This window comes from Solanum dulcamara, chromosome 3 (assembly GCF_947179165.1).
Source record: "Solanum dulcamara chromosome 3, daSolDulc1.2, whole genome shotgun sequence".
NCBI lineage: Eukaryota > Viridiplantae > Streptophyta > Magnoliopsida > Solanales > Solanaceae > Solanum > Solanum dulcamara.
In genome coordinates this window covers 11,855,771-11,927,859 of record NC_077239.1, presented here as the reverse complement: position 1 = coordinate 11,927,859, position 72,089 = coordinate 11,855,771, and the positions used below count along the sequence as shown (strand labels likewise).

General features: G+C 35.3%; 2 pseudogenes; one reads left to right on the top strand and one right to left on the bottom strand.

The window, feature by feature from the left end:
* Window positions 1-39,300: 39,300 nt before the first annotated feature.
* LOC129883454 (uncharacterized) lies at window positions 39,301-42,267 on the bottom strand (annotated as a pseudogene).
* A 61-nt stretch (window positions 42,268-42,328) lies between these two features.
* On the top strand, window positions 42,329-43,679 carry LOC129883453 (uncharacterized; annotated as a pseudogene).
* Window positions 43,680-72,089: the final 28,410 nt, after the last annotated feature.

Below are 72,089 nucleotides of genomic sequence, written 5' to 3'. Positions count from 1 at the left end.
TGATTGAATTGGATTAATGATTTAATTGCACTGTATTGTACATGATTGGATTAGGTTGTATGGTATATGATTGGTCTTTGTCTAAAAATGTATTCTTACTTTAAACTTATGACGCCTTATTTGAGTCTTTTTTATCTTTCTGATGTGAGATATTTGGATCGATGATATTCTTCCTTGAGGTATATTTCATTCTTCCATATTGCATACTCGTACATTCCATGTACTGACGTCTATTTGGACCTGCATCATTTAATGATGCAGAGACAAGTTTAAGAGATTATCAATAGGAGCATCATTGGGGATCTATTCGCATTCAGCGTATTAGTGAGTCCTCCCCTATATTCGGAGGACACCGCTTATGTTATTCTTGCGTCGAGTTAGCCCTTTTCATTTGATTTGAGGTAGCCATGAATATGTCATTGACACCAATTAGATAGTAGTGATAGAGGATTCATAGACTATATAGTGAAGGGTCGATTGAGTATTTCTTTCCTTAAATTATTCTTGTCAAACTATTTTTTTAATGACAAATAGTAGAGTTGATTTGTTGGCCCATGGACTTTATTCTATGGGTTAGATTGATGTTTTGAGTTGCCCATCAAATATTCTCTTTATTTTTTTTGTCTTTCGCTGATTGAATGAATGAACGGATGTGTGATCAGGCTATGTGGTTCGCTTGGGAGCTAGAAATGATTTCTGAGTGCCGGTTACGTCTAGGGTACCCTTCCGGGGCGTGACACAGTGCTTGCTTCCTTTTACTCTTACCTGCAAAATATGTTCAAGGGTTAGTTCTAGGAACCTAGATTAGCTTGGGTCCTTTCTTATGATTGAAGGGATGAATAAGATTTCTTTTTCCCATTTTTGTAACATGTTACGCTTCCTGTTTGTCTTAACAGTTTTGAAGTTGTTTTTGTTAGCAAATTCAGTATTCTTATCTAGGGATCTCGTAGCAACTGGACACTCAGTAGTTGGATGTCCAAGTTTGCCACAGATATAGCATAAGCCAGCATTACTAGCATTCTCTTTCTGAAAACCTATGCCAACCTTTTCATTGTGATTTCTTTCACTAAAGTGATTTACAATCCTGGATGAATGAGTCCATCTGTTGGCCTTTTCAAGATCACTTTTTAGTTTAGCCGTCTCTTGACTCAGTTTCCTTACATTTTCTTTTTCTCAAAATAAATTATTTTTGCATTCCTTTAGATCATGCTCAAGATTTAAATCAATTTTACTCATGATATTTTTCCCTTTTTCACTTATAGTCTACTTGATAATTTCAGATTTCAAGTTTAAGTTTGATGTTTCAAGCATATCAGCCTATTTGTTTCGAACCTTAATCTTTTCTTCATCAGTAGTTGTTTTGCAGTTTGTGAGTTCCATGCACTCAAACTTTTGTTCTGCAAAAGCTTCGAACAACTGATCTCTTTCACTAGTTAATTCTTGAAAGTCATCAATTACACCATTCATTAAGCAGATTAATTTTCTTTTTGAAAAGAGATGCAGTTTTTCTTTTAATTCAAGAATACTTACCTTAGATTTTCCTTCCTCATCTTCCAGACCAGACTCACCAATAGACATAAGTGCTGTTTCATCCACTTTATCATTGGATTCTTTAGTTCTTGATCCCAAGCAGCTACCATGGCACACTCTTCTTTTTCCTTTTGTCTTGCAGCCTTTTCTTTCAGTTCTTTTTCAGCTCTTTCTTTCCTCCATTATACTTCCCATTGAGGAAATTGTCGAACATAATGATCATCCCTTCCACACTTGTAACAGTTGGACTGAGATTTGTCTTGCCAAGAATGATATTTGTTCTTCATCTAACTCAGGCTCTTCATTATCAGACACTTTTAGAGCTAGTGATCTTTCATTAAATGCTTCCTCTTTCTTCAGATCATCCATATTCATCTCATAGGTTCTCAGATTTTCTACTAATTCATCAAGTGTCATGATGGAAATGTCTTTAGCGTCTCTTATAGCAGTCACTTTTACATCTAATTTAGCCTTTGGAAGAATCCTTAGAACTTTGTCAACCTGTTCCTCAGTAGTGAGAACATTTCCCAGATATGATAACTCATTAATTAAAGTAGTGAGTCTACTAATCATTTCCAGCGGAGATTTATTTTCCTTTATCTTGAAGGTCTCATATTCTATGAATAACATAGCAACTCTGAATTTCCTAACATGACTGGTTCCCTCATGAGCATTAACCAGTGAGTCCCAAATTTGTTTAGCTGTTGTACAATTTTAAATCCTATTATACTCATCGGGTCCTAAACCACATACTAGGATATTTTTGGCCTTAACATTTTTCCTGAGCGTTGTTAGATCTTCAATAGTGAAATCAGACCTTACTTTTGGAACTTGAGCTCCTTCCACATCCGTCATAGGAATAGTTGGTCCCATAGTTATCCTATCCCAGAGTCCATAGTCTTCCACCTGAATGAAATCCTCCATGTGAGCCTTCCACCATCCAAAGTGTAATCCATTGAACATTGGGGGTCAGATAGTTGATTGTCCTTCACTGTTTCCAATAGGTGGTGCAAAATTCATCATGATCTTATCTTAGGTGTTAGCCTTCTATAAGATAACCTGCTCTAATACTAATTGATATTTTACATGACCTATGAATATCATTGCTTTACGTATACCTTACTAAATCAAGTTGCCTAACGTTCTTCATTGATAAGGTAAAAACAGTAAAGTAAGAACACAAGAGTTAACGTGGAAACACCCGGATCAAAAGGTGTAAAAACCATGACCTGTTCCCCAAGATGAATTTTCTCCCAACTTCACTAAATGACTAGAGCCTTACCAAAAAACGATTATAAACGATGTAACCTAACAAATTAAACCTTATGCTAGCACACCTACGGGAGATTCCTGGTCTGGGAACAAGAGTCATCATAGCAGATAAAACAAAAGAGTGAATTGACTAAGCTTAAGCTAAGACTTCGTTCGCAGTCTACCTCCCAAGGCATGTGTTTCCAAGTCTTTGAGTTTCCCACAACTTGAAGACTATATCCCTAATTCAATTTATAACTCACTAAACTATCAATACATCAAAAGCATAGACTCAAAGAAAATTTTTCTAAAACATAAACTCTGTAAAAGAACAGTTTCTTCAATGAGTCACTTCAATTTCCAACAGCACCTTCTCAAAGTCAATTTGTGTCATGACCCAAGCCTACGTCCTAAACGTGACATGACGAATGAGGAACCCGAAAGTACTTCAAACAAGCCTTTTAGCATTCTTTTAGCCTTTCATAGGTAATGACAATAAATAAACAAGCGGAAATTATAATAAAAAATCTTCAACTTACATACGTCTAACAATACCTCTAACTTTTAGATTTAACGGGGCTAATACAAGTCCCTAGCTCACCCTCAATCTTAATAGAAAGAAATACCATAGTAAGTGTCTAGCTTATGATATGCTCCTAATGCACAGATTTCTAGAAGACATCGCTTCCCCAAATTATAACAAGAGAAAATATGAACAAAATGTACCTGACGGATCCCAAAAAGAAACTCAAATGCGATCAAGCCATGCCAAATTTTGATATCTTCACCAATCATACATGTAATTCTAAAAAAACAGAAATAATCACTAATCATCCTCCATGATTGACCCAAAAAAGAACTCCAAAAGCAATTAAGCAGTGCTGAATTTCATACCTTCGCCAATTATTTCTATAATTATCTAGTAGAACATAAATAATCACAGGACTAAATCTCTAACAAAAAATAACACTTATAACTTTTCAACGCCTGAACTTATGCTTGACTACCCAAAAGAGTCCACTAAACCAACTGATCAATTGCAAATAGATAACCTATATCCCAATATGTAGAGGAAAATTACATCACAATCACAATCCCCCCGAAGAAAAACACAAATGTTAGGCTCAGAACAACAATTAGGAACAACCAAAGACAATAGAAATTGTTCCTGCAAGTACTCCCCATTACCATCTTTAAATTGACATTCCTTTGTCAGAACAACAGATGAGACCTTCCAAAATTATCAGACCAACAAATAAGACTTCTAAATTGTTCTTTTTTAGAAATCAGCAAGTGTAATTTTTCTAAGAGCTTGTAACTAGAGGTGCATTACCCATATTCAATAACATCAATCAACTTTCCTTGTGTTCAATTCCTGAATCGTAAATTAAATCAATCTGAAAGTGATGGATAAAGGAACACAAACAAAAGTAACAATACCACAACTTCACGGATTAAAGTAGCTCTTAGACATTAGCAATCCCCCATAGTCCTTGACAACTTCATGCTTGGAATCAAAGAACATAAGCATCTCGACAAAATAACCAAAGCTCATACTTTTGTGTAACCCAAAAAAAAGAAGGAAACCATCTTAACATAAGATCTCGCAACTGCAAGCATAGAAATCAAGGCTTAGTAACGAGTGAAAAGTTTGGAGGAACCCCATCTCACCATAGTAAAGGATCAGATTCAGACGTGAAGAGCAAGACACAGAGAGAGAGAGAGATAACTATCATATTCTAGAGGATAACAACCTGCAGGAAAGGAGAACCCAAATGACCTGGAAATAAAATTCAGTATCTAATTGTATTACCACCATGAGCACTACCTATTCATTCCTTTAAGAAAGCCAATCATTGATAAACAAAAGAAAAACAATGTAGGAATGTTTTATCATGTACATCTGGCGATATTCTACATGACCTAGAATTTCAGTAGCTTATCTTTACGTTTACCTTAATGAACCAATTGCCTAATGTGTTTCAACTGAGGTAAAGACAGTAAAGTAAGAACAAAATAGTTAACATGGAAACACCCGGCTCAAAAAGTTTAAAAACCACGACCTGCTCCATAACAGGAATTTACTCCCAACTTCAAATGAAAATGAGCCTTACCACAAACCTTTCAAGGTATGTGTTCCCAAGTCTCCAAGTTGTCCACAACTTGAAGACTATATTTCTATTTCAGTTTATAACTCACTGAACTAACAATACATCAAATCAAAAACACAAGGAAAAACTTCCTAGAACATAAACTTTGTAATAGGACCTGGTTCTTCAATGTGTTACTTCAAGGTTTAGCAGAACCTTCGAAAAGTCAATATGCCAATTGTCTTTTTGTCATGTGAGTGCTTAAGTTTTGTCACGCCTCGAGAGGGTATTCTAGGCGTGGCCGACACTCGAAGACCATCGCTGGATCTAAGCAAATCACTTGGTATGATTACTTATTCAATTACTCAGTGGAAGACTTGATTCAGTAGATAATTAACTCAAGAACTCAATCAAACGGGATTATAACTCAAACTCAATCTCAATCTTAACTAAAGGAACATGTAGGGCAAGAGGACGAACTCAGTCCAATGTTGTGATTAGCCTTACATACCTTAAAAGCTCCAATTAGAACTCTCACATTGAAGAGGAATCCTAAAAGTTCCTTCTTAAACTTTGAAATGAGTTCTTGTCTTCACTAGATATGTGATGAGGATTTGATGTTAGAATATAGTTAAGAATTCACGATTAGACATTGAGAATGTTTAGAAATACTAGAGATACATGGGAGGGACATACCTTGGTTTGGGAGATGGAGGAGAGGAGAGACTTTGAGAGAAAATAAGCTCTAGGTCGTCCAAGATGAAGTTTATAGTGATCCACCGACTTAAATTAATAAATAAGGCAATTTAAAAATCTAGAACCTCAAAATTGGCTTGGCATGGTGCGCCAATGCTATAGGCTGCATGGAGCACACAACCACTTAAAAATATAACAAGGCTGCTAGAAAAATAGCCTGGCGCGGTGCGTCCATGCTACTTGGCGCGTGGAGCACACGGCCAATATGGAAGTCCTTTAGTAAAACATACATAACGTTTTACTCCGAACTTTAAATGAGGCAAACTTAGTGGAGTTAGAAATAAAACTCATAGACCTTTAATTAGATCAGTCATAGGCCACCTAATTTATTATATGCTGAGAGATATGATTATTTGAATTTGACTCTTACATTTTCTTATGCAAAAACTTAACCAGTAGAATGGTTTTGAACTCAACTCATTAATAAAGGTCCCTTATGACCCTAATTCACATCAAATACACTTCAAATACTTAGGATTTGATCCTAACACAGATATACAATTAAAATTATAGGGTTCAGGCCTATACGCATATAAAGAATAGTTCGGGTCTTAGCTTAAATTTTTTTAGGGTGTTACAATATCTCCCCCCTTGTGATCATTCGTCCTCGAATGATGACCAAGCTAGGAAATACACAAGAAACGAATGCAATGCAAGAACTCAAAGACTCAAGCTCAAGAATATCTCACTCTATTACTTATACTCAAGAAGATACTAACTCAAAGATAGGAATAGGAACATTACCTTCAATATCGATACTTGGAGGAACGAATAGACACTGAATCTGAAATAAGAGTAGGCTATAATCTCAAATGCTTTCATCAAGATTCTCCATAACCTTCTGGAAATGTTTTTGGGCATGGTTTGCTGGAGACTTTTGACTATGAAGTACCGATAAGGTCTGAATATCTGAGTCAACTGACATGGGTTCATGAAGTATGAACAATTACGATTTGGACAAGAGTTATACGCTGTCTGGAGCTATTTGACATGAAGCATGGGTACCTCGGGCATTGAATAAGAATAGAGCTACTATGTATTAAGTGATACGACTGATAACTTTCAAGCTTGGCAAATCTTTTTACCTATACTCTTTTTTCTGAATACTACACTTCAATAGCTGAAACTCATAGCTCCCACCAAAGCGCAAGTCTAACTCCATGTTTTGCAAGGTGCTACACATAAAATGATTATGCTAATCTAAACTATGGGATTCATGTTCTATACCTCTATAAGGATTTTTCATTAAAGAATACCACTCCTTCTTACTACTCCAATACACTTACTTGAAACATTAACAAAAAGTCATCAATAGCCTACTATAATCATTCATATAAGGATAACCACACATTCAAGCATATTATTCTAATCACTTTATTGCTTCTTCGAGGTCAACATCACTTAAGAATTTTTGTGTCTACCTTAGTATCTCTACACCCACAATTACATTAATTCCTACCGAGAGGCACACCTATATACTCTTACCTATCTATTGGATATAACAAAATCTCATTTCGCTCTTCCTCCATGCCTATAACCTTAAATAGAATAAACACACCACAAATATCACAATAAGGAACAATGCCCAATCTCTCCCATCTTCCATAACTCAACTACTATTATCAATATCGCTATCGAGACCGAAAGGAAATGATCACTAGAAGGGCTTAGAGCAACAGATCCTAAGTACAATTCATCTAAGATTTCTGATTTGAGAACATTCATGATGTAGCATGATCTCATAGCCTTTTATGTCCTATAATGAGTTTATGGAACTGAGCTTATTGTAAAACACGAGTGCATATATCATGTCTCATATTATATAAGGCTGGAAATTCTTAGATTCATAGAATAAGACCGGGATCGCTGAAGGGGTTACCACTTCTCACTGTAGTAACTAAGCATGAACATGAATCAACATGAAGTGCATGGGTTTGGGCCATGGGTATGTATCACGCCCCGGAAGGGTACCCTAGGCGTGGCCGGCACTCGAAGGCCATTTCTGGCTTCTAAATGAACCACCTAGTTCAGTCACACTTTCATTCATTCACATTCTATCGGCGGAAGACTCAATCATAGGGATACTATCCATAATATAGGGCCAAAGGCCAAACAACTATCAAATCAATAATCAGCTAGAATAAAACTAGTAAAACGAATGAATCATTATTCCCACACTCTAGTCTATGAAGCCTCTATCAATAATCTATGAGGTGCCAATGACAAGCCCATGGCTACCAATAATCAAAATAAAATAGACAAAATAATACTATAAAGAAAATCTCGAAATCCTCCGAAGACTAGGAGGACTCACCAACCAGCGGGAAGTGGGGAGATCTTCAACGGTGCGTCGATTGATGATCTCTAGTACCTGTCTCTGCATCATGAAATGATCCAGTCCAATGGCGTCAGTACATGGAATGTACGAGTATGTAAAATGGCCGAATAAAACAAATATCAAGAAAGCATCAAATCAACTCGGAATCTCAACTCAAGAGAAATAACAACTCAATCAAGTGTCCTAAGTCTAAACAAGAATATGGTTTAGACGGGACCAATCATATACCATTCAACTCAATCCGACTCAGAGTACTATCAAGACCTATATGGGAGTTTCTCTTATCTGACAACCATCACTTATGAGCCAGTGACAGTATAACAAACCGACGTTGTTGCCGCATCCGTTCATACTTTGCCAGGATATGAATGAATCAACCAATCATGGATCCAATCCAACCAAGTCCTATAATGTCAGGATAATAATTTTGGAGAAGCATCCAACTTTAACGGTTCAATCCCCTCCTAGTTTGGCGACGTAGTTATTGGATTCAAGTTATTACTTACTCTTACCCAATTCGGTGCTCGATACTCCTCCCAAGACTCAATGCTCATAAAAATCCATCCATTCAACTCAATCAAATCATATCGACAAGTCTCATTTACAACCTTGTCAACTCATCAACTCTATCACAATCAAACCTCTCCCAATCATACTATCCGATCAATATCAATCATATCTTTCAAGAGTAGATTAAATATGCATTTATAACAACATGTAAACCTATCCAATTGTTCCTCTATTCATTTAACAAATCTTTTGGGACTCAATACAACTCCAAGGTTTTAAATCAACAATTTAAGATAAACAACATATTTAAGAAAATTAATATTTTACATAATCAACATAGTTAAGAAATTAACAATATATGATCGACATCTCATCTCAATCAACTCATAACAACATAAAGCACATCACTTTCTCGACTCCACAACGTCCACATAATAGAAATTAGGGTAATAGATGAAAATGACCTATTTGGACCTACCTCTATCAATAAGCTTCATTCTTATGGACAATAAATCAAAAGAAGATGTAGGGCACATGGGTGGACTCAACCCATGCTCTGAGTAGCCTTACATACCTTAGTGAAGCCTTGAAGAAAACCTTGATGTTGGGTCTTCAATGGAAAGCTTGAATCTTTGAAGTTCTTGAAGCAATCCTTATTGGAAAAAGATTTGAAGGAGAAGAGAGGGAATTTTCTAGGGATTTTAGAGAGAGAGTGGGACTGAAAAATGGTCCAAAAATGTTCAAGGCTTGTGTATATATAATTTGGGAAATACCCAAATTGCCCTTTCTTTGAAAATCTAAAAAATGGCTAAAACACTTTTGGCGCGATAGTGGCGCATCTCGCCACTGCAGCGCCAAGTTGAATTTAGGCTTAAAACCTGCACATCTAATAGTGGCGTGCCGCGCCAGGGACCAAACTACCGAGGCTTGTTCCTGGCACGATAGTGGCGTGTCGCGCCCTTACAACGCCAAGCCCATATTTTCTGGGTTCTAGAAAATAGGCTTAAAAACCCTACACATCTTCTAGTGGCGCGCTGCGCCAGGGACCAAACTACTGAGGCTTGTTCCTAGCGCGATAGTGGTGCGTCGCGCCACTGTGGCGCCAAGCCCAGGTTTCTAGCAGTTGTCACCCAGACCTGAAATTTCTGCAGTACTAGTCCGTCTTAGGATAATTATAACTTTTGATTCCGAACTCCAAAAATTACAATCTTGGCGGTGTTGGAAAGAAGACTCAAAGACCTTTGATTTAATAGTTCATGAACCACCTAGATCGTTGTATTTCAAAAGATATGGTCGCTAGAAATCGACCCCTTATACGAACCCATCCTAAAACATGGCCAAGATGAATTCTTTGGACTTAGCTTGGTTCTAGGGATCCATTATGACCCCACATCACCTCTAACACTCTTCAATTCCTTGGGAACTCATCCTAACTCATGCATAGACTTCACAACAGTCGGGTTCGATCCTACATGTCTATGAAGAAGGGTTCGAATCCTAGTGAAGAATTTTAGAGGGTGTTACAGTATGTCTCTCATACACAAGATAGGTGTAGGGTATCACCTCGACTGAAGTATAAGGAATGTAACACTGATTCTAATCCTGTCAACTCATCACTTCTTAAGACTCAAGATCTACTTTGGTTTATCACCTCATCATCTCCTCCTTAGCACGAAAGTCACGATCCTGAGCTTGCAGAGTAATTCTCTTCACTAAGGTTTAAGTGCACTGATCCACACGACCAAGGTATCACTAAACACAAGAACACTTAAACTCTTTAGTTATATTATACTCGAAGATACTTTAACTTTTTGGTTATACTATACTCGAAGATACAAAACTACTACTAGGGCTTCATTCTCAGATACTTCTCTTAACTTTGTTCTACCTTTATAGGCATCTTTCTATAATTGTTGCTCATTTTGGCGTACACAACTGCTTTCTCTAACTCTTATGAACTAACCTCTTCTCTTTAGCCTACTAACACTCATCTTCTAAGTTCACATATTCCTAACTTAGTTGAAGGAAACATGAACTATAACAAGAGACTCATGATCATCTATATATAACCCTTTCAACCCAATTCTTATGGATACCATAAAAAAACTTACATCCAACCTTCTCCACATTGGAAGCTAAAGGATTCTAACTAGAAACCCAAACTAAATTATAAAATTAGAGCCTCATACAACTTTATACTTTCTTAGATACATATCTTGAGCCTCATCTTACCAATGACTTAGCTTCAATTCACTATTTTCATCTAAGGGTCACATACACCATACTCATAGTATCACACTTCTTGCAAGTCAAAAACTTGATTTGTCACATATGCTATGTCAGGCCTACTAGAGCAAACCTCAATACTAACACTTATCACTCTCATAATGTTATTCCCTTTTTTTCAAAATACTTATCAAAATTTAAGATTAGGGACTAGTACTAAACACATATATCACACGCTTCCTACATACTATACTAACTTACAACTGCTAGATAAAATTAAGAAACACTTGTCTGCCAAGAACCCAGGATAAGTAGTCGATCTTCATCTCACAATTTATCTAAATATAATTTATCATAACATATCCTTTCACAAATAAATACTATTTACCCATTCAGTATACCTCTTTGACTAGTTAGGCTCATAACTCCATGGATATCCCAGGGCTCTCCCTTCAAAATCAAAAGCCTAGCTTAGCTCTATCAACTCATAACTACTCCTCCCTTCCATTCAACACCTATACTTGTCTTTACTAACACAATGATACCTCAACATAAAACTCTTCTCTTGGTTCGAGCATACTCTAACTCATCCTAACTAAGAACTTTTCCTCTACCTTCTATCATAAAGGCTAGACATTACTCACTACTCTTTACTCAAAACCAAAGGGACTTAACTTAATCGTATTACCTACCCTAAAGATACATAACTCTAGTTACATGTATCAATCAACCACCATTCTCGCTAGTTGGTTTCTACTCCTTGAACTCTATCTTTATAGCTCTAGGATCATTCTACTAATTATAGCTTATAATGTCTCAAATCACTTTCTCTCGAGTGGTAACACTAAGCATTCAGTTTACGCACACTAATGGGCTCCTCTCAAGCCCTTGTGCAGTCTCTTTACTCTCTAAATACCTTATTTGAAAGAAACTCATCAATAAGGATCTGAGATTTACAATTCCAACCACCTTGACTATAAGGCATATTCAAACGGATTTAAGAACCACTCTATTACATGATTTAGAATTTGAAAGAAGGAAAACTTTTCTTAAATGTTCGCAATCCTTCATTTATAGAAGTGGAGCTCTCATAACCATAAATAAGATCCTACAGGCACGACTTCACAAACACCCTAGGACATTTTAACTCTATGCTCTAATACTATGTTTGTCATGCCCCAAGAGGGTACCCTAGGCGTGGTCAGCACTCAAAGGCCATCACTAGGGCAAAGCAAACCACTTGGTCTAATCATTGATTCAATCACTCAGCAGAAGACTCGACTCAACAAACAATTAACTCAAGAATTAAATCAAATGGGATTAGAACTCAAACTCAATCTCAATCTTGACTAAATGAACATGTAGGGCACGAGGATGAACAAAGTCTAGCATTGTGATTAGACTTACATACCTTAGACACTCCAATTGAAATATAACTTTGAAGAGGAATCCCAAAAGTTCCTTCTTAAACCTTTAGATGAGTTCTTATCTTCACTAGATATGAGATGAGGATTTAATGTTAGAATCAGTTAAGAATTCACGATTAGAGATTAAGAATGTTTAGAAATACTAGAGATACATGGGAGGGACATACCTTGTTTTTGGATATGTAGGAGAGGAGGAAAATTGATAGAATATAAGCCCTAGGTCAGCCAAGATGAAGTTTATAGTGACCCACCGACTTAATTAATAAATAAGGCAATTTAAAAATCTAGAACCTCAAAATTGGCTTGGTATAATGCGCCAATGCTATGGGCTATATGGAGTGCACATCCACTTAAAAATATAACAAGGCTGCTGGAAAAATAGTCTGGCGCTGTACATCCATGCTACTAGGTGCATGGAGCACACGGCCAATCTGGAAGTCCTTTAGTAAAATATACATAACTTTTTACTTCGAACTCCAAATGAGGAAAAATTGGTGGTGTTAGAAAGAAGACTCATAGACCTTTAATTGGATAGGTCAAAAGCCAACTAATTTATCAAATATTGAGAAATATGATTATGTTAATTTGACTCTTACATTTTCTTATGCAAAAACTTAACAGGTAGAATGGTTTTGAACTCATCTCAGTATAGACTTCCCTTATGACCCTAATTCACATCAAATACACTTCAAATAATTAGAAATTGATCCTAACACACATACAATTAGAATTATCGAGTTTGAGCCTATACACATATGAAGAATGGTTCGGATCTTAGCTTAGAAATTTTCAGGGTGTTACAAATCTTCAGAGATACTTCCCTTCTATTTAAACACTACCGCTCCCAGAGTTCCATTTCACCCAAAATCCTTTTTGAAAACGAACTCTTCTATCTAAACAACCTTTCTTTCTCTTGAGTTCTACTTTAAGTTGGATTCCCGCTTTCATCAAACTTCTCTGTATTGTAGTTGGACTCAAACTCCTCAACTTTGACTTATTTAGTTTTGCCTTGAACCAAAGATTTTCCCCTCCTTAATTTTTGTGCTTCCTTCTTTATTGATTTCATACGCCATACCTAAACATATACTCATTCATATCATTGTTTTTCTGGAACATGTTGACTGACATGTTTCATCTACTATAGTCATTTATCAAAACTCCATGAATCCTAAAATATTCCTCCTTTTTGATGATGATAGAAAATTAGTTATTGTGCAATCATGGAAAATATTCCTGTAGACATAGAAACATTACAACACTAGGATGAAACAGGTTAGTCAATGGTTTATAAAGTTTGCACAACTTATTCTTCCCCCTTATGGCATCATCGAAAAGATGAACTGATAGATTTAAGTGCCAAAGAAATTATCATAGCAAATACAAGGCCTATAAGGCAATCACGAAGACAATCAAAAGCATCACTTATAATCTACACAAAAGAACATTTAAATGAACAAGAATAGGATAATTTGACAAAGAGAGGATCATTTCATATAACAAGAAGGTACAGTTCCACAAAACAATCAACCATGATACTAACTACAACAGACACCATCTGAGCAAAACCAAGAGACAAAAAACCAAGGCAACCAAAAATTAAAATAAATGAACAAGAAGGGATATTAAGAAAGAAAAGAAATAGATGGAATCAGCAGGGTTATCTGATGAATAGTTTCAATATGCTCTGTTCTTTCTTTTGCACTAGTGGTTTCCAATTCACAAATTCATGCTTCAAGGACCTTCTTTTCATTCTTAAAAGCCACCTTAGCAGAGGTCAATTCAGCATCTTTTGCCGCAAGAGCAATTTGCATTCGTTGGAGTGGAGTATTTTCCTTAAGTGTTAAAGTAGATAAGGTGACCTGGTCCACCCTTCCCAACATATCCTTCGTGGTTTACAAGGTCCATAATATCACCATAACAGAGTAATCCTCAGAAAAGAGAATCCAGCCAGAAACCATAAAGTAGAGCATGACCATTCTTACCCTTAGTAAGCACCCACTGCATATGTTGAATGATCAAGCTACGCAAATTTATCTTGATTTCAGTATCTAGAAGTTCCATAATGTCAAGTCAGGATAATCAGCTTCAGTATGACTTTACTTTCTAGGAATCAATACGTTGTGCATAACATCAACATATAATGGATGTAAAGTAGATATTTCTCTCTTTTGGACCCATCGATGTTGAGACAAAGTAGGACGACTAGAGAACTTACTAGAAATTGAGAGTGCAAAGGCTATGTTTTCTAGGGGAGGCCATTCATTTTAACATAGTGATCCCATCCCTCATTAGGAATTTCCTAAATATGAGCAATATCTTCAGCCACCAGATGGATGGATACTCCACGAACCTTAGTAGAAAAAAGGGGTCCCTGAGCAATACCCATGCCATAGACCTCAGTCATCTCAGGTTTCACAAATTAACATTGAACATTACCTTGCAGAAACAACTTCGACTTGCCTTGAAATTCCAATTTGGCCAATAGAACAGCCATCTTAGGATGCCCAAACCTAGGGATCACCCTTCCGCAAATGAGAGATCGCCTTTGGAAATGAATAAGATTCATAATATTAGGGTCAGTAGTATCAAGAACTTCATTCTGATCATCTGCAGCTTCAGAGTTAGATTCCTTTGATGAAACAGGTTTGGAAACCCATTTCGAAAGACCAGGAAAGTGTTTGGATGGAGGTATGGAAGAAGAAAAAGATGTTTTCTGCTGAGTTATTTTAGGAACTGGAGAGGGTTTAGGAGGTTTAGAAATAATGGTCTTCCAAACTATTGAATTACATACACGAAAAAACAAAAGATCGTGTTGAGAAAGAGAAGGTATTGGAGAAGAGAAATCATGCGAGGGTTTCTTTTTCTTGCTCTGATGGAGAGCTTGTTGCAAATTTTCTTCTTTTTGTCGTTTCCTATTTCGTGTATGAGGAATTCTTAAGACACAGAAGAAAGAATAGGTTTGGAGGCATTTTCATCATCAAGAATCTCAATCGGTTCCCTAGAATACTTGTGCAATTTAGACCACACTTTCTTAAAAATGAGATGCACAAGAGGTACATCAACACTCAAAACTGTTTGAAGAGGAATGCTGTCTAAACCTGCAGAGTTAGGGTTCTGAGGAAAAAGAGGATACGAGGGAATATTAGAGAACCTATTTTTAAAGGCATTACAAGTTGCAAAATCAGAGAGTTTGAATTGAATGGAACAGGGAATATTAGATGTCTCAGATGCAATGTCATGCAGGACGAGGGCTAGTGAGAAGTTGATGGGTGAGGGATAATATGCAACTCTTTCACGAAAGGACTCTTGAATTTTTGGTAGTTAAAATAGTGAGGGATAAGAACGGAAATGCTAAGATGGTCCATACAAGTCAGTAATCAATGAGAATGTAGTGTAATACACCTTTTTGTAGCAATTTCATGATAACTCTTTCGTTATGAATCATGTTCTCTGGACAAAGTTAATACATAATTATGTTAATCAAGTCAATATTTTGGAATTGGAATTCACAAATACTTGTGTAGAAGTAGATTGAATCAATGTTTAATCATATAAAAAACATTTTCTAATCAATCATCGAAGGAAGTTTATGCAATCTTAATCATCCCCAACTCTAACCTATTTTTCTCAAACTGTTCTCTACTTTGTGCCTTGGTAAATATATCATCAATTTGTTCCTCAGTAGAATAAAACATTATTATGATATGACCTTTTTCGATATTATCTCAAAGAAAATGATGTCTAATATCAACATGCTTAGTTCTATTATGTTGCACATGATTTTTAGCAATGTTTATGGCACTAGTATTATCACATAAATAGGAGCACAACCAACATCAATACCAAAATCCAACAGTTGTTGTTTGATCCAAAGCAATTATGCACAATATGAACCAATTGCCACATAAGCCTCTACAGTAGATAAGGCCACCATTCCTATGGTGCTCTTTTTGTCAACTAGATATCCAACATAATCAGCATCTTCATATCGTATAAGATTGAAATTGCTTCCCTTGGAGTACCAAAGTCCTAAATCAGTGGGAATCTGCTTAATCTGCAACCCTAGAAATAAATTTAGCTCATCCATCATGCTCATCTCAAATTCACCATTCATGAGTCAGGCAAACACTTGAGTCATCAATTCATTTGTAAAACCAAAAATAATGTCATCTACTTATACCTGCACAATTAACGAATTCTTTCTATTTGTTTTCAGAAAGAGTGTTTTGTTAAATTTACCTCTTGTATGTCCATGTTTTAACAAGAACTTTGATAGCCTTTCATACCAAGCTCATGGAGCTTGTTTCAAACCATTCAAAGCATTGTCTAATTTATAGACATAATCAGGGAGCTTAAAGCTTTCAAATATAGGTGTTTGCTTCACATATACTTCCTTATTAAGTGTCCATTCAAGAATGCACTATTTACATCAATTTAATGGAGAATGAATTCCTTAAAGGCAACAAATGCTATAAGAAATCGAATGACTTCAAGCCTTGCTATAGGAGCGAAAATCTCATCATAGTCAATTCCTTTTTCGTGATTGTATCCTTGGACCACCAGTCTTGCCTTATTTCTTGTAACTATTCCATGTTCATCTAATTTGTTCCTATACCCCAATTTTGTTCTAATCAAGGTTCTTCCTTCTAGAGGAGGAACAAGATGCCATACCTTACTTCTTTCAAATTGGTTGAGTTCCTCTTGCATAGCCAGTATCCAGTCTTCATCAAGGAGTGCCTCCTTCACCCTTTTAGGTTCAGTCAAGGATAAAAGGGATTTGAATGCATACAAATTCTTCAGACCTGATCTGGTAGTAATTCCAGATGTTAGATCGTAAGGACATTATCAATTGTATGTGATCTTTGATACTTGTATCTCTTCAAAGACTACTCTTGAGAGGTACCAGTGCTATCAGCAGCAACTTGTTATGTAGTAATAGAAATTTCTTGATTTGTTGTCCCCCCTCTCAGTCAGTGTGCTTGTTGTTTCCTCAACAACTGGACTAGGCAACACAACCTATTCCTGAGTGTACTCCACAATTTTATTGTCATCCTACATGTTAGTCTCGAAAATAGTACTATTCTCATAAAAAAAGCATGTACACTTTCCTCAACACCATTTGTTCTTTTGTATACCCTATATGCATAGTACCCTAAGAAGATTCCCTCATCACTCCTTGCATCAAATTTTCCAAAATTATCTTTTCCAATATTATGAATAAAACATCTATAGCCAAAAGTTCTAAAATGAGAAATATTGGGGTTTCTTGCTTTGAGTAATTCATAGAGAGTCTTCTCTATGAGGGAACGAGGCATGCATCTATTCACAATGTAGCAAGCAATGTTTATGGCCTCAGCCCAAAGATATTTTACAAGATTTCCTACAATTATCATTGTTCTAGCCATATCTTCTAAAGTCCTATTTTTTCTTTCAATTACTATATTTTGTTGAGGTGTTTTGGGAGCAGAGAAATTATGATCTATACCAATTATTGAATAGAAATCAAAGAATTCTGCATTTTCAAATTTTGTTCCATGGTCAAACCTTATGAAAATCAAGGAGGTTCCTATTTTCTTTTCCACTTCTTGAAAAAAAACACAGAAAAGCTATCAAAGGAATCTTCCTTAGAAGCCAAAATTAGTGTCCAAGTGAATATGGAAAAATCATCAACAATGACAAAACCATACCTTTTTCCTACTGTGCTCTTTACCCTCATTGGTCCACATAGATCCATATGAATCAATTCAATACATTTGGTTGTACTTATTGGATTCTTTTTCTTGAAGGATGACCTCCCTTGCTTCCCTCATATGAAAGAACCACAAACTTTGTTATATTTGAACTTAATTTTAGGCAATCCTATAATCATGTCCTTTGATGCTAGCTTGATTAATTGATTTAGACTGGCATGTTCAAGTCTTTTGTGACAAAGTAAGGGGTTATTAGTGATTACACTGAGGCATTTCAATTTTGATCATGAAATTCCTATGATATCGTCCTTGTACACATTCTTGTATCTTTTTGCAGTCAGAATGATCTCCTTTGTGTCCAGCTTTTTGACCTTGCAACCTGCAAAAGTTATACTTACCTTGTTTCCTTTGTCACACATCTGAGAGATGCTTAGCAAATTATTCTTTAGAGCATCTACATGATAAACTTCTTCTAAGGCTTTTGCTTCAAATTTCCCAATCTTGCCAACTCCTACCACTGTTCCTTTTTTTCCATCTCCAAAGGACACATTCTCTCCTTTGTATGCAGTGAGTGAGAGGAATTTTTGTTCATCTCCAGTCATATGTCGTGAGCAAGCACAATCCGTGTACCAATTCTGCTTCCTTTCACTCTTATTTGCAAAACATATTAAGGGATAGTTTTAGGAACCCAGACTAGCTTGGGTCCTTTCCTATGATTGAAAGGATGAATAAGATTTCCTTTTGCCCAACTTGGAAACATGTTGTTGTTTCTATTTTTTTGAACAGTTTTGAAGCTGTTTTTGTTTGCTAATTCAGTAGTCTTATTTCTAAATCTGTTAGCAGCTGGACACTCAGTGGTTGGATGCCCAAGTGTACCACAAATATAGCATAAGTGTGCTATACTAACACTCCCTTTATAAAAACCTATGTCAACTTTCACATTGCGATTTCTTTTATTCAAATGATTAATAATCTTGGATGAGTGAGTCCATCTATTGGCCTTTCCAAGATCCATTTTCAGTTTAGACCCTTTTTGATTCAGGTTTCTTACTTTTTCTTTTTCATAGAAGAAATTAATTTTGTATTCTTTCAAATCATGCTTAAGTTTATGATCAGTTTCACTCAAGATTCTTTTTCCCTTTTCATTAATAAACATCTTAAGAAGTGTAGATTTTAAGTTCAAGTTTGATGCATCAATTTTATCAACCTGTTTCTTTAGAGAATAATTTTCTTCATCAATAGCTATTTTGCAATTTTTGAGCTCCATGCCTCAAACTTTTGATCTGAAATGGCTTTGAACAACTTATCTCTTTCACAAGTTAATTTTTGAAAATCATCAACTATGCCGTTCATTAAGTAAATTAATTTTCTTGTTGAAAAGAGATGTAATTTTTCTTTTAAATAAAGAATGCTTGCCTCAGATTTTCCTTCCTCTTTTTCAAGATCAGAGTCTCCTACAACCATGAGAGTTGTTTCATTTACATCTTCATTAGATTCTTCAGTTCCTGATCCCCAAGCAGCTACCATGGCATATTCTTCCTTTTCCTGTTGTCTTGCAACCTTTTCTTTTAACTCCTTTTCAGCTTTTTATTTATTCCATTCTATTTCCCATTGAGGACAATCCCGGACATGATGATCAACCTTTCCATACTTCTAACAGCCAGACTGAGATTGTCATTGGACCATTTCTTGTTACTTGCTTCTCTATTTTGATGCCCCTTTCCTTTCCTAAAGAACTTCTTAAAATTCTTTGCCAGGAATGCCATTTGTTCTTCATCTACTTTTAAAGCTAGTGATCTTTCATTAAAAGCTTTCTCTTTCCGCAGATCATCCATATTCATCTTATAGGTTTTGAGATTTCCTACCAGTTCATCTAGTTTTATACTTGAGATTCTTTAGCTTCTCTTATGGCAGTTACTTTTACATCCCATTTGGCCTTTAAAAGGATCCTAAAAACTTTTTCAACTTGTTCCTCAGTAGTGAAAACTTTTTTAGAGATGACAACTCATTGCTTAGAGTGGTGAGTCTTGTAATCGTTTTTAGTAAGGGTTTATTTTCCTTCATCGTCTTGAAGGTTTCATAAATAGTGAACAACATAGCAACTCTAAATTTCCTGAGTTGGCTAGTTCCTTCATGAGCATTGACCAATGAATTCCAAATTTGTTTAGCAGTGTTATAGTTTGAGATCCTATTATACTCATCAGGTCCTAATCCACATGCTAGAATGTTTTTGGCCTCGACATTTTTCTTGAGAGCTATTAGATCATCAGCGGTGAAATCAACTCTTACCTTTGGAACTTGAGATCCTTCCACGGTCTTCATTAGAATAGTTTGTCCCATAGTTATCCTATCCCAAAGTTCATAGAATTCATCTTGAATAAAATCCTCCATGTGTGCCTTCCACCATCCAAAATGTGACCCATTGAAAATTGAGGGTCAGATAGTTGATTGTCCTTCATTGTGCCTGATAGGTGGTGCAGAATTCATTGTGATCTTATCTTAGGTTTTAGCCTTCTATAAGATAACCTACTCTGATACCAATTGATATTATCAGTAACTTATCTTTATGTTTACATTAATGAACCAGGTTTTCTAATATGTTTCAATTGAAGAGGTAATGATAGTAAGTAAGAACACAATAGTTATCGTGGAAACACCCAACTCAAAATGTGTAAAAACCATGGCATGTTCCACAATAGGAATTAAAATGCAAATGATCCTTACAACAAAAGATATTACACAATTTATGTAACCTAAGGAATAGCAAGTTAAACCTTATGCTAGCACAAACCTTCCAAGGTATGTGTTTTCAAGTCTTTGAGTTGTCCAAAACTTGAAGACTATGTTTCTATTTCAGTTTATAACTTACTGAACTAACAATACATCAAATCAAAAACACAAGGAAAAACTTCCTAGAATATGAACTTTGTAATTGGACTAGGTTCTTCAATGAGTTACTTCAATGTTCAGCAGCACCTTCGAAAATCAATATGCAGATAGCCTTTTTGCTATGTAAGTGCTTAAGTCTTCAGAGACTCTTTACTTCTATTTAAACACTACCGCTCTTAAAGTTTATTTCACCCAAACTCTTTGTTGAAAATAAACTCTTCCATCTAAACAACCTCTATTGCTCCTGAGTTCTACTTTTAGTTGAATTCCTCCTTTTATCAGACTTCTTTCTTTACTAGTATGGTTGTTGGACTAGAACTCCTCAACTTTGACTTATTTAGTTTCACCTTGAACCAGAATGGTTATCCATTCCTAAATTTCTGTAATTCTATTTTTATTGATTTCATACACCAGACCCGAACATATACTCATTCATTTCTTTATTCGTCTGGAACATGCTGACTCACATGTTTCATCTTCTATCATCATTCACCAAAACTCCATGAATCCTAATTTATGGGAAACAAAATCCAACACTGTTATCTCTATAGATTCCAGAATGATAAATGCACCAGTTGAAATAAAAGAGCCTCTGAAATTAGATAACCATAAACAATATTATTAACTCAAGAATTAAAAGTGACCAACTAATAATCTTCATATGACAGAAGTCTTGGTAAAGCATCAAATGTGAAGACTTGCAAATAAAAGTAAAACGAAATCTGCACCAAAAAAAGAAAAAAAAAGAAACTCTCTTTGATCCATCCTCTACACAAAAGAAAATAGTCTTGATTTGCGTTCATTCTCTAGTTGCTTATTTATGGCACCTCCAAAGTGGCAGTGTCATCTTGTTAAAATTAACAAAATTCTAGATAGTCTTAATGTAGCAACTTGGTAGGTGAAAGTTAGGTGAAAATTTGGTAAACTTTGACATCTTGACAAAATGTGATGTCATGGATGATATCAAGAACAAGAATTTATTCCTATAAATAGATAACTTTTAATTTATTTGAAACACACCTCAAAAATATTTCTCTCCTGTCTTTTCATATTCTAAGGCATTCGTAAAATACATTAGAAGAGTAGAGAATTGATAGAACAATTCTATTAGTTGTATTTGGGATCTCTCCTCTTTTTTTGTTAATATAAAGGCAGTGGTTCTCTGGTGGATATATGATCATTTTGTTTCGAACCACATTATATCAGAACCAAGGTTCTGTTTGAGTATGCTCTGTGGTTGCAATATAGTCTGAACTTTAACATCAGAAAAAATAATTACTTTTGTTTTATGTATTTCTAAATACTTTGTAGTAGAAGAGGAAGAACAAGTAAAAATGAGTTCTATGAAGTTTGAAATTGATAGATTTAGTTAGTGCAACAACTTCAATATTTGGAAAATCCAGATGATGGCGTTACTGCAGAGGGAATGTTCAATCCAAGCTATTAACGGAAAGTACCCCGATAACACATCGATTTCCGATAAGGAAAAGATTGAAGGAGATGCATTGAGTGTAATATAACTATCCCTTGCACCTAAAGTGCTCTGTAAAGTGAGTACAAGTACCGAGGAGACAACCAAACAGTTATGGGATAGGGTGGCAGGGCTTTACCAGGACCGATCAGTTACAACAAGGATGTTGTTACAACTACGTCTTCACATATTTAATATGGAGTCAAGTACTTTGTTGCAAGTCCATCTAGATGTATTTAATAAACTTGTGATGGACTTACAGATTGTTGAAATTAAGAAGAATAAGAAGACACTTGCATCTGCTTTACTATTTTTATTGACTTCAAAATATAGTGATATTGAGAATTCAATGATGTATAGCAAGATGCCTATCACTCTTGAGCAAGTGAGGCAAACACTTAACTCTTGTGATATGCGGAGGCATTTTGAAAAAGACAAAGATGATGAAGCTAATGGGCTCTTTGTAAGAGGTTGTACTAGACAACAGGGAAGAAGCAAATCAAAGCACAGATCAAACTCTCATGTGAACAAAAAGAATGCGGAGTGTTGGGGCTTTTACAAGAAGGGACACTTTGAACGAGATTGTCCTATGTCAAGTTCCAAAGAAAAAGTGAGTGCATCATTTATTGAGTAGGTACATAATTATGATGGTGAATATGCACTAACAATATCATGCAACAGTGGAGTCTATGACAGTAAATGGGTGTTAGACTCTAGTTGTACTCTACATATGACATTCCTAAGAGATTGGTTCAGCAGCTATGAGAAAAGTGGAGAAATTGTAGTAATGGGCAATAATGCAACTAGTAAAATAGTTGGCATTGGTTCAATTCAGGTTCGCTGCCATGATGGAATCGTGAGGACTATTACAGAAATCCGTCATGTTCCTGATCTGAAGAAGAATTTGATATCTCTGGGTACTCTAGATAATCAAGGCTATAAGTACATGAGCGAGGGAGGTACAATGAAGGTGGCTAAAGGTTCTTTAGTCATGCTGAAGGCCAAGATGGAGGATGGTCTCTACACGCTAGCAGGAAGCACCATTGTTGGGTCTGTTACTACATATACAGTGCAGTAGTTATCAGATGATGACAAGGCAAGATTATGGCACATGAGACTGGGCCATATGAGTGCACGAGGACTAGAGATATTTAGCAAACAAAACCTTTTGAACATTGAGAATATCAACACACTTGAATTTTATGAGGATTGCGTCCTAGGAAATTAGAAGAAGGTCAATTTCAGCACTAGCAAGCACAAGATATGAAGAGTGCTACACTACATCTATTCAGATTTATGGGGTCCCTCTTAAATTCCAATGAAAGGAGGAAAGAGGTACCTTCTCACATTCATTGACAATTTTTCACGAAAGGTTTGGGTGCATTTCTTGAAGGCAAAAAGTGATGCTTTTAAAGAATTTAAAGAATTATCACACCCCGAGAGGGTATCCTAGGCTTGGCCGGCACTCAGAAACTATCTCTGACCTCTGAGAGAACCACTTGGTCTCATCACTCATTCGTTCATCAGCGGAAGACTTAAGTGAAAATAAGAATGCTTATGTGGGTTCACCTTCATCAACATCAAATGAAAGAAATAATCCTTAGAAGAAGTAGTTTCAAAGGAGAACTACTCTAATTTCATCATCAAACTCTGTCTACGAAGCCTCTAACATTATCAGATGGTGCCTATTACATGTCCATGGCTACCTCAAAAGAAACATAATACTCAACAAAAATAAAAGGATAAGAATTTCCTCTGAATAGAAGAAGGACTCACCAAATAGATGAAAAGTAATAATCTTCAATGATGCACCTGTTGAAGATCTCTAACACCTGTATCTACATCATAAAATAATGCAGGTTAAATGACGTCAGTAGGTGAAATGTACGAGTATGTAAAATGACAGGAAAGTAAGGACATATATCAAGAAACCCCTCTCAGGAAGACTCAACTCAGAACTCAATATCATCTCAACATTAATATGTAATACAAATTTAAAAATAATAATAATAAACAATGCTTGCTTAGTTGAGAGTTTTTCTAACTGACAACCATCACTTATGAGCTAGTGATGATACAACGAAGCGATGTCGTTTCCACATCTATCCAATACCTTGCTAGGGTAAATGACATAACCATATTGGATCCAATCCTCAAAGTCCTCTTTTTGAAACTTAAGAGGTATAGCCTCCATCCTATGCTGACTACGTAGTACTGAGGTTTGAGTCAATTAAACTATTTTCCAACCAGTTCTCAATACTACTCCCAAAATATGTGCTCATATTAACATCATCATCTAGTCTTATTGGAATTTTATTTAAAGCATCAAACTCATCTCATTACATCTTCATCAGTCATTACACTTCAAAACATCATTTACATCTCATCAAAACATCATTTACATCTCATTAAAACATCTTGCTCAAAACATCATTTAATCAAATTCGTTGAATTAAACTCAATTTTTTGCTCTTTCAAAACTCAATAAAATATATATATAGTATTAATTCAAATCACTCTTTTTATCAATAAATATTAAAAGCCAACATCTTTAATCAAACACGAATAAAAATATTAAAAAACATCAAATCAATTAGGGTTAATGGGAAATTAACCACGAATAATAATTCCAATATTATGAGAGATAAAAATAATAATAATCTCAATGCATAAATATATCTAACTTAATAGAAAAAGAATTAATCCATTAAGAATTCAAGATTTGGGTAAAACTCAACTATAATTCAATTACGATGAGTTTAGATATCGAGCGCATTGGCGAACTCAATCTAATGCTATGAATAGCCTTACATACCTGAAATCTGAAGCTTTACTCCGAATTGAAACACTCTTGAACGCCTAGCCTTTTCTCCTTGCTGGAGTATTTTGTGTACTACCTAGAGTATAAGAATCACTGAAATAGTATTTTTATACTACTAAAACTAAAACTATATTTGAGAATGATTAAAGATGTGTATAGAGAGAAGAGTTGCTTGAGAAAGCTTGATGAATAAAATGAGGAACTAAGGTGGGTATTTATAAGTATGGAGGAGGAACCTAATAATAAATAAAAATAGTTACAAAGGCTGATCTTGAAAATTCAATAGAGGATTTTGATGTCATGGGTGATGTCAAATGGTTCTAGATCTTTCCATGTTAGGTGAGATGTGCTCTCTTTTAACGGAATACCCTTTTTTAGAGTTGCATTTGAAAAGGATAAATTCTTCATTAGGATTTAGTGTCTTCATATGAATTGTAGATCTAGAAGTCTAGTTTTATGTCGTTTAAGAATCAACCAATTTGGAGAATCTTATCGTGAGATATGATTTTTCTTTTACAAATGCTCCATTTTATCACAACATCATATCTTACAAAAATTAATTTATTTTACCTACCTATCCTCCGAATCTTGAGATATGGTCTTCATGAAAGTTATAGGTAATATCATTGGGGTTTTCAAAAATTTTAAACACCTAATTTAGGCTATTATATCAAACGTTATATCCAAAATACAGAAGCAATATCATTTTTGTCGAGAATTGAAATATCATATACAATGTTTTAGGGGTGTTACAGGAAGGAATACTCTTATTGAAGTCTTCCATACCTTAGAGTAAAGCTTAAATAAAATAAACATAATTTGTATAATCAAAATACTTTAGGAATGAGAGAACATAATTATAATCAAAATACTTTAGGCATGAAAAAACATAATTATAATCAAAATACTTTAGGCATGAGAGAACATAATATAATCAAAGTACTTTAGACATGAGAGAATATAATTATAATCATAATACTTTAAGCATGAGAGAACATAATATAATTAAATTACTTTAGGCATGAGAGAACATAATTATAATCAAAATACTTTAGACATGAGAGAACATAATTATAATCAAAATACTTTAATGCATTTTCATGTCCTCATATAAGGACCTTTGATAAATCAACAATTCAATTCATTTAAGAGCCAACATGAGCTAATATAAGATAGGTAATTTAAACTTCAAATATTTAATAATCTATGCATTTGGAATCATGATATGAAAACCCATAAAGTTTCATGCTGGAATTAAATAGAAAACTTTGATATTCAGTTGGACTTCATGAATGAAAGGATCCATTAATCAATACCTGCATACAACCTTTTAAATGGTGTTACAATATCTCCCCCTTGGGATCATTCGTCCTCGAATGAAGATGAAACTAGGAGACATCAAGAACGAATATCATCAAGACATCAATTTTTGAAAAACTCCGATACTTAAATGGTCAATGACCCAAATTCAAGAATACATATCGACTCACAGGTAGAAGTAAGGAATATTACCTTGAATATCATCATCGGAAGGCACAAATAGATGAGGATATTTAGCCTTCATATCTTCTTTAGCTTCCCATGTAGCCTCTTTAACAAATTGATTTCGCCATAGGACTTTGACATATGCCACTTCCTTAGTTCTTAATTTGTGAACCTAATAATCAAGAATTTGAATTGGAATTTCTTCATAACTTAAACTCTCTTTCACCCTAATGCTCTCAGTCGGCACAACTAGTGAAGGATTTTCCAAACACTTCTTAAGCATAGAGATATGAAACACGGGATGAATAACAGCTAATTCTAGGGATAACTCCAATTCATAAGCTACGTTATCAACCCTCCTCATAATCTGATAAGGACCAATGTAGCGGGGACTAAGCTTCCCTTTCTCTCCAAATCTCATCACACCCTTCATGGGTGAAACTTTCAAGTATACCCAATCATACACTTCGAATTCCAAATCTCTCCTCCTAACATTAGTGTAGGATTTTTGGTGACTCTGAGCAGTCCTCAACCTCTCTTGGATGGTTTTGACCTTCTCCATAGCTTGGTGAACCAAGTATGGTCCAATCAACTCAGCTTCATCAACTTCGAACCAACCAATTGGTGATCTACATCTCCTCCTATATAGAGCCTCAGAAAGATCCATTTGAATACTCGAATGAAAGCTATTATTGTATGCAAATTCAATAAGAGGTAAATAATTATCCCAATTACCTTCGAAGTCAATGACACAGGATCTTAACATATCCTCCAAAGTTGGTATCATACGCTCTGCCTGAGCATCTATCTGCGGATGAAAAGCACTATTAAGGTTCATTCTTGAACCCAAACCCTTCTGAAGTGACTTCCAAAACTGAGCAGTGAATTGAGATCCTCTATCTGAGATGATAGACAAAGGAACTCTATGAAGTCTAACAATCTCTCTAAGATACAGTTTGGCATAATCCTCTGCGGTATCCGTAGTCTTAACCGATAAGAAATGAGACGATTTGGTCATCCTATCCATAATCACCCAAATAGAGTCATGTTGTTTGCAGGTTCACGGTAAACCAGTAATGAAGTCTATGTTGATCATCTCCCACTTCAATTCTGGAATCTCTATATTTTGAGCCAATCCACAAGGCCTTTGGTGCTCAACTTTAACTTGTTAGAAGTTTGGGCATTCGGACACAAACTTTGCTATATACTTCATCATTCCACTCCACCAGAATACTTCTCTCAAGTTATGGTACATCTTTTTGTCGAACTTGGATGGATGGAATACTTGGAATTATGGGCTTCTGCCATGATTCTTTCTCGAATGCCATGAACACTTGCAACACATAATCTCCCTTGATATCTCAATACTCCATCTCCCACTTTGGCAAAAGCCATTACCTTCTGCGGATAACCTGTTAAGAGCATCGACAACTATGTTTCCTTTATTTGGGTGGTAGAGAATGCTCATGTCATAATCCTTGAGAAACCATCTCCTCTGCCTCAAGTTCAGCTCCTTCTGGCTGAATACATACTGCAAGATCTTATGGTCTTTGAATATATCCACATGTACACCATAAAGATAGTGACGCCAAATCTTAAGAGCAAATACTATAACTACCAACTCAAGGTCTTTAGTGGGGTAGTTCCTCTCATGAGTCTTAAGTTGTCTGGAGGCATAGGCAATGACCTTACCTTTCTGCATCAATACACATCCCAACCCAACTCTAAAAGCATCACAATAGATTACAAAACCATCTGTTCCCTCGGGTAGGGACAACACTGGAGCAGTAGTCAATATAGTTTTCAATTCTTGAATGTTTTTTTCACAAGCATCATACCATTGAAAATTAACTTTTTTCAGATTCAATTTAGTCAATGGTGAGGATATAGATGAAAATCCCTCAACAAACCTCCTGTAGTAACCAGCTAAACCTAAGAAACTCCTTATGTCAGTTGGAGAGGTGGTCTGGGTCAGTTCTTAACTACCTCAATCTTTTGAGTATTAACTAGAATTCCATCACCAAATATAATATGGCCTAGGAATGCTAAAAACTCAACCCAAAACTTAAACTTCAAAAAATTAGCATACAACTCCCTCTCCTAGAGAGTTTGAAGGATAATCCTAAGGTGGTTAGCATTCTCACTCTTACTTCTAGAGTAGACCAAAATATCATCGATGAAGACAATCACAAATGTATCCAGGTATGGCTTGAATACCCGGTTCATGACATCCATAAAAGATGCAAGAGCATTTGTCAATCCAAAGGACATAACAAGAAACTCAAAATGACCATAGCTAGTTCAGAAATTCATCTTTGGGATGTCACATTCTCTCACTTTCAACTGATGATAGTCTGATCTGAGGTCTATCTTAGAGAGACATGTGGTACCCCAAAGTTGGTCAAATAAATCATCTATCCTGGGGAGAGGATATTTTTTCTTTATGGTGACCTTGTTCAGTTGTCAATAATCAATGAACATTCTAAAGGACCCATCTTTCTTTCACACGAATAGGACAGGAGCACCCCAAGGTGAGACACTTAGCCTAATAAATCACTTATCTAGGAGGTCTTTCAGCTATTCTTTCAACTCTTTCAACTCAGCGGGAGCCATGTTATTAGGAAGAATAGAGATAAGTTGTGTATAAATAAGGACATCAATACCAAAGTCTATCTCTCTATCAGGAGGGATTCTGGGTAGATCCTCAAGAAAGACTTTGGGAAACTCACTCACAATGGGAACTGACTCAAGAGATGGGGCCTGATCATTAATATTTTTAACTCGGACTATATAATATATGCATCCCTTAGAGATTAACTTTCTGGCCTTAAGGTAGGAAATAAATTTACTCCTAGGTACTACAAAACTCCCCTTCCACTCTAAGATAGGCTCATTTGGAAATTGAAACATGACAATTCGAGTCCTATTGTCAATTGAGGCATAACAAGCATAAATCCAGTCCATGCCAAGAATTACATCAAAATCTACCATGTCCAACTCAACTAACTCAGCCATGGTATCCTTGTGATATATTGACATAGTACAATCTCTATAGACCCTTTCAGCTAAGATAGACTTACCAACAGGAGTAGATACACTGAAAGGCTCAAGAAGACACTCAAGAAGGATCTCAAATTTCTAGCCAAGTAAGGAGTCACAAAAGATAATGTAGCACCCATATCAAGTAATGCATACACATCAAAAGAAAGGACCCGGATCATACCAGTAACAACATCGGGTGTATTTTCTTAGTATTGCCGACTACCCATAGCATACAGACGGTTTGTTCCCCTGCCTGCACTTGAAGCTACACCTCTTTGATTACCTCTATTCTGCAGAGCTGCAGAAGAAAATTGAGCTCTACTACTTCCATCTCCCTATCTTTTTGAAGGACACTCATTCTGGAAGTGACATATCTTTCCAAATCCATAGCAAACATTGGTGCCCACACGATACTCTCCCAAATGGAGCTTCCCATATCTAGCACACGACACCCCCTCGATCTCCATAGCATGCATCGCTTTTAGTATCTTCCACATCTTATTAATGAAATTCTGGGGGTCCTTATCAACCTTGGAACCCGTGAAGACCAATTGATTCATTCTCAGAAAATCTCTAATCCTCGTGGCAGCAGACGGCTCTTGATAAATAGAGCTAGGAATTGGTAAACTCTAGCTACCATTTCAGGTAGTCACCAACTGAGTGAGCATAGAAATCGCTCCTCATAAATCTTTCTGTGAAGTAGGAGCAGTCTGAACAATAGGTATTTGGGGTACCTTAGTAGACCTTGTAGGTCGGCCCCTGGTTTTTGGTGAAGGCATCTCTGACTGTGGAACCTCAATGCTGGCAGCGTTCTTTTGACTGGTTGTAAGTTTAGGAGGCATGGTCTGCAATGTATAAATGCACGAATTAGAAAGAAAGTTTTATAGAGTTAAACTCTATCGCACACACTCGGATTATGAAAGAAGTAAAACAATTCCTAATATCCTATAACCTCCTGATTATAAGTGTGGTGCACAACATACTCATAAGCAAGACTCTACTAGACACGGCTTCATAGACACCCTAGGACTCTTGAACTTTGTGCTCTGATACCAAGTTTTTCATAAGCCGAGAGGGTACCCTAGGCTTGGCCGACACTTAAAAACTATCTCTGGCCTTTGAGAGAACCACTTGGTCTCATCACTCATTCATTCATCAGCGAAAGGCTTAGGTGAAAATAAGAATGCTTATGTGGGCTCGCCTTCATCAACATCAAATGAAAGAAATGATCCTTAGCAGAAGTAGTTTCAAAGGAGAACTACTCCAATTACATTATCAAACTCTGTCTACGAAGCCTCTAACACTATCAGATGGTGCTAATGACATGTCCACGGCTAACTCCAAAGAAACATAATACTCAACAATAATAAAAGGATAAAGAGTTCCTCCGAATAGAAGAAAGACTCAACAAATAGCTAGAAAGTAATGATCTTCAACGATGTACCTGTTAAGGATCTCTAGCAGTTGTTTCTGCATTATAAAATGATGAAGCTCGATTGACGTCAGTATATGGATGTACAAGTATGTAAAATAATAGGAAAGTAAGGACAAATATCAAGAAACTCCTCTTAAGAAGACTTAGCTCAGAACTCAACATCATCTCAGCATTAATATATGAAATACAAATTTAAAAATAATAATAATAAACAATGCTTACTTAGTTGGGAGTTTCTCTAACCGACAACCATCATTTATGAGCTAGTGATGATACAACGAAGCTATGTCATTGCCACACCCATCTAATACCTTGCCAGGGTAAAGGACATCACCATATTGGATCCAATCATCAAAGTCCTCTTTTTGGGACTTAAGAGGTATAACCTTCATCCTATACTGGCTACGTAGTTCTGGGTTTGAGTCAATTAAACTCTTACCCAACTCAGTGCTCAATACTACTCCCAAAATATGTGCTCATATTAACAACATCATCTAGTCTTATTTGAATTTTATTCAAAATATTAAACTCATCTCATTATCTCTTCATCAATCATTACACTTCAAAACATCATTTACATCTCATCAAAACATCTTGCTCAAAATATCATTTAATCAAATTCATTTAATAAAACTCAATTCTTTTTCTCTTTCAAAACTCAATAAAATACATATATAGTATTAATTTAAATCACTCTTTTTGTCAATGAATATTAAAAGCCAATATCCTTACTCAAACACGCGTAAAAAAATTCATGAATGTCAAATCAATTAGAGTTCATGGGAAAGTAACCATGAACAATAGTTCCAATAATATGAGAGATAAAAATAATAATAATCTCAATGCATAAATATATCTAACTCAATAGAAGAAGAATTAATTCATTAAGAATTCAAGATTTGGGTAAAACTCAACTATAATTCAATGAATTTAGATATCGGGCGCATTGACGAACTCAATCCAATGCTATGAATAGCCTTACATACCTGAAATCCGAAGCTTTACTCCGAATTGAAACACTCTTGAACCCCTAGACTTTTCTCCTCACCGGAGTATTTTGTGTACTACCCGGAGTATAAGAATCACTGGAATAGTATTTTTATACTACTAAAACTAATACTATATTTGAGAATGAGTAAAGATGTGTATAAAGAGAAGAGTTGCTTGAGAAAGCTTGATGAATAAAATGAGGAAATAAGGTGGGTATTTATAGGTATGGAGGAGGGACCTAACAATAAATAAAAATAGTTACAAAGGCTGATCTTGAAAATTCAATAGAGGATTTTGATGTCATGGGTGATGTCAAATTGTTATAGATCTTTCCATGGTAGATGAGATGAGCTCTCTTTTAATGGAATACCCTTTTTCGGAATTGCGTTTGAAGAAGATAAATTCCTCATTAGGATTTAGTGTCTTCATAACAATTGTAGATCTAGAAGTCTAGTTTTATGTCATTCAAGAATCACCAATTTGGAGAATCTTATCATGAGATATGATTTTTCTTTTACAAATGCTCTATTTCATCACAACATCATATCTTATAAAAATTAATTTATTTGACCTACCTATCCTCTGAATATTGAGATATGGTCTTCATGAAAGTTGTAGGCAATATCATTGGGGTTATTCAGAAATTTTAATCACCTAATTTAGGCTATTCAGAAATTTTAATCACCTAATTTAGGCTATTATATCAATTGTTATATTCAAAATACAGAAGCAGTATCATTATCATCGATAATTGAAATACCACAAACAACGCTTTAGGGGGTGTTATAGGAAGGAATACTCTCATTGAAGTTTTTATACCTTAGAGTAAAGCTTAAAGAAAATAAAATAATTTATATAATCAAAATAATTTAGGCATGAGAGAATATAATTATAATCAAAATACTTTAGGCATGAGAGAACATAATTATAATCAAAATAATTTAGGCTTGAGAGAACATAATATAATCAAAGTACTTTAGACATTAGAGAACATAATTATAATCAAAATACTTTAGATATGAGAGAACATAATATAATCAAAATACTTTAGGCAACAACAACAACAACAACAACCCAGTGAAATCCCACATCGTGGGGTCTGGAAAGACTATCATCAAAATACTTTAGACATGAGACATAATTATAATCAAAATACTTTAGAAATAAGAGAATATAATTATAATCAAAATACTTTAAAACCTTTTCATGCCTTCATATAAGGACCTTTGATAAATCAACAATTCAATGCATTTAAATGACAGCATGAGCTAATATAATATAGGTAATTTAAACTTCAAATATTTAATAATCTATGCATTTGGAATCATGATATGAAAACCCATAAAGTTTCATGCTGGAATTAAATAGAAAACTTTGATATTCAGTTGGGCTTCATGAATGAAAGGATCCATTAATCAATACCCGCATACAACCTTTTAGGGGGTGTTACAAGAATGAAAGCTTTTGGTTTTGAATCAAATGGAGAGAAAACTGAAGTATCTTTGCACAGATAATGGCCTGGAGTTTTGCAGTGAAGAGTTCAATAATTTCTGCAAGGTTCATGGGATCGCAAGACATAAGACGATCAGGCACACACCATAACAGAATAGAGTTGCTGAGAGAATGAATAGAACTCTTCTTGAGAAATCTCATTGTATGCTCTTACAAGAAAAAATGTCCAAAGTATTTTGGGCTGAAGCAGTTCACACTGCTACTCATATTGTCAATCAATCTTCAAGATCAATATTTGACTTAAATACTCCAAATAAAGTATGGTTAGGTGAACCCTCTAACTATTCATACCTGTGAATATTTGGGTGTCCTACTTATTATCATGTTAATGAAGGAAAGCTTGAACCAAGGGCTAAAAATATTATATTTGTAGGATATGTAGATGGAGTAAAAGGGTGCAAACATTGGTGTTTATCTTTAACTCAAATTTTTAGTTAGTAGAGATGTTACCTTTGATGAATCCTCTATACTTGATCCTCATAAAGTTTCTGTGGAGTTATCCAGAAACAAAAACAATGAGCGGGTGGAGCATACCCAGGAAAAGGATCAAGAGACTCAAGTTGATAAGTCAAAAGATACAGATCTTGAAGAATATGCTGTTAATGAACCATATATAATTGCGAAGGGAAGGGACAAAAGGTAGATACGGAAATTGGAACATCTTATAAAGCAAGCAAATCTGATTGCATACGCATTCGTAGCTATAGAAAAAGAGATTAAATACCTTGAGCTCTTTTAGTATGCTGAAGCAACTTTTTTCAAAGATGCTTCACAATGGCGGTTAGACATGATGGAAGATATGGAGTCTCTTTTTAGAAAAATGAGACATGGGTCTTAGTTGAAAGGACAAAGGGGAAGAATACAGTTGGATGCAAATGGACCGACAAAAAGAAAGAAGGTATTCCAAAAGTGGAACATGCTAGGTTCAAGGCGAGATTGGTTGCAAAGGGTTTCAGTCAGAAGGAGGAAATTGAGTATAATGAGATCTTCTCCCCAGTCGTGAAACATAGCTCAATTTGCATGCTACTAGCATTGGTTGCACAATTTGATTTGGAGTTTCAACAGCTTGATGTCAAAACTGCTTTTTTACATGGTGATCTAGAAGAGACAATCTATATGGAACAGCTTGAAGGTTTCCTAGCTGAGGGAAAAGAAGACCATGTATGCCAACTGAAGAAGTCTTTATATGGTTTGAAGCAATCCCCTAGACAGTGGTACAAAAGGTTTGATGCATTCATGACTACATATGGATTCTCGAGGAGTGCATTTGATAGTTGTGTGTATCACAAGAAAATGTCTAGTAACTCTATAATTTATTTACTATTGTATGTTGATGATATGCTTATTGATGCTAATAATATCACAAAGATAAATATTTTGAAGAAACTGTTGAGCAAGGAATTTGACATGAATGATTTGGGAGCTACAAAGAAAATTCATGGAATGGAGATTTCCATAGAAGATAGTGTTGTACATCTTTCTCAGAAGAGGTACATCAAAAAGGTTCTTGAGAGCTTTAATAACCAAATAAGCAAGCCTATAAGTATACCGTTAGCTTCTCATTTTAAGTTTTTAGAGTTACAAATGCCTCATTCTGGGGATGAAGTGGAGCATATGTCAAAAGTTCCTTATGCTAGTGCAGTTGGTAGCATTATGTATGCTATGGTGTGCACATGTCCAGGTTTTGAGTAATCTGTAAATGTGGTAAGTAGGTATATGGAGAATCCAGGAAAAAGGTATTGGGAAGCTGTCAAGTGGATATTGAGATATCTCAAAGGAGCTTCTGATGTTGGCCTAACCTTTTGAAAAAGTGAAGGTATTTCAGTTCTCAGTTATATAGATTCTGACTATGCAAGGGAGCTTGGTAGAAGAGGGTCCACAATTGGATACATCTTTACTCTCGTTAGCAGTGCAGTTAGTTGGAAATCGACTTTATAATCGATTGTTACTTTGTCAGCAACAGAGGCAGAATATATGGAAGCAACAAAGGCACTAAAAGAAGCTATTTGGTTGAAAGGTTTGGTGGCAGAATTGACTTTGGTTCAGCTGGAATCAACTCTAAGATGTGATAGTCAAAGTTCTATTCATTTGATTAAAAATCAAAGATTTCATGAGCGCACCAAACATATTGATGTCAAATTCCATTTCATTTGAAATATCGTTGAAGAGGGAGCTATCAAGGTCGAGAAGGTTATCATAGACTACTGACCAAGATAGTACTGCTTGCCAAGTTTGCACACTGCAAGGACTTGGTGGGAGTATACATTAATTGATGCAAACTCTAGGAGAACAACTTCTAGGTGGAGCTAGTGTGTTCAACAAAGGTTTGATTTCCTTGTTTCTTACAACGAGATTGCCTAGTAAGCTTAGATGTTTTGGCTAGAGTTGTTCATACGTATGCTCGGAATGCAAACCTTGGTGGAGATTGAAAGAGTTGAGGTTGAAGACACAATCAAAAGTTGTTGAAAGAAAGATGAAAATAGAGAATCTTGCCAAGGTGGAGATTTGTTAAAATTGACAAGATTCTAGATAGTCTTAATGTAGCAACTTGGCAGGTGAAAGTTTGGTAAATTTTGACATCTTGACAAAATGTGATGTAATGGATGACATCAAGAGCAAGAATTTATTCTTATAAATATATAGCTCTTGATTCATTAGAAACATATTTCAAAAATATTTCTCTCTTGTCTTCTCATATTCTAAGGCATTTGCAAAATACATTAAGAGTAGAGAATTGATAGAGCAATTCTCTTAGTTGTATTTGGGATCTCTCCCCTTTTTTTTGTTAATATAAAAGCAGTTGTTCTCTGGTGGACGTAGGATCATTTTGATCTGAACCATGTTAAATATTGTTTTTCTTCCTTGTTCTTTATAATTTCACGGTTTTGCTAACACATCTAAATCCAAGATGGAACCTACAAAGTTGCAATGCCATAACAACTCAAACCTTACGTAGTTAGAAAATTCAGTCCTAGAACATGAAAAAATCATGAGGTCCAAGCCAATCACGCAATGATATTAATAGAATTTCCCAAGAGAGTTCACCATTTCAAATTACAACAAGATACTGAATGAATTGAAAATATGCAAGAAAATTTAAAGTTGTGCCAAAACAAGAAAAATACATTCTAAAACCTGGAGGCATCAGTAAATATCCCAATCCAAACGGATCCACAAATTATTAGTATAAAAGAATAATTGAGATTTTATTAAATAATATGCTCAGTAAATTAGACTACAATTTAATAGCTAGGATCGATATTCTTTAATATCGTGCTGATGCTAATACTAAAACATATATAAGAAACAATAACCAAAATTTAAAGCTTCTAATAAATATCTTTGAATATGAAATCCTTTTGCATCTCATAAATAATATGCCTTCAAACATGACATTTTACGAGCTTTTTCTTGGACCCTTTTCTTTTCTCTTCATCTCATTTTTCAGTTTACAATGAAATGAAAGGGGTTCCACTTGCAAGAAGTATGTTTCAATATCCAACATTGTTTACTTTGAAATTTGCTAGTTAGTTGACCATCTAGAATGTTCAAAATCTTGACTTGTAAAGAAAAATGAACCATACATAGGACCATATAATTTACTATCGCACCCAAAAAATAAAACAACAGCAACAACAACAAACCCAGTATAGTCCCACCATGTGGGGTCTGGGGAGGGTAGAGTGTACGCAGACCTAACCCAAAAAATAGAACAAGGACAACAAAAATCAAAACAAATCTTTTATAGTCTGATTAACAAAGATGATGAAAGTTTTTAAAAAACCTTCAATTTGTGTTAAATGTACTTCATGGCTCGGGATTCAAGAAAGGCGAATAATTGGGTCAATTAAAGAACCAACTCGATAGAGAATAACTTCCAAATTATTATTCAATTAATGGAGTTCCAATGACATTTCGGTTTATTATTCAAGTCTTTAAAGAAAGAAATTACATATTCAAATATCTTATACAAGGATTTTCTTTCACGATATACAGTGATGCCAACTTTGAAGGTCATTCGTCCTAAGCCCATGGTAAAATTCATAAATAAAAAGCAAAGCTGAAAAACAACTAGTGGGCTCTATTTCTACCAATACATAAAGGGGCGTATCTAGGGGGGGGGGGGTTCTGTGGGTTCACGTGAATCCATGTTCCCCTCCATAAATCATATATAATAGTGTTATATTTTTCTTAAAAATATTTAGAAGTAAGATATGTGAACCCACGTTCAAAGTATCATATAATGCGATGATGATTGGGTGCACCTCTCTAAGTGAGGTTAGAAATTTAAATCTTATATCTATGTTGTTTGTTAATTTCTAAAATTGAGTTACACTTCTCCAAGTCGTTGGTTATCAGTAACACCTTTGGCGTTTCAATTAATTATTCTTTTGTTTTTTGCTTTAGTCTTTCAAAATTTTCAAGGGTGTCACATTGGAAATTAAATCTTTTTTAGCACCTATTTTTTTTTTTTAATATATATATATATATATATAATTAAACCAAATGCGTATATTAAAATTTAAAACTAGTAGTAGTATATATTTTGGACCTATAATTCTAAAAATTTAACGAATTCAGTGTTAATAACCTAAAGATCAACCGGCTATATCTTAGATCCATCTTTTCGTAATAGTGCATCCATCCTCTCAAAATCCTAAATACGCCTCTGAATATATGTGCATATGAAAGTACTTCAAATGCATAAACTATAAGCAAATAATAAGTCACTAAATTACACAATTTATGGACTTACAGGAAAGAGAAAAAAAGAATCATACAGAGGTGGTTGATTTATGTATAGAGATCCATCCTATGCCATAAATATTTATTTTTTTTACTTTGTTGCAAGGTTTAAAAATTAGAGAGTCAAAAATGTGAATTTGGTAGTCGGCAAATCTCAGCAACCAAAAGATCACCATTTTTGTCAAACCAAATCTCACCAATAAACCTACCAAAATTTAAAATATTTGTATTTTCATGATATCACTGATGACATCATAAGGACAAATATTTTCTATAAATAGAGAACTCTTGCTCATTTGTAAGAACACACCAAGATAAAGATAAAAAAAATATTAGAGAGCAAAATAAGGTATATCATAGATTATAAGAAAATAGTCGAAGAAAAATAAAATGTGAACGATATTTTTAGTAAGGTGAAAAAACAAAAGTGTGTTATTCGTTTTTACTGTGTAGTAGTAGTCACTTTGAGTATTGTACTCGTGACTACATAATGTAAAATTTCTTGCTATAGTAATATCAATTGCTCTTCTTGACTCATAGTTTTTCCATTATTTAAAAGGGATTTCACGTAAAATTCTTGGTGTCATTATCTTCCTATTTTATTTCCACTAATTTGGCTATATATATTTTTGTGTTAGCCCACATTTTTCCAACATTATGGGCTAGCTCTATGCATGATGCAACAATATAAAAAACAGAAATATGAAAAGCTAAGAAGCTAATTTAAAAAATAGGAAGAAAGAGAAAAGAGAAGAACCATTTGGTGAAAGTCATTTGAAAAAATTGGAGAAAGGATAAATGCTTTAAATGCTGAAAATCATTTAAAATCCTTGTACACAATTATAAACAACATAATATGGTTGATTAAATTTATTGTCTAAAACTTACATAAGAAATAAACTTGCAATGTACAGACTATGATTCAAGTTCTTTTTGAAAGAAAAACCAAACAAGGCCAAAAGTTCACTTGGGTAGTGGATTGGTTGTCTTCTTCATCTATACTACTCTATCATTAGCAATCAAACAAGGGCGTTTGGGGGGCGGGGGAGGATCTTAAACAACTGAAGGCACAAAAAATACTTGATCATAGTCTAGAAACCCTCAGCAGTAACCCAGCTTGTTTCTCTCTTGGCTTCAATGGTGCTTGTTTCTGCTTTCTCATTCTTCTTTTTGAATATGTCACTTTGGATTGTTTGAGAACACTCATGGAATATCAAAGAGACTTTTGTCCCTTTGTCACATTGTTGTTTCCAACCATATAGGACTTCTCCGTCTCTTTACTTTTACCTCATGTCCTTTCCAAGTTTGGTGTATAGACAACATTTGCCTGAGCCTCTATTTCAGCATCTTCCATGACTAAAAAGTTCTAGATGCTGGGCTGCAGGATCCAACTCCTAGCAATCAGTGGGAGAATTTGGTGCTTCTTGTCCAGTGAGCAAATATGAAGGGATCTGAAGAGAGAAGAGAAACATCTCTTCCCTTGGAATATGAAAATATCTAGGGTCCACATACTGACTGAATACCGATGTGAAGTCAACTACTTTGACTAATGGATCAATTATGACACCTTCTTTCTAAGTTTAGTCTTCAAGCACTTCCACCATATCAAAGTTGTATATCATATTATTCGGAGTTAGCACATTCTATTTAGGAGACCAATGCCTGTACAGAGCCCAAACATCCCCCTTTCTAGGGAATATTTGATTAACACCGCCAGCCCCTTTCACTCAGTTGACTTGTGGGAAAAAGAATTGAGCATCTTATTGATTTCTTGCTTGCCTATCTTGAATCTCCACTGGTTTTGAGGACGCTAGAACCAACCCAATTAATTGGGGCTGAGTTTGGAGTCGTTTTTGGAGTTCAACCATCTGAATTGTAGTTTAAATGGATTTTTAGATATCATATGGTGAATAAAAGAATAATAGCGCGGTATGCCATCATCAGCACAATAGGCAGCCAAGAGTTGATTCTCATAAAAAGAGTTTTCCGTTCTATCCTCGTCAAGATTATGGAAGATAGGATCAGGAATAGTCATCGATTTACCTTCTGGTTCTAAATCAAAAAGAGCACTAAAGACAGGTCACGTTTTCTGCTCGCGTAATATTTTGTAACCCACCACAACATTATGAGCAGTTTTATCCTATTCTCAGATCATTTTTGATAACTTCAGGAGCAATTTTCTTCTTCTTTTCCACTTCTATTTCCTTCTTAGATGAAGTTTGAGAAGTAGTAGTTGTGCTCCATTCTTTAAGCTTCTTGGTGATCTCAATCCTAGCCTTATTCGCGAAAATGGTATCCCTCTCTGCAATCAATTCATTAAGCTATGCATTCCTTTTTATTAGACTATCAACTTTTGAACAGAAAGACATATATAGATATATAGAGCTAACTGTTAATCTTTGAAGGCATCTGATCAATATCAAAACATCACCTTTACTTTGGTTTGTTCTTGACTCCAACCCCTTTCTATAACCTTATACATAGTTCTTAACATACACTGACTCCTTTTTATGTATTTTGCAGACATAAGTTTGATATTTAATCCCATTCCTTCTCTCTCCGGATAGAAAACAAGAAAAAAAAATCGACTGAAAAGAAATAATCAGGAACTATTGGAATTCCAGATGGCAAGAGTTCCATACGAGAAGAGACCTCCCCATTCATCACCACATTCTTTGCTAGAGAATTGATTGTTGCTTATACTAAACGGATCCTATTGATCTATGAAATGTCTTATAAGATCATCATGTATTTTCTATTAGAACTGGTGTCATTCCCCTCCAAGTCCAAACCAAAAGAAAAGCTTATTTAGAAATCAATGATTAGCTACAACAGCTAATCTATCATGTTTTTAGAAATCACAATAGTAATCACTCATATTAGCAAAGAAAAGAGAGATACTACTATCAATATTTTTACCCTTGAAAATGTGGACAATCAGTCTTCATGAATGAATTGCTTTTCTTCTGAAAAGCCTCCTGGTTCAATGCACTCATAGCTGCTTTTACATAAGCTCTCTTCAAATTTTCCCCAACTGTAATAGCATACACACTATTTGTATCTCTCTTCTTAAAAACTTGATCCTGCCAAATGTTTGCTCTAACTGTTGATCCAAAGCCAGAATAACAAGATTCTATTGAATTTGAAGCTATAGGGATCTTCACACTTGAAATAGAAGATCCATTAGAAGCAGGATAGTTTGTACCCTACTGCTACTGGCGGAAAGACCACAGAATAGATGAAGCTTGAATTTTTATGAGAACACCTACCTCCCTTGCCATAAAAGGCCGGTGACCTTTGGGGCACATAATAATTTTGATTTGGTGAAGATTTAAGTATTCATAATGTATTTGGCAGTAATGCAAGACGTCCAAAATGTATCAACTTGTGATGGCTAGGGAGCCACCGTGGTGGGCTGGAAATTAGCATTAGTTGAGTTTCTTGCATTTGCTGGGTTCATGGAGAAATTATGAAATCCGTGCTGGTTGCTTTGCCGGGATTCATTCCTCTTATTGTCGTCCATCATTATTTTAGTTCTACAGACTATCATAAAACAAACTCTATTCTTCAGAGATAATTCTAAATGCCCCATATGCCCCCAATAAATTTGTTTTTATCAGGGTGATGAGCTAGAGCAAGCCTTATGAAGTGTTTCTTTATTGTTTTACCATCAGCTGAGGTCTCTACAGAAAGGACACCATAAATATAACTTCACCATAAGTCTTCTTCTCATGAACAACATAAACAACATGATAAATAAGGTGGTCTCTGCTATATTTATTTTTTTAGGAAGAAAATATAATGGCTTTAACTATAGTGGATCGCTGTTGACTATCGGTTTTCAAGTATTTTTGAACAGATTGCCTATTGGTGAGCTTTCTATGGAATCACTCAAAATAGTAAAGTATAAAAAGTGCTCTCAAGTGTAAGGGATACTCTAGTACTAATTGATATCTGTTGGTTCACTACTTCTTTTGAGTCCACTTTTTTTCTCTGGTTTTAGGTCGTGAAAGAGGAGGAAGGGGATTAAATATCAAACTTATGTCCTCAAAACACATAGAAAAATCAATGTATGTTAAGAAATATGTATAAGGTTATAGAAAGGGGTTGGAGTCAAGAATGAACCAACGTGAAGGTGATGGTTTGATATTGATCATACGCCTCTAAAGATTAAGAGTTAGCTCTCTATATCTATAATATCTTTCTGTTCAAAAACTGATAGGCTAATAAAGAGGAACGCATAGCTTAGTGAATTGGCTGCAGAAAAGGCAACCATGTGGAGAATAAGGAAAGGATTCAGATCACCAAGAAGCTTAAAGAATGGAGCACAACTGCTACTTCTTAAACTTCATCTTTGAAGGAAAATAATTGGAAAAGAAGAAGCAAATTGCTCCTAAAGTTATCAAAAATGATTTGAGAAGTGATAAAACTGCTCTTGCTGTTGTGGTGGGTTCCAAAATATTATGCGAGCAGAAAACGTGGCCTGTCTTTAGTGCTCCTTTTGATTTTGAACCAGAAGCTAAGTCGATGACTATTCTTGATCCCGACTTCCATAATTTTGACAAGGATAGAATAGAAAAATCTTTTGATGAGAATCAAGTCTGGGCTGTTTATGATGCTATTCATTGCATGGCACGGTATTATGCTCTGATTCACAATATGATATCTAAAATTCCATTTAAACTACAATTAAGCTGGTTGAACTCCATAAATAACTCTGAACTCGGCCCAATTAATTGGGTTGGTTCTGGCTTCCTCAAGAACAATGGAGATTTTAGGATAGCCAAGCAAGAAATTAATAAGATACTCTTCTTTTTCTCACTAGGTCAAGTGGTGAAAGGGGCTGGAGGTGTTATCCAAATATTTCCAGAAAGGGGGATGTTTGGGCTCTATACAGACATTGGTCTCTTAAATGGAATGTGCTAACTCCGAATAATGTGATATATACCTTTGATATGGTTCAAGTGCTTGGCGACTACACTAAGAAGGAAGGTGTCATAGTGGATCCATTAGTCAAAGTAGTTGGCTTCACATTGATATTCCGTCAGCATTTAGACCCTAGGTATTTCATATTCCAAGAGAAGAGATATTTCGCCTCTCTCTTCAAATCCCTTCATATTTTCTCACTGGTCAAGAAACACCAAATGCTCCCACTGGTTGCTCAGAGTTGGATCCTACAGTCTTGCTATTAGAACTTCTTAGAATCATGGCAGATGCTGAAATTAAGGCACAGGAAAAGGTTGTAGATACTTCAAACTTAAAATGGACATGTGGTGAAAGCAAAGAGATGGAGAATTCATATGTGGTTGGAAACAACAATGTGACAAAGGGAGAAGAGATTCATCGAGATTCCATGAATGTTGTCAAACAACCCATAGTGACATATTCAAGAAAGAAGAAGGATAAGGCAGAAGCAACTACCATTGAAGCCAAGAGAGAAACAAGCTCGGTTGCTGCCAAGGGCTTCTAGAATATGATCAAGTAATTTTGGATCCTCCCAAAACTCCCTTGTGTGATCGCTAATGATAGAGTAGTGTAGATGAAGAAGACACTCAATCCAGCATCAAACTGAAATTTTGGCCATGTTTGTTTTCCCTTCTATAGACCAAGAAAGAGCTGTGCTGTTAAGTAGAACTAGAATTAGCTATACCGTTAAGTAGAACTTGAATCATACTCTGTATATTAAAAGTTTTCTTTCTTAATTAAGTGTTGGATGGAAAATTTAATCGACCATCTTATGTTGCTTATAATTGTATATACATGGATTTCAAATGACTTTCAACATTTAAAGCATTTATTGTTTCTCCAGTTTTTCCATATGACTTTCACCAAATGTTTTATTTCTTTTCTCTTTCTTCCTATTTTTTAACATTATCTTACTTTTCTTATTTCTGGTTCTTATATTGCTGCATTTGCATAGAGCTAGTACATAGGTTAACGACCTCGTATGATTCTCTTTTTTCTTTCCTGTAAATCCATAAGTAGTGTAATTCAGTAAATTTTGTTATTTGCTAATAGTTTATGCATTTGAAGTACTTGCATATGCACATATATTTGTAGAAATAGAGCTCACTGACCATTTTTAGCTTTGTTTTTTACGTGTGAATTTTATCATGGGTTTAGGACGAATGACGTTCAAAGTTGGGATCACTGCATATCGTGGAAGAAAATCCTTGTATAAGACATTTGGATATTTAATTCCTTTATTTAAAGACTTGAATATTAAACTAAATTGTCACTGCAACTCCATTAATTGAATAATAACTTGGGAGTTATTTGCCATCAACTTGGTTCTTTAATTGACCCAATTATTCTCCTTTCTTGAATCCCTAGCCATGAAGTACATTTAACACAAATTGAAGGTTTTTTTTATAAATTTTTATCATTTTTTTCTTAATCTGCTTATAAAAGATATGTTTTGATTTTTGTTATCAATGTACTATTTTTTGGGTGCCACAGTAAATTATATGGTCCTATGGTTCTTTTCTTTAGAAGTCGAGATTTATTTTTGTTGGTCAACTAACTAGCAAAATTCAAAGTAAACAATATTAGGTGTTGAAACATCTTCCAAGTGGAATCTGTATAGAATAGCTGAAGAAAAGTATAACATGGGGAGACCTTCTCTTAGACCAAGATTGTCAACTAAGACCGAAAGATTCAACTAAAAAAGAGGAAGCTATAAAGGGGAAAGAGAATTTCGGTAGAGCACTTCATTATGGAAGAAGAATCTTGAATTGCTTTCAATTTGAGTTGAATGATTTTTGGGTTTATACAAATATCCAAGACCGTCCCATAGTTATACTTATCTATGGATGGCCCTATAGATACTATAAGATCTATGCTATTCAATGATTTTCTACAAATATCTAATTCTCTAGAACATCTACAAGAAAATTATAGTAACTTTATCTTCTTCTTTAGAATATCTAGATACTTTTACTGGATGCTTATCTTAGATACTACACTAGACTATTCTGAAACTTGACTAGACCAATCTATGATATTCCAGAAAATCACCTTTAACCCTTTCATACTCCCCCTTAAAGTAATTTTTTGGAAACTACCCCAAGCTTACTGCGGAAGAACTCAACTGAAGCGTTGAACCATGCCTTGGTGAAATTCTCAGCATCTTTTTCTAAATCCTCTTGCTTCTTCAAATGATGAAGGTTTTCTGCCATTAATTGGGCATGCGAAGAATCATAAATATGTTTTGGTAAAGTTTTCAACTTTGTAGCGAGCTGGCTTGATAATTATTCTGGGTGGCCTTTTCAAAGCATGTGAATTATCTCCTTCCTGAGTTCTCAGAATCCCCCTTTCTCATTGCTCTTCAATAGTTGTAATATCTGGAGAAATATTGGTGATGGGTAAGTTTGGAATTCCAGCAATTCTAGCATTCATGATTTCAGAACCTGCTTCTTTTGACGCAAACTTATAACACAGAGGGATTTCATTTATATTACCCTCTTCATCCAAGTCAGTGATGATATAATGATTAATTTTTTTATAACTGCAACACAACCATAGGATCCACCACCAGATTTCATTTTAGCTCTTCAATAAATAGTTTGTCAACTTCAGAGCTTCCAACAATAATATTGTTTGTCTCTCCATCTGAAATTAAGTCTTCAACTTCACCTTCTTCATCAATTTGGTCTTCATCTTCTCCATTTGCTTCTAATGTTTTCTCTAAGTCAGTAATTGTCCTCAATATGGTAGATGATTAACCAGTGGCCTCAACTTCTACTACATCTTCCTCAATGCTATCTCTAATATGGTCATCATTGGCAGTTATAGTTTCGGAAACTGTCGGCTCGGGTTCTGCTTCAACATCCTTCACATCCATACTTTTATTGCTAGTTTTAGATTCCGCTTCTTTGATTTCCTCAATAGAAGCTACTACATTACCAGTTTGAGCATCTTCAGAATTTTCTTTCTTCTTGCTAATGACATTATTGTTTTCCTTATCCACGTGATGAAGTATATTGTATATTAAATCCAGGATCCAATCTCTTTCAATATTGATGGAGCCATAACATTTATTGCTCGAGTCTCAGTTACTAAGCACCTTTCCTAGACTTCTTCTTCTTCTTCTTCAGTAGCTTTTTTAGTTTGAGCCATAGTTCTCTCCTTTTCTTGACAATATCTTTTTAAATGTCCTATTTTCCCACACCGATTATAATTGGGAGTCTTAGATTTCTGCAAGCTTGAACTACCTGAGGATCGAGTGTGTTGATAACTCTTGTTTTTTCTTTAAAGTTTCTCTTGTAAGCTACAAGAACATTTTCCCCTTCCTTGACAAATACACTAGTCAACTATTTGGCTAGTAACTCCTACGATTAGAACAAATTCTCAAATTCCTCCAAGAATGGTTGTTGATCCTATCATTGAATCGATGTCACAAAAGGAATATATTTAGGCTTCATACGAATAATATTTCTTCTTATTCGTGCTTTAGAGATAGCCTCATCCGGATTCAATAAATATATCTTAGAACATAAGTTCTTAATCTTAAAAAAAATACTCGGCAATAGAAATATTACTGTGAATGGTGGTAGCTAATTCATTTTCCAATATCTATAGTCGCACTTCATTCTTCATGTTGAGTAACTAATCGAGGGTCCTCCATATTTCATAAGCTGATTTACACTTTATAATATGATCAAATAAACTAGAATATATTGACCTCTTCAAGATGAACTCCGCTTTCACATTAGTTTGCTTCCACTTCTTGTATGTTCTGCTATTTTCTAGTCCGTCATTAGAAGGGCTTGTGTTACTCTTATTAACAACATTCCACACATCCTCTCCCACAAAGTATGATTCCATGTCTTTCATACCTTATAATTTGATTGGTTTAATAATTCCATCCCCAATCCATTAACACTACTACTTAAATCTATCAAGACAAACTAATTGAATCTACCACTAACCCGATCTTGAAATAAAATCTAGAAGTCAATGTATGATTATGGCTATGATACCGTGTTGACAATAACATTAGAAAAGTATAACTTCGAGAGACCTTCTGCTAGTCCAACATCATTAACTAAGATCAAAAGATTCAATTACATAAGAGGAAGCTAGAAATGAGAATGACAATTTTGGTAGAAAAATCTAGATGTTCTTACAATATGCTTATCCTAGATACTGCACTAGACTATTCTAGAAACTTTACTAGAACAATCTATGATATTTAAAAAAATTAACTTTAACTTTTTCATAGAACCCCTTTCATTTCATTGTAAAATGAAAAAAGAGATGAATAGTAAAGAGAAGGGTCAAAGGAAAAGCTCGTAAATAATTTCATTTTTGAAGGCATCTTATTCCCCTATATATGAGATGCAAAATGATTTTGAGTGATTGACTTGGATCTGATTTTTTCTTGTTCTAGGACTGAATTTCTTAACTAGGTGTGGTTCGAGTTGTCACAGCATTGCAGCTTTGTAGGTTCCATCATGGATTTGGATGACATTCCAGCTTTGCAGGTGCAATAAATAAGCATGTAGAGGATGAAGCATATCAAGTCTTTTTATAACCATGATGGAGAGTTCAAATCATATAAAGTTAACTTAATTTGGTTTCCCTACCTTGATCATCATTTGAGGATGAACCATCCCAAGAGGGAAATATTATAACATCTCACAAATTCTATGCTATGACCCGAACCATTCTTCATAAGCATATACGTTCATAAAAAACCCTCTAGCACAAAGTTGAGTTTAAAGCTTCCTTACCAATTGAGTTTGGATGGAAGATATTACTTGAGACAACTTCAAATAAGCATATCTCTTAGAATATGAAGATTTATCTGTCTCATTATCTATCAAATTAAAGAGCTTTGATTCTTGTTTCCAAGGATGCCGACCTCTTGTCAATCTAAAGTCCGAGTCAAAAGTTATAATCATTTTAGTTTTGACAGACATTCTATTTTGAACAGGCGTTTAACCGGCGTTGAATAATTCAGAACATGCGAAACACCATTCTAACATTGATTAGGGAAAAATTAACAGGTATTATGTTTTTTACATGCGTCTAACCTGCGTTGGATAATTTTATATAGGTATTTCACCCGTGGAAACACCGGTAGGCCGACGAAATAATTTAAGTTGGTTTTAATCTGAGTTTTCTCACTTTTGGCTATTCTTTCAAGCCCTAGAGGTGGTTTTCCTATTCTCTCATACTCCTTCATCAAGATAAGCCTTTCTCCATGGATTTCAAGCTTTCCAAATCAAATTCCTTCGTCTATTCATGAATTATTGATAGGAATCTTAACCCTTGACCATAAGGTTTTCAAGAAATAAATCCAAGAAGTGGTTTTTTGATCATTCTTCATCATGTTAGGGTTCTTGTTCAAGATTTGTGAAGTGTTTAAGGTATGTAAGACTATCATAGTGATGAACATAGTCCTTCCTCACGCCCTACATAATGATTTCAATTAGCAAGATCAAAACTAGGTTTTTTACCCAAAGTTCAATGTGTTCGAATTCTCTCTATATTCCTATTATTGATTTCTGATTTCATTATAGAGATTTCATGTACCATTTCAAAAGCCCCAATCCCAAATCAAATTTTGAAAAGCTCAAAAAAATTTAAGTCTGCAGAATATTTTAGATCTACGAACAACATCTACAGATAGTAGATAGAATCACGGGCCATAGATGAGGTTCTTAGACCAACTTTAGAGAAAGAGATTTTAGTCTGAGTTCTACGAGTCAAGTTTATGATTTACAAATAGGTCTCGTAAATCAAATCCAGAAACTTGATATCTAGTTTGAGACTTACGGCTCCAATTCATGAGTCATAAACTCTTTTATGGGTCGTAGAGTGATTCGTAGATGAAAGTCCTGAAACCCAAATTTTAGCCTGATTCCTACGAATCATATTTATGACTTATAGATTAAACTATAGACCATAGATGTGTCTCTTAGATGTACTTCAGAGATAATAATTTAGCCTGAGTTCTACGAGAGGAACCCATAGCTTGTAGATCAATCCACGAACCATAGATGAACCTCGTAGAACCTGCTGACAATATTTTTCTTCAGGGTTTTTCTGATTTTTTCTCACTCTTTTAATCCCTATACTATGTCGTTTTAGCCTATCTTAAGTGGGGTTAAAGGGAATTAGTCGGATAAAAATATAACACCCTAAAAGTTTTTATTAAGCTAAGACCGAGCCATCTTTCATATGTGTATGGGGTTGTACTGAATGATTCTTAATTTTGTGCATGTGTGGAGGTTAATTCTTTTCTGTGAGAATAGATTAGGTGAGGAATTAAGGTTATAAGGATCCTCCAACACAAAGTTGAGTTGAAAGCTTCTTTACCGATTGAGTTTCCATAAAAGATTTTACTTGGGTCAACTTCAAATGATCATATTACCTCGAATGTAAAGAATTAGTTATCCCATGACCTATTAAATTAAAGTTATTTGAGTCCTCTTTCCAATGCCACCAAGTTTGCCTTATTTCGAGTTTGGACTAAAATGTTAAGCCCATTTTAGAGAAGCCTTATCAAGTAGAGTGTTTGTACGAAACTCCTTTATGGGTCTTAAACACTTTCACGACCCATAGAATCTTCCGTGAAGGTTTCCTACACCTTTTTTCTGCAACTTTTTGGACACGTTCTAGGGTCAATTTTGTCTTTTTAACCCTATTCTAAGTCATTTTTGGGTGTTTTGGAGGGATATATCATTCCACTAATTTGTTTTCCTCTCATAATCATCAATTCAAATGATCTAGTCACAAGAAACTCTCTCAAAACTAACCTAGGGTTCCTCTTCTTCATCAAGAATCCTAAGGCTTTCAAGTAAAAAATTTCAAGATACAAAGAGAAATTGTTCATACAACTTTTCCCAAGTTCTTCCACTCTAAGAACTTCATAAAAGAGTTTGTTTTCTCGAGGTCAAGCATCGAGGTTCTAAGATCAAAGGTTTCCTCCAAGAAAGCTATTATTTTTCGAGTTTTGATTGTAATATCAAACATCCAGGTATATAAGGCTAATCATATCATTGGATTGAGTTTTTCCACGCACCCTACATATAAATTCTATCGTTAAATAGTTAAGTTGAGTTTTAGCCCTAGTTTTTTTGAATTCCGAATGAGTAATTTCTTCGTTTATTGAGTTCTATATAATTAAGCATTGAGATTTATTCTTGGTTCTAAGACTTGAATTCTTGAGATTGATGTTCATGATTTCATTCACATAAACCCTAGTTGAGTTGATGATCATTATATATTAACATGCATTTATTTTTAATTGATAAGAATGATTTTCATGCATTAAACGAAGCATGATTTTAAACTGCGTCTATGCATAGTTTATTGAGTTTTGAAAGAGCATGAGCATTGAGTTTAAATGAGTTTAAGGAGTCTCTTAACTATTAATTTGGGTATGAGTTGAGAAGTCTCTAATCACTATTTTTAGAATGAGAATTGTTGAGTATAAATGATGTGAGTATTTTATTAAGACGAAAGAGTCTTTTGATGTCTATTTTTGAACATGAGTTATAGTCCATTTTGAATGTCATATTTCAAGAAGTTGATGTATGTTTCAAAAGCATGATTGAGATGAATGTTACCTATAATTAAGAGAAGATATAATGATGAGAAAAGATGATGTAATTGATGAAAAGGTCCAATAATACTAGATGAGATGTATTTTGAGTATTCCACTCACTTGACGTGTATATATATGTACATATATATGAGCATAATAATATTTTTAGAGTAGTATTGAGCACCGATATGGGGTGAGCCCATAAACTACACAGCCAGCGTAGGATAGAGGTCATGCCTCTTAAGTTCCAAAACGATGAACTTATATTGATTGTGGATCCATAGATGTTGATGTCCATTACTCTGGAAAGGTATTGGATGGATGTGGCAATGATATCGCTTTGTTGTATCATCATAAGCTCATAAGTGATCGTTGTTGGTTAGAGAAACTCCCTAAGAGTAAGATATTATATTTTTATATACTAAGTTGCATATGTTATTGCATATCATTTAAAGCATTGTATTATTTTATTTCATTCTTTACTGAGTTGAGTAATTTCAGATTGAGTCCCTTATGTTGAGTAGAGTATCTTTGAGTAAGTTTCCTTTTAGCTATATTACATACTCGTACATTCAATGTATAGATGCCATTTGGCCTGCATTATTTTATGATGCAGACATAGTTATGAAAAATCATCAATAGGCGCACCGTTGAGGATCTACTTCTCCAGTTTTGGTGAGATCTCTTTGCATTCGGAAGAGTTTATTTTTTTAAGTCATTCCTTTATTATTTAGTAGTTCTTTGAGGTAGCCATTGACTTGTCATGGCACCTTCTTATGAGTCAGTTAGTGGCTTTATAGACTGAGTAGAGTTGAGTAGAGGGATTCTTTCAGAGTTTGTTTTAAAACCATAATTTCATTATTGAGTTTATAATGTTGAGTTACATTATACTTTGAGTATTTTTAATCTATTATTTATTTATTGATGATGATATTTTCTAAATGCCCACTTAAGTTAATTGTCCATTGAATTGAGCCTTCCACTAAGTAATTGAATGAGTGATCAGACCAAGTGGTTAGCTTGAGGGCCAGAAATGGTCTTCGAGTGCCGACTATGCCTAGGGTACCCTCTTGGGGCATGGAAAACTTCGTATCTGTCCTAAGGTGTTTATGAAGCTGTGTTAGTAGGATCTAGTTTATGGTTATAAGGGCCCCACCTCAATAAATGAGAGACTACAGATATGTAAGAAAAGTTTTCCTTCTTTCAAATTCTAAATAGTGCAATAGAGTGGTTCTCTAAGGGACTAATTATGATTTGTGTGTTGCTCAAATCTGCTCGACTACTCCTCATACTCAAGGTGGTTGGAATAGTAAAGCTCAGACCCTTATTGATGAGTTTTTTTAGATAAAGTATTTAGAGGTTAAAGATACTGCAGCAGGCTTGAGAAGAGTTGATTAGTGTACACAAGTCTATTGATTTGAAAGAATGCACCCTCATTCATATGAATTGTGCGTTGAGCCAGAGCAAGATGTATTCTCATACTCTCTTCTTTAAAACCTTGCTTCAAATGTTATCCTTGAGAGGAAAGTTATGTCTCTAAATGATTAGTGTCACCATCTGATGGAATGTAATTTGAGGCATGGTAAGCTATGATTCGTAGAATGATCATAGAGCTAGAAAAATGGAGTGAGAGAAGTGGAAACCAAATAGTGAGAATGGTGGTTTATTGAGCAATATACCTAGAGTTAGGTATCTATAAGGTAAGTGATGGGATTATAAGTTATGTCCCTTTTGTTTTGATCAAAGAGTAGTAAGAGCTTTCATGATAGAAAATAGATGAAGAGTTGTTAGTTAGGACGATTTAGCCATAGGACTTTGACAGATGCCACTTCCTTAGTTTTAAATTTGCGAAACTAACGATCAAGAATCTGAAATGGAATATCTTCATAACTTAAACTCTCTTTCACCCCAATGCACTCAGTCGGGACAGCAAGTGAAGGATTTCCCAAACACTTCTTAAGTATAGAGATATGAAATACAGGATGAATAGCAGCTAATTTTAGGGGAAACTCCAATTCATAGGCTACGTTACCAACCTTCCTCATAATTTGATAAGGACTAATGTAGCGGGGGCTAAGCTTCCCTTTCTTTCCAAATATCATCACACCCTTCATGCGTGAAACTTTCAAGTATACCCAATCATATACTTCGAACTCCAAATCTCTTCTCCTAACATAAGTGTAGGATTTCTGGCGACTCTGAGCAGTCCTCAACTATCACGCCCTGGGAGTGTACCCTAGACGTAACCGGCACTCAGAAACTATTTCTGGCTCCCAAGCGAACCACATAGCCTGATCACACATCCGTTCATTCATTCAATCAGCGAAAGACAAAAAACAATAAAGAGAATATTCGGTGGGCAACTCAAAACATCGATCTAACTCAAAGAATAAAGGCCATGGGACAACAAATCAACTCTAATATTTGTCATTAAAAATATTTTGATAAGAATAATGTAAGGAAAGAAATACTCAATCGATCCTTCACTATCTAGTCTATGAAGCTTCTATCACTACTATCTAATTGGTGCCAATGATATGTTCATGGCTACCTCAATTTAAAATGAAAAGGGCTAATTCGATGCAAGAATGATATAAGTGGTGTCCTCCGGATGTAGGGAAGGACTCACCAATACGCTGAGTGTGTATATATCCTCAATGGTGCTTCATTGACGATCTCTTAAACCTGTCTCTGCATCATGAAACGATGCAAGTCCAAATCGACGTCAGTACATGGAATGTACGAGTATGTAATAAGACAGAATGAAACATACCTCAAGGAAGAATAACGTTGGTTCAAATATCTCCGAATCAAAAAGATAACAGAGACTCAAATAAGGCATCATAAGTCTAAAGTAAGAATACATTTTTAGACAAACACCAATCACACATCATACAATCCAATACAATCATACACAATACAGTTCAATCAAATCGTATACCATCCAATTCAATCTAATCATATACAATCAGTTCAATCCAGTCATATACGATCCGATTCAATCCAATCATATACCTTTCCATCGTACACTATCCAATCACATATCATATAATCCAATCCATCACACATCACCTAATCCAATCATATAAAATCAACTCAACAATCAACTCAAATGACTCAACTCAATAACTATGCAAATTAAATTATGGAATGTTTTACAATTCAACTCAATCATCTACAATCACATTCAAACCAATCATATCAAGCACAATCCATTCAATTGGGAGTTTCTCTAACCGACAACCATCACTATATGATCGAGTGATAGTATAACAAGCCAACGTTGTTGCCACGTCCGTTCATACCTTGCCAGGGTATGAACGAATAAACCAATCATGGATCCAATCCAACCAAGTCCTATAATGTCAGGACAATAAAATAGGAAGTATCCGACTTTAATGGTTCCATCCCCTCCTACGTTTGGCGACGTAGTTTATTTGTTCGAGTATGGACTATACTCTTACCCAATTCGGTACTCGATACTCCTCCCAAGACTCAATATGCTCATATCTATCAAGTGAGTAAAATACTCAAAATACTCATTTAGTCTCATTGGACTCTTTTAAATCAACTCATTTAGTCTCATTGGACTCTTTTCAAAACTCAAATCAAATCTGGCCTCATTGGACCTTCTTTCAAATCGACTCATCTAAAATCATCAAACTCTTCTCTTTAAATTGATACCATCTCAACTCAATGGATGTAGAAAATATTTATGCATTTAAAATATAATTCCAACTCCTCAACTCTACCTCAAAATAGACATTTTTATGTAAAAATGTTCAACTCATTTATACTCAAAATACTCATGTTCAAAATAATTAAAAGACTTTTCAAACTCAACTCATGCTTAAACTCTTTTTAAATCATAGATGAAACTAATAATTTTTTAGACTCAAAATAATGTGTAAATAGTTTATGCAAAAAGGTTCACAAATAATTTATTTAAAGCTCCTCCTCAAAAGATCATTTATTTTCAAAATATTCCTAAGACTCCAATCAACTTAAATTATGCACATCACATACCACAAAATCACATTAGACTCCAATCCACTTCATCACACAACATGCTCATCAATATAACCTCTCCATTCACATCATCGTCAAATACCATTATTCACATCATCATCAAACTCATCATCACATCATCATCATCATTAAAAATTATCATCACATCATTGTTAAATATCATCATCACATCAATCGTCAAACATCTACTCCAAAATCTTTATTTTAGTCCTATGTTTAATTTATGGAAGCAAAAGGACATTCTTAACTATCCAATTTATTCTTTTCATTCTAATCAATACACATATACACAAAACCATCCATCTCAACTCAAGAAAAATTATGACCAAAGAAATCTCATCTTGGGTTCATGTGAATGAAACACGAATCCATACTCTCAACAAAACTCAACTCAAGAATATCATCAACATTTATAAATCTATATACAAAGATACATTTGTAGTCAATAATATGAAAGATAACTATTTAGTAACTCAAGTCATTAAAATCATCAACCAACCAATAGTATCTAAAAACATTCTATAGTTTAGGAAAACTTTCAAGAAAACCTTCTTAGAAGGTTCAACTCTTTCACAACTCCTATCCAACACATCTATAGGCATATGGAAAAACTCAATCCATATTTTAGGTTAGCCTTACATACCTTGTTTGAAGACTTTGAAGAAACCTTGATGTTAGGTCTTCAAAGGAAGGCTTGAATTCTTGAAGCTCTTGAAGGCAATCTTTGTTGGAGAAGGATTTGGAGAAGAAGAAGAAGAAGAGAGGGAAATTTTTAGGGCTTTTTAGAGAGAGGGAGGACTGAAAAATGGTCCCAAAACGTTCAAGGATAGGATATATATAATTAGGGAAAAGTCCAAGTTGCCCCTCTTCAAAAATCTGAAAAATTGGGCAAAAACTTTGCTGGCGCTATAATGGCGCATCGCGCCACTGCAGGGCCAAGCCAAAATAGGCTTAAAACCCTGCACATCTAATAGTGGCGCATCGCGCCAAGCCCCAAGCTATTGAGGCTATTTTCTGGCGCTATAGTGGCGTGGGGCGCCACTGGAGCGTCAAGCCTAAATTTTGCCCAGGCCTGAAATTCCTGCAGTACTAGTGTGTAGTAAAATGACCATAACTTTTGGCTCCAAACTCCAAAAATTGTTAACTTGGTGGAGTTGGAAAGAATACTCAAATACTTTTAATTTGGTAGGTCGTGGGACACCCAGCTCTTTATATCCTAGGCGATATGGTCATTTGAAGTTGACCCTTATACTAACTCGTTAGAAAACTTAATCGATTGGAGTTCTTTGGACTCGACTTGGTGTTAGAGATCCCTTATGACCCCTAAACACATTTAACACACTTCAAATACTTAGGAATTAATCCTAACTCATGTGTAGAATTACAAGTCCTCCGGTCCGAGTCTACCCACACATAAAGAAATATTCGAGTCTTTGTGAAAAAATTTCCGGGGTGTCACATTATCTCCCCCTTGGGATTATTCGTCCTCGAATGATGAGTAAACCAATGGTGGACTCGAGGCACAAATAAAAATCAAAACTCAATCGAATCAACCAATCAAGCAATTTAGACAATTGGCTATTCAAAATCAAGAATAGACAAATCATTTCAACTCAGGAATAGGGACATCACCTTCATCATTCTCATCATTTGTCACGAATAGAACATCGAGACTCCATCAACCGAATCATTCAAACATCTACATACTCAACCATCGAATTCTAATTCATGAGCGACATTTCCAATCCTCTTCACCATTTCATGAGGTTAATATATTGGTGTTCGAACTTCCTCTCCTTTCCAAGCCTCATAACACCCTTCACGTACCTCTAATCTTTCCCCCAGATGCAATCATTAGTCTACTACCATCACTCTCACAGTGACAACCATACCCTAAAGATTATCACTCTACCTACCTCACCCATATCTAAGAGTTCTCGAGCTTACTTTAATACTTATACCCTCATCATCGTATGAGTTCTTTTTCAGAGACATAATAACATACTCTTATCTATCTATTGCTCATCACAAGGTCTCATTTCACTCCTCCTCTACACATTTATCCTCAACTAGACAAGTACAACACAACTATCAGAATCGGGAAGCACTCACTCTCCCTCATCTACTCTCGCTTAACTCCGTCCACTATCATCTTGGCCAACTCATCACTATCGGAAGCTCAAGACTTACTTTGGCTCATTACCCCATCATCTCCCCCTTCGCTTAAAGGCATTAACTAAAGGACACTAACTAGTCACTCAAAGCGACTCACAAATTTAGAACCTCATTCAAATCTATACTGTTTCATATATACCTCTTAAGCCTCTTCTTACCATATGACTTAGACTCAATTCACTATTTACATCTGAGGGTCACATAACCCCTCCATTCATAACATACTCTCCTCGCAAGTTAATATCTTAATCTGTTGCATACGTCATGTCAAACCTACTAAATAAAATCTTAAAACTAGAACTATCACAATCATTTATTACACCTCATTACTCACCCAATAGATACTCCACTCTAGTTGTAGGCCTCAATCAACCACCATTCTTATTACTTCAGTTCTACTCCTCTAAATCCCTCTTCCTACCTCTACAATCATTCTACCAAGCATAGCTCACTGTACCTCAAACCATATTCCCTTGAATAGTAAGACTTGTCACTCAGATACGCAACTTTCCCCTCGAAGGTGACATTCAAATCAAGATGTAGGGATAAGATTCTAGGATACATCTCGCTCTGACTCAATGCACGATCCATACGAATGAGAGTACATCCTTCCAGATCAATAGAGTTAAGCACAGTAATCAGCTCCTCTCAAGCCTTGTGTCGTCTCTTCCCTTCCTCAAGACTTTATCTTAACTCATCAACAAGAATCTCATATCTACCATTTCAACTACCTTGAGTATGAGGGGTAGTCAAATGGATTTGAGCAATGCACGAATTAGAAGGGAACATTCGTATAGTTAAACTCTATCGCACGAACTCAGAATATTAAAGAAGGGAAACAAATTCTTAATGTCCTATAGCCTCCTGATTATAAGTGTGGTGCACAACACACTCATAATCAAAAATTTACTAGACACGGCTTTATAGACTCCCTAGGACACTTGAACTCTGTGCTCTGATACCATGTTTGTCACGCCCCGGGAGGGTACCCTAGATGTAACCGACACTCAGAAACCATTTTTGGCTCCCAAGCGAACCACATAGCCTGATCACACATCCGTTCATTCATTCAATCAGCGAAAGACAAAAAACAATAAAGAGAATATTCGATGGGCAACTCAAAACATTGATCTAACTTAAAGAATAAAGGCCATGGGACAACAAATCAACTCTAATATTTGTCATTAAAAATAGTTTGATAAGAATAATGTAAGGAAAGAAATACTCAATCGACCCTTTACTATCTAGTTTATGAAGCCTCTATCACTACTATCTAATTGGTGCCAATGACATATTCATGGCTACCTCAATTCAAAATGAAAACGGCTAACTCGATGCAAGAATGATATAAGCGGTGTCCTCCGGATGTAGGGAAGGACTCACCAATACGCTGAGTGTGTATAGATCCTCAATGATGCTTCTATTAACGATATCTTAAACCTGTCTCTGCATCATGAAATGATACAGGTCCAAATATACGTCAGTACATGGAATATACGAGTATGTAATAAGACAGAATGAAACATACCTCAAGAAAGAATAATGTTGGTTTAAATATCTCTGAATCAGAAAGATAAGAGAGACTCAAATAAGGCGTCATAAGTCTAAAGTAAGAATACATTTTTAGACAAAGACCAATCACACATCATACAATCCAATACAATAATACACAATACAGTTCAATCAAATCGTATACCATCCGATTCAATCCAATCATATACAATCGGTTCAATCCGGTCATATATGATCCGATCCAATCCAATCATATACCTTTCCATCATACACTATCCAATCACATATCATATAATCTAATCCATCACATATCACCTAATCCAATCATATAAAATCAACTCAACAATCAACTCAAATGACTCAACTCAATAACTATGCAAATTAAATTATGCAATGTTTTACAATTCAACTCAATCATCTACAATCACATTCAAACCAATCATATCAAGCACAATCCATTCAATTGGGAGTTTCTCTAACCGAAAACTATCACCGTATGAGAGAGTGATAGTATAACAAGCCAACGTTGTTGCCACATCCATTCATACCTTGCCAGGATATGAACGAATCAACCAATCATCGATCCAATCCAACCAATTCCTATAATGTCAGGATAATAAAATGGGAAGCATCCGACTTTAATGGTTCCATCCCTTCTTACGTTTGGCGATGTAGTTTATTGGTTCAAGTATGGACTATACTCTTACCCAATTCGGTGCTCGATACTCCTCCCAAGACTCAATATGCTCATATCTATCAAGTTAGTAAAATACTCAAAATACTCATTTAGTCTCATTGGACTCTTTCAAATCAACTCATTTAGTCTCATTGGACTCTTTTCAAAACTCAAATCAAATCTGGCCTCATTGCCTTCTTTCAAATCGACTCATCTCAAATCATCAAACTCTTCTCTTTAAATTGATACCATCTCAACTCAATGGATGTAGAAAATATTTATGTATTTAAAATATAATTCCAACTCCTCAACTCTACCTCAAAATAGACATTTTTATGTAAAAATGTTCAACTCATTTATACTCAAAATACTCATGTTCAAAATAATTAAAAGACTTTTCAAACTCAACTCATGCTTATACTCTTTTTAAATCATAGATTAAACTCAAGTCATTAAAATTATCAACCAACCAATAGTATCTAAAAACATTCTATAGTTTAGGAAAACTTTCAAGAAAATCTTCTTTGAAGGTTCAACTCTTTCACAACTCCTATCCAACACATCTATGGGCATATGGAAGAACTCAATCCATATTTTAGGTTAGCCTTACATACCTTGTTTGAAGACTTTGAAGAAACCTTGATGTTAGGTCTTCAATGGAAGGCTTGAATTCTTGAAGCTCTTGAAGGCAATATTTGTTGCAAAAGGATTTAGAGAAGAAGAACAAGAAGAAGAGAGGGAAAATTTTAGGGCTTTTTAGAGAGAAGGAGGACTGAAAAATGGTCCCAAAACATTCAAGAATAGGGTATATATAATTAGGAAAAAGTCCAAGTTGCCCCTCTTCAAAAATCTAAAATATTGGGCAAAAACCTTGCTGGCGCTATAGTGGCGCGTCGCGCCACTGCAGCGCCAAGCCAAAATAGGCTTAAAACCCTACACATCTAATAGTGGCGCATCGCGCCAAGCCCCAAACTACTGAGGATGTTTTCTAGCGCTATAGTGGCATGGGGCGCCACTGGAGCGCCAAGCCTAAATTTTGCCCAGGCCTGAAATTCCTACAGTACTAGTCTGTAGTAAAATGGCCATAACTTTTGACTCCAAACTCCAAAAATTACAACCATGGTGGAGTTGGAAAGAAGACTCAAATACCTTTAATTTAGTAGGTCGTGCGACACCCAGTTCTTTATATCCTAGGAGACATGGTCGTTTGAAGTTGACCCTTATACTAACTCGTCCGAAAACTTAATCAATTGGAGTTCTTTGGACTCGACTTGATGTTAGAGATCCCTTATGACCCCTAAACACATCTAACACACTTCAAATATTTAGGAATTAATCCTAAATCATATGTATAATTACAAGTCCTCCGGTCCAAGTCTACCCACACGTGAAGAAATGTTCGAGTCTTTGCAAAAACATTTCCGGAGTGTCACATCAACCTCGCTTGGATGGTTTTCACCTTCTCCATTGCTTGGTGAACCAAGTATAGTCCAATCAGCTGAGCTTCACCAACTTCAAACCAACCAATTGGTGATCTACATCTCCTCCCATACAGAACCTCACAAAGATCTATTTGAATACTCGAATGGAAGCTATTATTGTATGCAAACTCAAAAAGAGGTAAATGATCATCCCAATTACCTTTGAAGTCAATGACACAGGCTCTTAACATATCATCCAAAGTATGTATCATACGCTCTGACTGGCCATCTGTCTGCGGATGAAAAGCAGTACTAAGGTTCACTCTTGAACCCAAACCCTTCTGAAATGACTTCCAAAACTGAGCAGTGAATTGAGCTCCTCTATTTGAGATGATAGACAAAGGAACTCCATGCAGTCTAACAATATAGTTTGGCATAATACTATGCGGTATCCGTAGTCTTAACCAATAAGAAATGAGCCAATTTGGTCATCCTATCCATAATCACCCAAATAGAGTGATGTTGTTTGTGGGTTCACGATAAACCGGTAATGAAGTCCATATTGATCATCTCCCACTTTTATTCCAAGATCTCTACATTTTGAGCCAATCCACACGGCCTTTGGTGCTCAACTTTAACTTATTGGCAGTTCGGGCATTTGGACACAAACTCTGCTATATCCCTCTTCATTCCACTCCACCAGAATACTTCTCTCAAGTCGTGGTACATCTTTGTCGAACCTGGATGGATGGAATACCTGGAATTATGGGCTTCTGCCATGATTCTCTCTCGAATGCCATCAATACTTGGAACACATAATCTCTCTTAATATCTCAACACTCTATCTCCTACTTTGGCAAAAGCCATTACCTTTTGCTTGTGAACCTCGTATTTCATTTGAAGGAGAATGGGATCCTGATCTTGCTTTCCTTTCACCTATTCAACTAAAGATGATTAACCTCTATTTCAGACAATTGTACCACCCTCACTAGAGTCAATAAGTTGAAATCCTAAATGCGCAAGTCTATGCACTTTCTTTGCCAACTCATTCTTTTTCTCTTCCACATGGGCCGTACTCCCTATAGATAACCAGCTAAGAGCATCGGCAACTATGTTTGTTTTACCTGGGTGGTAGAAAATGCTCATGTCATAATCCTTGAGCAACTATCTCCTATTCCTCAAGTTCAGCTCCTTCTGGCTGAATACATACTACAAGCTCTTATGGTCTTTGAATACATCCACATGTACACCATAAAGATAGTGACACCAGATCTTAAGAGCAAATACTACAGCTACCAACTCAAGGTCTTCTGTGGGGTAGTTCCTCTCATGAGTCTTAAGTTGTTTGGAGGCATAGGAAATGACCTTACCTTTCTGCATCAACACACATCCCAACCTAAATCTGGAAGCATCAAAATAGATTACAAAACCATCCATTCCCATGGGTAGGGACAACACTGTAGCAGTAGTCAATCTAGCTTTTAATTCTCGAATGTTTTTTTCACAAGTATCAGACCATTGAAACTTAACTTTTTTTTGAGTCAACTTAGTCAATGGTGAGGATATGGATGAAAATCCCTCAACAAACCTCCTATAGTAACCATCCAAATCTAAGAAACTTCTTATGTCAGTTGGAGAGGTGAGTTTGAGCCAATTCTTAATTGCATCAGTCTTTTCAGTATGAACTAGAATTCCATCACCAGATATAATATGGCCTAGGAAAGCTACAAACTAAACCCAAAACTTACACTTCGAAAACTTTGCATACAACTCCCTCTCTTTGAGAGTTTTAAAGACAATCTAGGTATGGATTGAATACCCGGTTTATGACATCCATAAAAGATGCAAGAGCATTTGTCAATCCAAAGGACACAACAAGAAACTTAAAATGACCATTGTGGGTTCAGAAAGTCATCTTCGGGATGTCACATTCTCTCACTTTTAACTGATGATAGTCTGATCTGAGGTCTATCTTAGAGAGGCATGTGGCACCCTGAAGTTGGTTAAATAAATCATCTATCCTGGGGAAAGGATATTTGTTCTATAAGGTGACCTTGTTCAGTTGTCGATAATCAGTGCACATTCTAAGGGACCCATCTTTCTTTCACACGAATAGGACAGGAGCGCCCCAAGGTGAGACACTTGGCCTAATAAATCCCTTATCTAGGAGGTCTTTTAGCTATTCTTTCAACTTTTTTAACTCAGTAGGATCCATCCTATAATGAGGAATGGAGATAGGTTGTGTATAAGTAAAGACATCAATACCAAAGTCTATCTCTATATCAAGAGGGATTCTAGGTAGATCCTCAGGAAAGACTTCAGAAAACTCACTCACAATGGGAACTGACTCAAGAGATAGGGCCTCATCATTAATATTTTTGACTCATACTATATGATATATGCATCCCTTAGAGATTAACTTTCTGGCCTTATGATAGAAAATAAATTTATCCCTAGGTACTATAGAACTCCCCTTCCACTCTAAGATAGGCTTATTTGGAAATTAAAACTTGATAGTTTGGGTTCTACAGTCAACTGAGGCATAACAAGCATAAAGCCAGTCCATGCTAAGAATCATATAAAAATCAACCATGTCCAACTCAACTAAATCAACCATGGTATCCCTGTGATAGATTGACATAGTACAATCTTTATAGACCCTCTCAACTAAGATAGACTCACCAACAAGAGTAGATACGCTGAAAAACTCAAGAAGACACTCAGGAAAGATCTCAAATTTACTATCCAAGTAAGGAGTCACCAAAAATAATGTAACACCTGGATCAAGTAATGCATACACATCAAAAGAAAGGACTTGGATCATACCAGTAACAACATCGGGTGTATTTTCTTAGTATTGGCGACTACCCATAGCATACAGATGGTTTGTTCCCCTGTCTGCACTTGAAGCTACACCTCTCTGATTACCTCTATTCTACAGAGCTACAGAAGAAAACTGAGCTCTACTACTTTCATCTCCCTGTCTCTTTGAAGGACACTCATTTTAGAAGTGACATGTCTTTCCAAATCCATAGCAAGTATTGGTGCCCATACGACACTCTCCCAAATGGAGCTTCCTATATCTAGCACACGATAGCTTTCTTCTAGAACCTTGAGCCACATTTAATTGGGACTGAGAACCCTAAGCTCAGAAGTTTTAGTGACTCAGCGACCTCTGATCATACCTAGTATTAGGTGTAAAAACACTTGTTGAGTAAGGTGCATAATTAGAAGATCTCTTCTAAAAGAAGGACTTGTTACTCTTCTCTTGCTTCTGCTCATTCTCATAACCAACAGACTTAGCCTTCTTACTTAGATGTTCCTCTCGGTCTTTTTATTGTCATCCTCAACCAGTTGAGCATACACCATTAATCCATAAAAATCCATGTCAAAAATCATTAGCATTGCCTTACATTGTTTCTTTATATGTTTGCCTAGGCCAGAGACAAACTTCCTCATCTTGACCCTCATGTTAAGAATCATTTATGGGGTATATTTGGAAAACTAAATAAACTTCAGACTATACTCCTTCACAGTCATACTTTCCTTCTTGAGGTTTTTTAACTCCTCAACTTTTGATTTTTTTGTAGCTCTTGGGGAAAGAAGTGATCAAGGAATGCTCTCTCAAAATAATCCCAAATAGCAGGCTACGCATCCTAACCTCTACTTTCTTCCCACTAGTTATACCAGACATTTGCCATATCTTTAAGCTGATAAGACACCAACTCAACCCCCTTGATCTCCGTAGCATGCATCACTTTTAGTAGCTTTCACATATTATCAATAAAATTCTAGGGGTCCTCATCAACCTTGGAACCCTTTAAGACAAGTGGATTCATTCTCAGAAAATCTCTACTCCTCGTGGAAGCAGACGGCTCTTGATAACTAAAACTAGGAATTGGTGAACTCTGGCTACCATTTCAGGCAGCCACCAACTGAGTGAGCATAACAATCACTCCTCATAAATCTTTCTGTGAAGTAGGAGCAGTACGAATTAGAAAGGAAGTTTTATAGAGTTAAACTCTATCGCACGAACTCAGATTATGAAAGAAGTAAAATAATTTCTAATATCCTATAGCCTCCTGATTATAAGTGTGGTGCACGATACACCCATAAGTAAGACTCTACTAGACACGACTTTATAGACACTCTAGGACTCCTGAACTTTATGCTCTGATACAAAGTTTGTCACATCCCAAGAGGGTACCCTAGGCGTGGCCGGCACTCAGAAACTATCTCTGGCCTCCGAGAGAACCACTTTGTCTCATCATTCATTCATTCATCAGCGAAAGACTTAAGTGAAAATAAAAATGCTTATTTGGGCTCGCCTTCATCAACATCAAATGAAAGAAATGATCCTTAGCAGAAGTAGTTTTAAAGGAGAACTACTCCAATTATATTATCAAACTCTATCTATGAAGCCTCTAACACTATCATATGGTGCTAATGACATATCCACGGCTACCTCAAAAGAAACATAATACTCAATAATAATAAAAGGATAAAGAGTTCCCCCGAATAGAAGAAAGACTCACTAAATAGCTGGAAAGTAATGATCTTCAACAATGCGCCTGTTAAGAATCTTTAACACCTGTATTTGCATCATAAAATGATGCAGGTCGAATGACGTCAGTACGTAAACTTTATGAGTATGTAAAATTACAGGAAAGTAAGGACTGATATCTAGGATTGTAGATCTAGAAGTCTAGTTTCATGTCGTTCAAGAATTAACCAATTTGGAGCATCCTACCATGAGATATGAGTTTTTTTACAAATGCTCTATTTCATCACAGCACCATATCCTGGAATAATTAATTTATTGGACCTACTTATCCTTCGAATCTTGAGATATGGTCTTAATAAAGGTTGTAGATAATATCATTCTGGTTATTCAAAAATTTGAATCACCTAATTTGGACTATTTTATGAAATATTATCCCTAAAATACAGAAGAAGAATCATTTTTATCAAAAATTGAAATACCACATACAAGGTTTTAGGGGGTGTTACAGGAAGGAATACTCTCATTGAAGTCTTCATACCTTAGAGTAAAGCTTAAAGAAAATAAAATAATTTGTATAATTAAAATACTTTAGGCATGAGAGAATATAATTATAATCAAAATACTTTAGGCATGAGAAAATATAATTACAATCAAAATAATTTAGGCATCATACAACATAATATAATCAAAGTACTTTAGACATTAGAGAATATAATTATAATCAAAATACTTTAGGCATGCGAGAACATAATATAATCAAAATACTTTAGGCATGAGAGACATAATTATAATCAAAATACTTTAGACATGAGAGAACATAATTATATTCAAAATACTTTAAAACCTTTTCATGCCTTCATATAGGAATCTTTGATAAATCAATAATTCAATGCATTTAAATGACAACATGAGCTAATATAAGATAGGTAATTTAAACTTTAAATATTTAATAACCTATACATTTGGAATCATGATATGAAAACCCATAAAGTTTCATGCTTGAATTAAATAGAAAACTTTGATAATTCATTTGGGCTTAATGAAAGAAAGGATCCATTAATCAATATCCACATACAACCTTTTAGGGGGTGTTACAAGAATGAAAGATTTTGGTTGAGAATCAAATAGAGAGAGAAATCAAGTATCTTTGCACAGATAATGGCCTGGAGTTTTGCAGTGAAGAGTTTAATAATTTCTACAAGGTTCATGGGATCGCAGGACATAAGACGGTCAGGCACACACCATAAAAGAATAAAGTTGCTGAGAGAATGAATAGAATTCTTCTTGAGAAGGCTCATTGTATTCTCTTACAAGAAAAAATGTCCAAAGTATTTTGGGCTGAAGCAATTCACACTACTACTCATATTGTCAATCGATCTTTAAGATCAATGTTTGACTTTAAGACTCCAAATGAAGTATGGTTAGGTGAACCCTCTAACTATTCATACCTATGAATATTTGGGTGTCCTGCTTATTATCATGTTAACAAAGGAAAGCTTGAACCAAAGGCTAAAAATGTTATATCCGTAGGGTATGTAGATGGAGTAAAAGGGTGAAAACTTTGGTGTTTATCTTTTACTCAAATTTTTAGTTAGTAGATATGTTACCTTTGATGAATCCTCTATTCTTGAACCTCATAAAGTTTCTGTGGAGTTATCAAGAAACAAAAACAACGAGCGGGTAGAGCATACCTAGGAAAAGAATCAAGAAACTCAAGTTGATAAGTCAAAAGATACAGATCTTGAAGAACATGTTATTAATGAACCATACATAATTGCGAAGAGAAGGGACAAAAGACAGATATGGAAACCAAAACATCATATAGAGCAAGCAAATCTGATTGCATATGCATTCATAGCTGTAGAAGAAAAGATTAAAGACCTCAAGCCCTTTTCATATATTGAAGCAACTTCTTGCAAAGATGTTGCACAATGGCGGTTAGCCATGATGGAAGATATGGAGTCTCTTCACAAAAATGAGACATGGGTCTTAGTTGAAAGGACAAAGGGGAAGAATACAGTTGGATGCAAATGGATCTACACAAAGAAAGAAGGTATTCCACAAGTGGAACATGGTAGGTTTAAGTCGAGATTGGTTGCAAAGGGTTTCAGTTAGAAGGAGAGAATTGACTATAATGAGATCTTCTCCCTAGTCGTGAAACATAGTTCAATTTGCGTGCTACTAGCATTGGTTGCACAATTTGATTTGGAGTTTCAATAGCTTGATGTCAAAACTACTTTCTTACATGGTTATCTAGAAGAGAAAATCTATATGGAACAGCCTGAAGGTTTCCTAGCTGAGGGAAAAGAAGATCATGTATGCCAATTGAAAAAGTCTTTGTATGGTTTGAAGCAATCCTCTAGAAAGTGGTACAAAAGATTTGATGCATTCATGACTACACATGGATTCTCGAGGAGTGCATTTGATAGCTGTGTGTATCACAAGAAAACGGCTAGTAACTTTATGATTTATTTACTATTGTATGTTGATGATATGCTTATTGCTGCTAACAACATCACAGAGATAAATATTTTGAAGAAACTGTTGAACAAGGAATTTGACATGATGGATTTGGGAGATGCAAAGAAAATTCTTGGAATGGAGAGTTCAAGAGAAGATAATATTGTACATCTTTCTCAGAAGAGGTACATCAAAAAGGTTCTTGAGAGATTTAATAGGCAAATGAGCAAGCCTATAAGTATACCGTAAGCTTCTCATTTTAAGCTTTCAGAGTTACAAATGCCTTAGTCTAGGGATGAGGTGGAGCATATATCAAAAGTTCCTTATGCTAGTACAGTTGGAGCATTATGTATGCTATGGTGTGCATACTTCTAGATATTGTGTATTTTGTAAATATTGTAAGTAGGTACATGGCCAATCTAGAAAAAAGGCATTGGGAAGCTGTCGAGTGGATATTGAGATATCTCCAAGGAGCTTTTGATGTTGGCCTAACCTTTCGAAAATGTGAAGGTATTTCAGTTTTCAGTTGTATAGATTCTGACTATGCAGGGGATCTTAGTAGAAAAAGGTCCATAATTGGATATATCTTTACTCTCATTGGCAGTTCCGTTAGTTTGAAATTTACTTTACAATCAATTATCGCTTTGTCAACAACAGAGGAAGAATATATGATAGCAACAGAGGCAGTGAAAGAAGCTATTTGTTTGAAAGGTTTGGTGGTAGAATTGAGTTTGGTTCAGCTAGAATCAACTCTAAGATGTGATAGTCAAAGTGCTGTTCATTTGATTAAAAATCAAAGATTTTATAATCGCATTAAACATATTGATGTAAAATTCTATTTCATTCAAAATATCATTGAAGAGGGAGCTATAAAGGTTGAGAAGGTTATCACAGATGATAACGCTATAGACATACTGACCAAGATAGTTCCGCTTGCCAAGTTTGCACACTGCAAGGACTTGGTGGGAGTATGCATCAACTGATGCAAACTCTAGGAGAACAACTCCTAGGTGGAGCTAGTGTGTTCAACAAAGGTTTGATTCTTCTTGTTTCTTACAACGAGATTGCCTAGTAATCTTAGATATTTTGGCTAGAGTTATTCATATGCATGCTCAGAACGCAAACCTTGGTGAGATTGAATGAGTTGAGGTTTAAGAGACAATCAAAAGTTGTTGAAAGAAAGCTGAAAATGGAGAATCTTGCCAAGGTGGAGATTTGTTAAAATTGACAAGATTCTAGATAGTCTTAGTGTAGCAACTTGGTAGGTAAAAATTTGGTAAATTTTGACATCTTGACAAAATGTGATGTAATGGATGATGTCAAGAGCAAGAATTTATCCTTATAAATAGATAGCTCTTGATTCATTAGAAACACATCTCAAAAACATTTTTCTCTTGTCTTCTCATATTCTAAGGCATTTGCAAAATACATTAGAAGAGGAGAGAATTGATAAACAATTCTCTCAGTTGTATTTGGGATCTCTCCTCTTTCTTTTGTTAATATAAAAGCAGTTGTTCTCTGGTGGACGTAGGATCATTTTGATCCGAACTATGTTAAATATTGTTGTTCTTCCTTGTTCTTTTTATTTTCACGATTCTACTAGCACATCTAAATCCAAGATGGAACCTACAAAGCTGCAATGCCATAACAACTCAAACCTTACGTAGTTAGAAAATTCAGTCCTAGAACATGAAAAAATCATGAGGTCCAAGCCAATTACGCAATGATATTAATAGAATTTCCCAAGAGAGTTCACCATTTCAAAATACAACAAGATACTGGATGAATTGAAAATATGCAAGAAAATTTAAAGTTGTGCTAAAACAAGAAAAATACATTCTAAAACCTCGAGGCATCAGTGAATATCCCAATCCAAATGGATCCACAAATTATTAGTATAAAAGAATAATTCAGATTTTATTAAATAATATGCTCAGTAAGTTAGACTACAATTTAATAGCTAGGATCGATATTCTTTAATATCCTGCTAATGCTAATACTAATACATATATAAGATACAATAACCAAAATTTAAAGCTTCTAATAAATATCTTTGAATATGAAATCCTTTTGCATCTCATAAATAATATGCCTTCAAACATGACATTTTACGAGCTTTTCCTTGGACCCTTTTCTTTTCTCTTCATCTCATTTTTCAGTTTACGATGAAATGAAAGGGGTTCCACTTGCAAGAAGTATGTTTCAATATCCAACATTGTTTACTTTGAAATTTTCTAGTTAGTTGACCATCTAGAATGTTCAAAATCTCGACTTGTAAAGAAAAATGAACCATACATAGGACCATATAATTTACTATCGCACCCAAAAAATAGAACAGGGACAACAAAAATCAAAACAAATCTTTTATAAGCAGATTAACAAAGATGATGAAAGTTTTCTAAAAACCTTCAATTTGTGTTAAATGTACTTCGTGGCTTGGGATTCAACAAAGGCAAATAATTGGGTCAATTAAAGAACCAACTCGATTGCGAATAACTTCCAAATTATTATTCAATTAATGGAGTTCCAATGACACCTCGGTTTATTATTCAAGTCTTTAAAGAAAGAAATTACATATTCAAATATCTTATACAAGGATTTTCTTTCACGATATGCAGTGATGCCAACTTTGAAGGTCATTCATCCTAAGCCAATGGAAAAATTCACAAATAAAAAACAAAGCTGAAAAACAGCTAGTGGGCTCTATTTCTACCAATACATGATGGGGCGTATCTAGGGGGGGGGGGTTCCGTGGGTTCACGTGAATCCATGTTCCCCTCCCTAAATCACATATAATAGTGTTATATTTTTAAAAAAAATACTTAGAAGTAAGATATGTGAACCCACGTTCAAAGTATCATATAATGCGATGATGATTGGGTGCACCTCTCTAAGTGAGGTTAGAAATTTAAATCTTATATCTATGTTGTTTCTTAATTTCTAAAATTGAGTTACACTTCTCCAAGTCGTTGGTTATCAGTAACACCTTTGGCGTTTTAATTAATTATTCTTTTGTTTTTTCTTTAGTCTTTCAAAATTTTCAAGGGTGTCACATTGGAAATTAAATCTTTTTTAGCACCAATTTTTTTTATATATAATTAAAATAAATGTGTATATTAAAATTTAAAACTAGTAGTAGTATATATTTTGGACCTATAATTCTAAAAATTTAATGAATGCAGTGTTAATAACCTAAAGATCAACCGTCTATATCTTACATCCATCTTTTTGTAATAGTGCATCCATCCTCTTAAAATCCCGAATACACCTCTGAATATATGTGTCAAGCCTTGAGAGGGTACCCTAGATGTGACCGGCACTTGAAAGCCATTTCTGACCTTCAAGCGAACCACCTAGCTCAATCACTCCATTTTTCAGTCATATATACTCAACGGAAGACTCAATTATAACATGCTATTTACAATATGGGGGCGAAGGCCAAATATGTTTAACTCAACAAAATAAGTATAATAGAACTCCCCCAAAATAACAGTCCAAACTCCCCACACTCTAGTCTATGAAGCCTCTATCAAGTCTGGGAGGTGTCAATGACAAGCCCATGGCTACCGACAATCAAAATGAAGGAAACAACAACAACAAAATCATACAAGGAAGCTCAACATCCTCCGGAAGCAAGGAGGACTCACCAACTAGCCGGGAGTGTATGTGGATCTTCAACAAAGCGCCGGTTGATGATCTCTGGTACCTGTCTCTGCATCATGAAATGATGCAGGCCAAATGGCGTCAGTACATGGAATATACGAGTATGTAAAATGGCTGGATAAAATAAACATCAAGGAAACATCTACATCAACTCAGGGTCTCAACTCATACATACATGACAACTCACTCAAGTGTCCTAAGTCTAACAAGAATAGTTTAGATGAGACTAACTTATAAGCCACTCAACTCAACTGACTCGGAGCACTATCAAGACCTAAATGGAAGTTTCTCTTATCCGACAACCATCACCTATGAACCAGTGATAATACAACAATCAGACGTTGTGGCCGCATCCGTCCATACCTTGCCAGGGCATGAATGCCTCCCTAATCATGTATACCATCGATTAGTCAAGTCCTATCATTTCAGGACAAATAAATGGGAAACATCCGACTTTAACGGTTCGATCCCATGGGAAGCATCCGACTTTAACAGTTCCATCCCTACCTACATTGGCGGCGTAGTTCCTGGGGTTCGAGTATGGACTACACTCTCGCCTGCCTCAGTGCTTGATACTCCTCCCATGACTCTATTCTCATAAGACTCCCTCCAATCATCTCAAACAAGCCCTTACGGCTAGTTTCATATAGGACATTGCCAACTCATCAATTCTATTCTCATTTCAACTCAATTAAGTCATAATGGCAAGTTCCATTTAGGACCTCGTCCACTCGTCAATTCTATCCTCCAATTAACTCAATCAAGCCTTATTTAGATAAGCATTTATGACATCTCCTCAAAACGCATCACAACTCTATGGAACATAATCATATGGTTAAAGAGATCAACAAAACATAATAACAAGTCATCTCCATCAACTCCTA